A 67,157-nucleotide genomic window follows, 5' to 3' on the forward strand; every position below is an offset into this window, starting at 1 on the left:
TTTATATATCTGGAAGCCTGTGTGTGTGTGTGTGTGTGTATATATATATAGTTACACACACAGATGCATGTGTATGCATACAAATCCCTATTGTATACATGCAGCATTTTTATATATCTGGAAGCCTGTGTGTGTGTGTGTGTGTGTGTATAGGTGTATATATATATAGTTACACACACAGATGCATGTGTATGCATACAAATAAATCTTTAATACTTGTTCCCTCGTGTCTGGCTTATGTTATATAGCATAATCCCTCTTAAATTAGCACCTCCATTTCAACATCTAAGTGGTGATTTTTGACTCCTTGTAAACCACTAGGCATAGACTATATGTGTGTCTGTTGGGTGGGGCTTCTGAGGGTGACATGGAGTACAAGGAAAGAGAAAAAAGACTCAGAAAAAGCAATCAGTGGAAGTGCAAATCTGTGATTCTAGTTGTTCTGTACTTCACAAGTTCAAAGTGTTAAAAGGGCAGTGGGTACTTTAAGCATCTCCAGATAATGCCGGCTATGCACGAGGAGTTACACATAATAACCTCCAAATAAATCTACAAAGGCAGAATATTTCTTTGGCAGAGACATTTCTAAAGGTGAAAATGATAACATTTTAAGCAAAGCAAGAAATGGTTATAGTAAGGTAAGAAGTTTATCAAGAAAATGTAAACTGTAACTATTCATAACCTAATTGAGACAGTAAAGCACAGAAACAGTGTTATGGAAAATGAGTCATTGATACAGAGAATAAATGAGAATTTCTTCCCAAATACAGAGGAGAAAATAAAGCCTTAAGAATGAAGAGTGAGAATAGCATTAAGTATGATAGACAAAATAGAGGCATGACATAAAAATTTAAGGCTCCCCAGGAAGCAAAGTGGAACAATAGGAATAATAATGATAAGCAAGTCATAAGTGAATTTTACTTCAAGTAACTGGGATAGTTCTGAGTTATGGACTTTGACAAATATTACTTTGTTTTGAATAAAATATAAGTAAGGAAACCATGTCATAACTTGATAAGGAAAAATTGGTAATATAAGCAAAAAGGAAGATATGCAGCTGATATTGGATACAGCCCCCTTAAACAGTGTTGTGAAGACACAAAGAAATGGCTGTATACATTTGAGTGAAAGTAGTTGTGTTGCAAAATTATAAACACAAGATGAGATATTTTATTTGTGATACAAACAAAAAGACTTTATAAGCTATGTAACACCAAAGAGTTATACATCTCTCTCTCTCTCTCTCTCTCTCTCTCTCTCTCTCTCACTCTCTCTCACACACACACACACACACACACACACACACAACACACACATACGCACACACATTATTTAGGTGCTATCATTTGAAATGTTAGTTGATATTTTAGCTCAAGAGCCTGGGTGACTGAGAAAGAACCAAAACATAGAACTCAAGAGAGTCAAGGTATAAAGGAACTAGTAAACATTAAGATATACATTTCTGAATAATTTTATATACTTAACTCATACTGAATAAAAAGGATAACTATTATTTAAGAATAATTTTTGTAATAAAAATTCTAATTAAAAGGCTAGCTTGCATTACTTAGTATAGAATGAGCAGTAAAAGAAACCTGGGCAGAGTTTCTCAGAATAACTCTTTATATTTTATTTTGCTCATTTAGAAAAAGTTTTTTTTTTTTAATTCACCATATACTTTTCTTGAGAGATTTTTTTTTTTAAGATTTATTTATTTATTCATATGGAACTGGGGTACAGGCCAGAGATGTGGAGGGTGAGAGCATTCACCCGAGACAGAGTCGGGAGCAGAACAGCCAGATCAACGAAGTACATTGCTGAGGGGAGCAGCGGGCGGTCAGGAGAGGTCTGCCACGCCATGTGGTCACCTCCGGGGCAGGCGCGAATCGAACTCTTGCGGAAGTGGCTTTAGTTTCTCAGTGCTGTGCTTTAACCCGCTGCGCCACCGGGGAGGGCCTCTTGAGAGATTTTTAAAAGGATTTCATTTATTTATTTATGCATGGAAGACCTGGGGTACAGGCCAGAGGTGCAGGTGGGTGAGAAGATTCACCAGAGACAGAGCGGGGAGCAGAACAGGCCGATGGACTGAAATCCACTTCTGAGGGGAGCAGCAGGTGAGACCGGAGAGGTCTGCTGCGCCATGTGGGTCAGCTCCCTGGCCGGGGCTTGAGTTCAGGCCACTGCAGGCTATATTGTGCTAGTGCTGTGACCTACCCCCTAGGCCACAGGAAATAGATGTTAAGAAATGTTTCCAACTAATTCAAAAGTGATTCTAAGTAGAAATAATTAAAATAAGTATCTTCCAACCTACTGGAAAGTAGTAGAACAAATACAAGGGGATCACAATTTGTATTAAGATATATGTTCATAGGAGAAAGAAACTCTTGATTGTAAGATTGTGAGTGTATTTACTTATTTATCTTTAAGCTCTCAGTATTTCCTAAATGTTATTCAAGAGCATTCATCCACTTACAATCAGAGAAGTCAGTAAACATCACGTAAAATACTTTTTTTTTTTTTTAAGATTTATTTATTTGTACATACAGAACTGGAGTACAGGCCAGAGACTCAGGGGCAGTGAGAGACTTCACCAGAGACAGAGTGGGGAGCAGAACAGGCAGATCAACGAAGTACACTGCTGAGGGGAGCAGTGGGCGGGTCAGGAGAGGTCTGCCACGCCATGTGGTCTCCTCCGGGGCAGGCGGGGATCGAACTCACGCGGAAGTGGCTTTAGCTTCTCAGTGCAGTGCTTTAACCCGCTGCGCCACCAGGGAGGGCCTACGTAAAATACTTTCAACAGTCAGCTTTGGAAAGAAAGTGTGGCTGGCACAGGGCGGTTGTCAAGAACCTGCACTATGCCTCCGGAGGGCCATGGGGTCTTGGTCAAATCAGTAAGCTCTAGTGACCACCTTGAAGATTTTATTTTTGATGTATAAAAGAAAAAAAAAAACAGACCTCAAAAATGCATGATTTGTGTTTTAATTTGCAGAGATCTTTATTCCATTGTCGCCCTCAGCTTAGAGACACTGGGCTGCGTCTATGGGAAGGTTGCAGATTTTTTAATCCTTTAGACCAGTCTTCAGAAAGCAGCCAATAGAGGGCGCTCCCTGGCGGTGCAAGGGGTTAGGTCTCAGCCCTGTGAAGCTACAGGCAGCCACGGCAACATAAGTTCAATCCCCGGCCAGGGAGGAGACCCAAATGGTGCAGCAGACCTCTCCTGTCTCACCTTCTGCTCCCCTCAGCAGTGTATTTTAGTAGATCCACCTGCTCTGCTTCCCACTCTGTCTCTGAAGAATTCCCTCACACCCTGCATCTCTGGCCTATATGCCAGTTTTTATATGCATAAATCTTAAAAAAAAAAAGCAGCCAATAGAGTTATTTTTTTAATAATTTATTTATTTATGCATACAGAGCTGAGGTACAGGCCACAGGTGCAGGGGCGGTGAGAGAATAGGGTGGGGAGCAGAACAGGCAAATCAACATTGCTGAGGGGAGCAGCAGGCAAGTCAGGAGAGGTCTGCTGTGGCGTGTGGTCACCTCTGGGGTGGGGATGGTTGGGTATCAAACTCACACTGAAACAGTTGCGGCCAGTTTCACAGTATTGCACCCCAACCTGCTGAGCCACCAGCGAGGGCCAATATAGAATTTTGAGGTGCCTGCAGCCCTTTAAAATGTAAGGGTACATGTGTGAGCATACCTGCGATGCATTGTGTGGGACAGGGGGTGATATCAAATGTTCACAAGGTGAGACTTTAAAAAAGTTTGTAGAATATTAGATACAAACCTTCTCTTTTTCTGTAGAATATTCTTTCTACCTAACTACAGATTACAGTGGTGTTATTTCACCTCTCTACGCCTAACATTAAAAAAGTGATTCCTTGCTTCACATTTATACAATCTACAGTTTTATGGCACGGTCATGTGGACTCATTTATTTCTATTGTCACAACCTTTCTGTGGGCTCTACATTTTCCGAGCCACAAATATTGGGGTGACTTGGAGAAGCAAACTGAAATGGATTGGGGGAAAAAACCGCAGAGAACAGTTCTTTCTTGCTTTCACGGTGTTCTCTGGGAGGATGGAATATTGTCCTCAGAGGTAAAGAATTTTTAAATGTATTACTTTCTATGTCTTATTCTTTTTTTTTTGGGTTTCTCTTCTTCTGTTCCAAATGGTTTGTAGGTAAATCATCATTTTCATGGTTAAATAATAGCAAATTGTCATCAAGGCCCAATCCTGACTCTGCCAACATAGCCTCAGGGTTTCACAACTCAATCAGTTATCTCTAAATCAACAAAACTTCGCTCTAGAGGAGAGAGATCTGGGAAGCTTTTCTCTTCAGTTCTCTCATATGTTTTGTTTTAGTTTAATGTGTTTGTCTGGCTACATAGACGCCATGGTGAGAGGCGTCATAGAAATAAATAGAAATAGACATAGAAAAGAGCTAAAAAATAAAATGAAACTTGGGAAGACTCGTAATGACACTTGTATTTGAGCACTTTTTTTTTTTTTTTCAGAACTCAGTGAGGGGGAAATTAAAAAGGGACTTTGTGTCAGACAGATGAGTTAGTGAATAATTTTTCTAACAGTGTTATTTTGCTGACACCAGACTAAGGGAGCTCATTAGCATGCTGAGACTATTTAACTCTAAAATATAGTGCTTTAGCTTTCGCTTTGCTACATATTCTTTATGTCTCAGTTCAGCACTAAAATAGTGGTGAACCTGTTAAATGGGTAGTTCTGCATGGTGGGAAGAGAAGTCTTGGGAATTAGAAAGAATAGATTTTGAATTTTGACACTTCTTTACTACCTATGTTATTTATACTCCACAAAGCTTACTTTTTTCATCTCTGAAACGTTCACGTTAATACCTACCTCAAACTGTGGCACTTACAAAGAGCAAATTAAAATTCCTATCATAGTCCTGGTAAATAGAAGCTCCTTAAAAAGTGTTCATTCCATTCGCCTTTATTCATACTGCTATAAATCACTTGATTTCGTTTAGTAAAATGATGCCCAAGAAGAAGACATGAGACACCCAACCTACTTTGTTCTGCTGAATGATGGTTGTCCTATAAACATCAGAATTACCGTTGGCTCTTACCCTAGCTCCTGTCTCTCCAAATCCCAAACCAAGTTCAGTGTCTATGCTTGGAGATCCAGAGTGTGAATCGTCCCATCTGACTCCTACAGATGTAGGCTGGCGCGTCTGTTTGAAAACACATCATTAGAAGCAGTACATCAGATCAGTTAGCTTCAGGGAGAGCAGCATCCAGGGGCTCAGAAATCAAAGAGCCACACTATGCTTTTCAGTAAACGAAAACCACATTGACATGCCTGGAGAGGATCCAGCTGAAGGTTTTGCTCTGATATTTGAGGCAGGGGCTGGATATACATTTCCCTTCACATGGCACACAACTCTTAAACTGTATGTATCACCTGCATTTGTCATTGTAGAGAAAACCAATAAAATACCAACTTTTTATTATTTTACTCTGAGTGACATTAAATCCCTGAAGATAGTGAGTAATAAATTGATTTCTTCTCTATTATTAGTCTACGGATGCTTTCACTGGCTATTCTGGAGGAAGAGAGCCCCGAGGAAGGTTCAGAAAGCCATAGCAATACAATTCTGTCTCCTTGGCTAATGCAGTAGAAGGAAATCTTTCATCTCATGTCAACTCCTTCTGACTTCTGCAATATACCTAAAGACACAATATAACAGTATCACAATAATTTAAATGAATAAGACTATAGATTTTGCAGGGGGAGTATAATAAACAGAAATTTGGTATTGTCATTTCCTGGATACTCTTATAAATGCCAAGCTTATTCCCATGATGCTAAAATCAATTCAAAATCCAGCACTATACACAAGTAGTTTTCATTTTTTTCTTCATACTTCTTGCATCTCTTGAGCATCTTATATTATCACATTTCCTAATATTTTTGTTCAGAAAGCAAACAAATTTACATGTTCTGTTTTAACTTTGCATATAAACCTAAATCCTCAAATATCATGTCTTCTTATTTCTAATCAAAATAAAGTTCTGGGAGTAATTGGTGGGAACAACAAGCAAATGGAATTTCAGAAAAGTCTGTTCTGTAATCTTGGGCTGTTGCCGTTAGCCCCAGGGTAAAAGTGGCCTATTCTAGAATGAGAAGGCATGTAGCCATAGAGATTCCTGGTACTGATGTCCAAAACCAGACTGAATGCATAATGACAAAGTTTGGATCTTTGGGTGAGCTGAAGCTGCTTTCTAAACATTGGGCAAATTTTCTTGAGTTGAAAAGGAAGAATCCAGCTTGAGAGAACTCCATTAACCAACCTATATCTGTTGACCTCCTGCAATGTGAGTTTTATTCTGTTCTCATGACAGTGGTGTTTGTCAAAGGAGAATAGCATGGTCCTGCCCAAAGCAACTTGCAAACTAGTTGAATAAACAGAACAACATCCATGAAAAATTAGAGAATAATCAAATGCTAATCTATGTGCTGTTGACTTTTAAGTGTAATAGGAATTCTTAGAAGGATAGGATCTGTGTTTGCAGAAAGAATTGGGAAAGGTTTCTTAGAAGGAGTGAAGCTGAGGTTTTAAGAAGGGCCCCGAAGAAGGAAGCATACTAGAGGCCAGAGAAACAGTATGTACTTCCACTGGCCATCACGTATATAACAGAGAGGGCCCATTGAAATGCATGGTAGGAAGGAGCATAAAGATGGAAATGTAGGGTTGGATCATTTTGTTTGGATATGGCAAGAGGGGGAAAAACTACTAAAAGAATCTAAGCTGAAAGGTCCGGTAAAAGCTGTACTTTCCAAAAAATGGTCTAGCAACTTTATATTTGGGTTGAAGTTACCTTGATTCGGGTCTTTAAAAGTCTTTTAGTAAAGATGAGGAAAGTATGCCTTTTAGTAAAGATGAGGAAAGTATGCCTTTCTAAATGTAATTGAACTGATATGAAAAGGTAAAGATACCATATTCCAAGTTGATCAGCAAAGTCCTGGTTTCTCTGGGTCAGAAAAACATCACAGAGAGTAGTGTCAAAAGTTCTGAGTAGTGTGAGTCTGAAAACTGAATAGTGTTGTGAGTTTCGAATAGTTGAGTCTTGATTCTTGACTCTGTCCTTCAGATATGCTTGAATTTGGCCAAGGAACATAGCTTCTTTAACTGCACGTTCTTCACTAGTTGTGGTGGGCAGCTGTCTACAACTCTAATCATGTGCTAAGTTCCAGGTGCCCTTGAGAAAGTGAGAGAAATAAATGAAATCATATAAATACTGTGTAAAGTGTTTAGAGCTATGCCTGGCATCTCATATGTTCACAGTAAATATTGTTATTATTACTTTAATATGAATTTATGAATAGTATAATTCATTAATAGAAACATATTACAATATTTATAGGACTATTTAAAAACCTGAATGCAAGGTTAACTATTTCTCCTCTTTATGTTAGTAAATTTTCATTATTTCAGTTGGCAAACTCTTAACTGATTGACTGAGTGTTGTAGTTGGAACAACAGAGTACAACCCTGACTCCATAAAAATCACAAATCCACATCTCTTGTGTGTTTGGCATCATCAAGAATGGAGGTAGCACTAGAACTAAATGTTAATACAGGTTCTTAATACAAAGGATTAACCATTTGACACGTCAAATGACATGTATAGAGATAATCATGTACTGAAATGTGATATTTGATTATTTAACAACTGTTTTAACACAGACATTGTAGACAGCCAACATAGTTGTGTTGCAGAACTGAATACCATTTCAGTATGAATTATAAAAATTATATTCATGTAGTGACAATGACTCACTTTCCATTTTGCATCAGTGACCATGTTGGATGATGGATTCTTAACTTAGAATCAAGGACCTCAGTCTAGTAGAGCAAAGAGAAAAAACATCACTAATGACAATACAGTGATTACTAATGACAATACAGTGATGTATATACTGCAGAAGAAGCACTTGCTAGAAGTCAGAGACTCAGACATCAACCTTACAGAAGAGAAGCCCCTTACCTTAGCCTCAGCTGGAGTCAGAAAATTCTATTTTGCTTGGGCCCTGAATTCAGTCATGAGTCTATATATGCAAAGATTACCCAGACTTAATTGGAAGGAGGACATTTCAGCCTGAGGCGACAGTCTGAAGCAGGTTGGCATGAGTGAGAACCACATATTTTGTAGAGAAGGGCTGGAGTGAATGGATATAGAAAACAGATCATAGAGTCATATTAAGGAGTTTGTTTTTATCTGATGACATGAAGAGTATTTTAAATATGGTTCAGACAAGTCAAAATTTTATTTTCCAAAACAAATCTAGCAGTGATGTGGATAAGAGTCTAGAGTCATCCAAAATTAAAAGCAGAAGTTACCAGTTAGAGTGACATTGTGGTAATACAAGAGACGAATGATGATGACTTGGATCAAGAACATCCTGATAGGAATGTAAGAAAAGAGGATAATTGAAATTATTACATAAAACTAGACTGAAATGCAGTTAGTGGTTTATTAAATGTAGGGATAGGAAGCAAGCATAAATTAAAATGTCTTTCATATTTCAGGGTTGGCTGATTATGTGGATTTTTATGCTACTTACTAAGACACACAATTCACAAAAAGAGAGATTGAAATAGGTGTGCCAAGTTTCAGGTGCCTTAGAGACTAGCTAGTTATCCATGAAGTGATTCAAAATACTAGTTTGGAATACAATAATACTTGGAAGTAATGATTCAGGAGTGCAAGAGCTATTTCATAATTTCCAACTGAGCATTAATTTCCCCTTCCTCCTTTTGTAATGACACCTCCACTTCATTTCTGATTGCCGCTTCTTCCCCATTCAGTCCTTTCTTTTGGAGGGTGTCAGTACTAGTCACCCTCTAGGATTGTGACCTGTTTAGGCTAAACACAGCTGGCACATTCCCTAAATGCAATTATGTACTCCTCTCCTTTCAACTCCATTTCCCCTTCCCTCCCTCCTCCATGCTCCTCTGTACCCCCCTCCTCTTTCTTTCCCTCCTGTCTGTAATTCCATCTTCTATTCATCTACCTTTCCGCTTTCTCAAAGGAATATATATTCTTTTATTCTTTCATCTCTACTTTCCTTCATTTCTTCTATTTACAAGTATGGTGTCCTGACTGGAATACAGATTTAAGAATGGTGAAGAGTTTGATATTTTATTTTACTTTCAAACGAACAAGTTGCTTTTACCATCGTTTAATGGATCATGGATACTAATAGAAGATATGAAACCTCTGAATCAAAATGAAGGGCAGTTTATTACTCACATAAATTACAGTCTCTAGAATATCATAATATGTCCCATAGCTCCAATTTTCACAGGGTGACTCACAGAGCCACAAATGGTACCTCCACAATAAGTGGGTTACATTACAAGAGTGGAAATCTTTGCTGAGGAAGCCCAACTCTCTTACAATGAGCAAATAAGCATGGCTACCTTTGTTCAGGAGGGAAATATTATATTTCCTGAACCTATAAACAGACATGTCCTTTTATCCAGAAGGAGACATTGTGTCTAGGCTCCAAAAGTATTCTCTTTTAAAATGATAGTTTCAGGCAAAGGGTGGTCATTGCCGTCACATCACAAGACACAAACCCATGGAGAATATTCTTCCAACAGGAATCATCAGCATTTAGATGGTATCACAGTAGATTTTGTATGTATAGCATCTTGGAATTTAACCCCAGGAGACCAGGGCCATTTTAGGAGTAGATAATGAGGAACCTGTTGGGGAAGTGAGTGGGGCAGCTACAGAAAACCAGGAGGAACAAAAAACCTCCTGGTTTCATAAGAACAGAATGATCATCAGAGTCAAATGAGATAGAGAGGCAAGTGTGATCTACCAGTGGTTTTGGCCATAAGAACATGACTCTAGCATTGATGAGTGGAATCCAGATTGTATTAAATTGAGAAATGAGGAAATGCAGGAAGAGACACCACTTTCAAGACGTTTGACCCCGTGAGAGGCAGATATTATGCTAGGCACAATGAAAGAAGCATGACAGAGGAGTTAATTGCTTTTTCAAGGATTTTTTTCTCTTTATGAGAGAAAACACATATTTGCATGTACATATGGCTGTGAGAGTCATCTATATGGATGCATAACACAGCACTCACTCAGGTAAAACATATGTTTCACACTCTTCAGCACTCGGGTACAGAATGCTAATACGAAGTAGAAATCACTCCTTGACATTTGGATAATCTAGGTTCTGGAAAGGGGATGTGGCTGTAGGATCAAGTTGACTTACACTCAAATACAGGCTCCTTAAGGTATAGACTATGGGATTGTTAGGAAGCTAAACTTCTTCGTGTTTGAAATCATGCCGGTAAGAAATAAATTGGCAATTGTTAAGAGCAGGTAAAGCACCTCGCAGGGGGTCTCTCACCATTTTTAAATCATAGAAGCCCTTACACTGCGTTGATTGCGAGGCCCACGACCTCAACAAAATTAGTTATATCAGCTTCTGTGGATGCAATGACAGTTTGGGATGTGAGATTTAACTCTTCTGATGCCACCTTCGCTTGGCCGGGGGGGGGGGGGGGGGGGGGGGGGGAGAGCGAACATATCCTCTACACCGGCCTCATTTGTATCCCCCGCTGCTCCCAGGGAAGCTGTGAACCAGCCCTGCAAGGTTGCATAGCAGCTGTTTTAGCTTTAGCTTACACAATAAAATTCTTATTTTATGTTTTAAACTGTATATTCTTTATTCACCTTGGGTAAATCATTCTTCATTCATGAAGACATTTGTAGCTATCTTTCCAGAATTATAATAGCAATCCTTGCTATGCTAGTTTGATATGTTCTTACAAGGCAGTTTTTTTTTTTTCTTTTTTCTGCAGAGAGGCCACTGGGAAAGGAACCAGATGACAATTTAGAGGCCTGTGTAGGCACGGGATTTGTTTTTTTCCTATTTAACATATAAAAGTGATTATATTAAATTGAAATTAAATGCATTGTTATGGGGCATTTATGACATCTCATTTCAAGAATTGCTGGGAATCCTTTAGAGAGCACTGATTTGCAACCACCAGCCTGTGTCATGAATATAACCTCCAGGATGGTATTTAGAAACTTATTAAACCAAAAAGACAAATATGAAGCTTTTACATTTTTAATTTAAAAGCTTCTAAATATAATTGTTGTTACAGTGCTACTGAAGTATGTACAGCAGTCTGCATTTTAAACCTCTTAATCTCATTATCATAATTAATTTTGTAAATAAAGGAAGGTCTGCACAGGGGGTAGAAAATATATTATTTGTTTTTCTTCACGTAAGTGTGCTGCTGGTTGTCTAAGCAATTAAATAATATTTTAGTGTTATTTTTCCTCTGTGATGAATTATTAATTTTCTTATGTCAGTAATTTTGTCTAAATATGATTTAGATTTTTAAAGGTCAATTTGTAACACTCTTAACAGCTATAAATTAAAATCTATTTCAACCTTACTGTTTTAAACTTGATAAAGTTAGACTTCAAGTGGTCTTGCATCTTACTGACTTATTTGTGAGTACTTGGTTATTTATCAGTCTGAATACATTTCTGGGAGGCCGCTGTTTCATTGGAGAGGAAGATGTGTTAGGTATTAGTAGTCATGCTGTCTTTAAAGCTTGCAAAGCTTATACATGACCTTGAGCTAGTTCCTTACTGTTGAGCTATGAAAGGATTCAATCTCTATCTAGTGGAGGTATTATGGGTAAAACACTCAGAGCAAAGGAATGTTGGAGCAGAAAGGAAACAGAATGAACACCTTCCAAAACCTTCATTTTATAGATGAGTAAACGGCATCCAGAGGTTATGACTCACCCAAGCCCTCACTTAGGGCAACAATGAAAAAGATTTGCTCTCCTCGTCCAGTTCAAATGGCACAATTCTCAAGCTATCTCTTCACTGTCTAAGGGTATATTGGAATTATATCATACTTTATCTTTGGCTAAAATGCCAAGTAATTAAATCATAGAAACGTTTTATTCAATTTATTTTTCATTGGGCTGTTTGTTGCCACTCAGCATCATGTGTGATGTATAAAAGACAAATATTAAAGAGCTTAATAAACCAGCAGCCAGTGCAGTGAAGTCAGGATGACATCTTTATTGGGGTTTTTAAAAACTCCATTAAAATGAGCAGTTCTAAATAACCTTCTGAAAACTTAGTTCATTTCTTAATACAAAGACTGTTTTTAAAGTAAAAGGAAAGCCCTCAAACCTCTCCATAGTATATACTGCAGGGATCTTACAACGCTGAGCAAGAGCTGAAGTAACGTGTCCCAGAATCCAGGACAACTCTTTGCCTGTGACTGGGGTTCCTGTACTTTCCCTGAGAAAACCCAAGCGTCAACATGACTGCATTTAGAGTACACTTGATCTCCAGACTATTTAGGAATACTTTTAACAGTGACTGGGCAGCAGCAAATTAAATATTAAACAATATTTAAATTAGAATATAAATATAACTATGCATTATGCAGCACCAGGATAAGCTGCTCTTCTGATCAGACAGAAGGTCTTTGCCCCTTGGTGATAGTCAACCTCAAACTCAAGCTGAAACAGTTCTTTATAATGAAGTCAGCTCTTTGCAGAAGCAATTTGCATCCAGACAGGGAAAAGGGACACATCATGTGTTTTTAGCATAAGCTCTTTGTGCTGGTTTGATCCCTTGCAGTGTGCTGCCTCATAAGCAGACTTGGCTTTTCCTGGGAATTTCCCTTACCAAGGGACGACCACAAAGGTATCTCTCTTGGCTCCCAGATCATGACCCTGCTCCTCTGTGCCAGTGCAAATAGATCAGGAATGTGTTGCCTCTTTTCCGACCTCTCACATTCTGCTTTACCCTTGCTTGACTGGGAGTCTGAGCCCTAATCAAAATGAACAGCCTACCCTGAAGTTGGGCATGTCAACACTGTTAAGCAGAGGTGGGAACCCAGGAGGTACAGTCTTTTTGCTTGACTCTCACACACTTTTCAAGCAGTTTCCAAACATACCCCAGGTGTAAAATCCCCCCCGGCCCCCAGCTCAGATTGACTGAGAGCTAAGCATTTGCTTGCAGCTGTGTCCCACTTCACAGCAGAATAATTAAGATGATGATCGTCAGTCTTTGTGACTTTAGTAGTTAGATTAATTTTTAAGACATGGAATTAAGTTATTTCACCTTAAGATGCTTAGGTAGATGGGTTTTAAAAAAGTAAATTATAGACTATAGAACTTTTGTTCCATGGCATGGTATATTCAGTGCATTTGAACCTTAGAACTCATGAATGCTGTCTTTCGAAATAACAGTAACTGCCAGGATCCATCAAAAAATGTCTTTGGAATTATTTTTTTCTTTCTTTACTCTTATAAATGCAACTGAGTGAATTGCTTGTCCTCCAGGGGTAATAAGAGAGGTCAACCACTTCTCTTTCTCTCTACCACTATTGCCAACTGCCAGCTCTTTTAAACTGAGAAACTTTGGGGAACTTGCCCCTCTAATAGTGTATGTGGTCTCATTTTCCTTTAATTTGAATACTGATTAAAAAGACAAGACTAGTAGATCAATAAGAGCTTACATTTCTAAAGCATTCATTCCAAGTTTACAAAAGACTTTCAAATTAACATCTCTTTTTATTTAAACTCATAATAACCCAGTGGAATGAATTTTTTCATTTATTTATCAAAAACTATTTACTGATTGAGCCACTGACAAGAAGGTGTAGGATTTAGTCAAGAGCCTATAATGCTGACAATGTGCTAGGTGACGATGGCATTAATTAAATAATTATATTTTAAAAGTAACATTATAAACTGTGGTTAGGACTATGAAAAAAAATCATGGACCATATAGTGAGACAAATTACATATAGCCAGGATACAAGGGAGGATACCAGGAAAAGAAAACAGAAAATTCAGTGAGGTTAAATGTTGGCACAATGTCACCATGGACTGCCCTCACTGATGCGTAAGTAGACTTTCCAAAATGAAGAGCAAATAGACATTTGATTTTATGATGGATTCCCCTTCTTTAATGTTAGATTTTTTTTTTTTTTTAAGATTTATTTGGCCCTCCCTGGTGGCGCAGCGGGTTAAAGCACAGCACTGAGAAGCTAAAGCTGCTTCCGCATGAGTTCGATTCCCGCCTGCCCCGGAGGTGACCACATGGTGTGGCAGACCTCTCCTGACCCGCCCGCTGCTCCCCTCAGCAGTGTACTTGGTCGATCTGCCTGTTCTGCTCCCCACTCTGTCTCTGGTGAAGCCTCTCACCGCCCCTGAGCCTCTGGCCTGTACCCCAGTTCTGTACAAATAAATAAAACTTAAAAAAAAAAAAGATTTATTTATTTGTGCATACAGAGCTGGGGTACAGGCCAGAGGCTCTGTGGCGGTGAGAGGCTTCATCAGAGACAGAGTGGGGAGCAGAACAGGCAGATCGACTAAGTACACTGCTGAGGGGAGCAGCGGGCGGGTCAGGAGAGGTCTGCCACACCATGTGGTCACCTCCGGGGCAGGCGGGAATCTAACGGGGCAGGCAGGAATCTAACGCATGCGGAGGCGGCTTTAGCTTCTCAGTGCTGTGCTTTAACCTGCTGCGCCACCAGGGAGGGCCCTAATGTTAGAGTTTTTAGTTGGTGGAACTTAACAAGTAAACTTCTATAAAACCATTCACAAAATAATCTATTTGATGAATTTGTGGTAATGAAACTGCATCTTCAAGTTTTCCTTAAATATACAGAATGATGCTCTTGGTCTGTTTAATATGAATTGTGAGGTATGGTGAGGTAGCTTGAGGTTTAATGATAGAATACATATTTAATGATGATGTCTTTGTAGGAATTTTTCTGATAGATACTTTTTGTATATTTAGATCAACTCCAAAATACACACTGCAAATTACACAAAACTATTTCATAGTGAATTTGAAAGTGACATTTTAGAATTTAAAATTACATACAGTCAAAGATTCATAGGCTATATAGTCTGTGATTTGTTCCCTGAAAACAGGAATAAAGAGTTTAGTGAACAAATGAATATGAAATTGACAAAGTGTGTGTAAATCCTACTCTTAGTGTTATAACTCTGTCAACCTGGACAAGTCTGTTTATCTGTTTAATTCTTCCTCTGTAAAAGTAATCATTGATTATCACAATGATTAAAGGATAGATGTAAGAAACTTAAGTTTATCATCGTTATCAGTGATTTAAAGATCAAAGGAGAAGGCATTTCCCCATAACCTTTTATCTTTATATAAATTTATTGTGAATTTAACATTCATTATTTATTTATATTTCTTTTCACAAGTTTTGGCTGGGACTAGTTGTGTGCAGTGATAGACAGGAAAACAGTTGGGGAGGACTAGTTAGGAAAGCTAGTCATTCCTGATCTTTGCTCAACCCTCAAAAGTCCTCCAGGGTGTAAGAAAGTAGTTGTGATTTATTTGATCCTTTGCTTTCTCTCCAATCAAGAACAAGAGTTTACAGGAAGAAGATTGGAGGCTCTGAAGGGTATTCTTATAAAAGGCGGGGCATAAGCTCATGCCCAATTTCATCCAACTTTCTTTCACTAGATGGCCTGTTCTCCTGAAGTGCTGGGCCTGGTTTTATATAAGTTGTTAAAAAACGGATGTTAGCTGTGTACAGAGTGGCTCTACCTTATTTTAAGTTGACACTATCATTTACTAACACCAAGTAAGTTATATGTCTGTTAGTCTTTCCTGTCCAAAAAACTGGATCCAGAGATAATCTTTATGCTGTATTCTACTGTTAAAATTCTGATGGCCACTTCTCCTTCATTGCTGACCTTAGTATATTGACCTTTGTAAGCCAGACTTGAAATGGTGTAAAGGAAGGGGCATTGGGTAGAGAGCTAGGAGATAATTTTGCCAGAATTTGACTGTAAGAAAATTATTTACCTCTTAAGTACTAGAGACTTTTTTTTTTCCTGTGCAGATAATATTAAGTACCTATTGAGGTTGGCTTGAGGGTTAAATGGGTTAGAGTTTACACACCTATTGGAAGTGGGTGATAACTGAATCTTAACTGACCTCCTAGTATACAGTCAGACTTTCCCAGTCTTAATACTTTGTATTCTATCATCATAGAAAATTTTATTTTCCCTAAAATTATCTTAAAATAACTCCTATTAAGTAACATTTGAAAATAGCAAAAGTGAAGTATTTTAAAAGTCAAGTTGGAGGTTATTTTGCTGAAATTCTTCATCTCCTTATAATGCAAATTGTTTTTCTCAAATGTCTTCTTTTTTTTAATAGATTTTCAACCCCTTAAATGTTTCATAAGGATATTAGCCAATTAATTTTTAGCATAGACTTTCCTAATAAGTAAGGAGTTGGTATAATTTCCCTTAGTTTGTAATAGGAAACACTGAAATGTCAAGATATATAGTGGTAGATTGTTCTTATCTGAAAAATGCTTATTTAAAGGTGTGACTATTCAAGAGACATTTGTACATTCCTCCCTAAAAGCTATTATCTTAGGGATGGTTGTTTTATAAAATTATATCCTCATACTTCAAATTATAATGCTTAGAGGTATTTTCTGGTTATTTCTTCTCAAAAAATGTTTTCACCTGCACAAAAAAATTTCATGATTTATAGTCACATGACAGGTTAACTACAACAAACAAGAAAACATACAGTGTTAGTCTGATAAACATTTACTGCCATTGACAAACTGTTGTGATATTTTGATTGATTTCCAATTTGACAAGAGAAATTTCTATCAGTCACATAATTGGTTGTTCTGGAGAACTGAGTATCAGAGTTCTCAGGAATTCATCAGACCTTACTCTCAAAAGAACAGTCAGAGGTAGAGATGGCAGCTGGCACTGGGGAGGCTTCAGCATATTCCCAATCAGATTTCACCAAAACAGTTCTGCTCTTACCTGTTTTCCTTTTTGGACCTGAGTGAGAAAATTTAATAGTTTCATGCTTAAAATTCTAAAAGGAATGTTTTGTTGTTACCCCTTTAAAGAGTTCCAAATATCAAGGAATTCTTGTCTGAGATAGAGATCATACTCAGTTGGTTGTTTATTCTTCACATGGAAGTCAAATGAGAATTATCTCATGCCTACGTAAATGTAGAATAAACTCAGAGGATTCTCGGAGCTTATTAACATCTCAGTGATTTATAATAGGCTACACAGTCCTCTCTTAGTTCAGATACTAAGCAATGTTGACAGATCAGTAACCAAATCAACAAATGGCCATGAACTAAATAGAAGTAATGATAATGGTTTTCCGTTATATAATAAGGGATCTTTTTAGGTGCTGCCGGCTTCCCGTTGTAAATATGATATTTACCTGTCTCTTAGTTTTTACATGGTGTGCTGCTGTCTTTTGTTTTTGATTATCTTCATTGGAAAATAAATTACTTGTCAATCTAAAAACTACAATTTCTAGAGCTGTCATATATGAAAATGCTGACTCTATCTGACCTTGACCTTTACATTCAAGCCACTAAAAGTAAAACCCAAATCACTTGGCAAAATGGAAACAGTGTATTTGGTGTCCAAGGCAGAGATAAAGTTAGGTTTTGTTTTATGCAGTTAGTTTCTTTACTCCAGAAACTGAAAGCTACTTGGTTATCCTCACAATCCATCTTACACAACTAGTCACAGCTCAGTTTCTTTCTTCCTCCCACTTTTTTCTGGGTGAGTCTTAACAACTTGAATATGAAAGGCATGGGAGAAATAAGACATGCCTTGCCTTATCTATTTGGCAGTAGCTTAGAAATTACTATTGTAGTAAAATGTGGTGGAAAAAAGAAGCACCTTAGGTGGAGAAAGATCTGAGTTTGATTCCTGAACATCCATCTTGTAGTTTTACTGTTAGGATTAAATACCATCAAATATAGACAGAAATAAATAATTGCTGATATTATAATTTTATTAGTTAAAACTCCTCTAAACACCCAGTAGGAAGACGTGAGGCAGTGATTTATGTGTGTTTGCTTTTAAATGAGCTATTTTAATGACACTCAAAAAATTCTATGCTCCCAGTAGTTGTTTTAGTTAGTAGAAACATTTGGTCTTTCTTTTTTTAGTACTGTTTTTTTTTTCTTCTTTTTAAGTGTCTATTTTCCTATGTCTGACTTGTACAGAAAGTCCTTTTAGAGAAACAAGGCAGGGAGAATGGACACTGTGAAGATCCAGTGCCAGAAGAAGTTTTGTCTCACAACATTCTGTAGTTTCCTTTTTGCCTAAATCAACATATTACTTAGAGTTGTTTTAGAAGACTCAGTTGATAACCACCTTCTCCCTAATTTGATTTTCAAAAGTTTTCTCATTCTAATTTTACCAAGCTGTACGTTTATCAAAATCTACAAATAGGTCTGAATTTACAGTGTTATTTTATTGAGTTTATTTAATGAAAATATATACCCAAACATAAGTAAATTACATCAAAACCTATGCCCCATATCATCCTGGTATTATAAAGACAGCAATAGGAGACATTTCTAGTATCTTGTGTTTACCTGACAGTCTGAATATACAACCAACGAGAAAAATATTTCATCACTTAAAGTTGGTGGGATTATTTTTTTCCTACTCTGTGATGCTTCAATTTTAAGGCTCAGTTTATAAGTTCTATTTGGATACTATGTTAACCCTCAGGCCACAGAGTATTGGCAAACAGTTGATTTCATTTTTCCCATTGGCATAACTGCCGTTCATAGCAGCACTCCCTCCCTTTCTTTTGTTTATATTGGCTGCAGTATTTCTTGCTTAAGGGATTTACCAGAATGTGGCCATACCTGGGATGGAGCTAAACTCAGGATCAAGAACTAGGAATGGGAAGGCTATAAACTAACCACTGGATGGGTAACATCATTCTTTCAGCTATTCAGAAAAACACATGCACACCATGAGTCCTGACTTTCAGAGGTGGAAAACGAACCGAACATATGGTAAAGTTAAAAATTAATATTAATAAATGGAAAAGCTATTTCCCCAACAGACATTTCATTTTAAGATTGTCCTCCACTGGAATGATTTATTTGACTCTCTAATCTAGTTGAAATGGGCAACAGACTGAAAATGGTAAAGAACACTCAAAGCAGAAGTCAGAGAGGGATGGCTATTATAGCTGAAAAGTATTTAGATTCAAGATCATTTTCAAGGGATATTTTATTTCCTCTTATTCTGAGTCTCAGATTAAATAGCATGCAAGAACAATTTCTGTAATATGAGGCATCCTTATCATCTATGTCTGCCTTTATTTTCATATTTACTAAATTAAAATGAACTTGTGAACCTTGGCCAATATACATAAATTGAGGTAGTTCTGCATGTACCTAAAAGGTTAATGAAATACTGTGTCAAATGAAGCTTCTGTAAACTTAAATACTATAACTGAATCAGTTAGGACTCTTCTGTATCTAGATTACATTTCATAATGGTATAAATCTAAAAGAAGAGATATAGTCATTGATTTAAGGATTGTTGAACTATATATGCCAGCATTCACTGAATCTTCAACTGTGTCTGTCTCCTCTACTTTCTACCTGCCTCCTCTTACGTCATCATCCACAAAGATTCCAAGCAGGGGACAATATTGTCCTTTTGTAACACATCTGTTATCCTAGAGCTTCCATTTGATAGTCTGTTGACGAGTAATGAAACTGATTGATGTGGCAAAGGAATACTGGTACTAAATATTGACCATAAGATATTAGTTGCGTAACTGGAATACTGGTACTACATATTGACAATAAACCCAAGTTGTGACTAATTTATTAATTCAACAAGCATGTTTAATCACATCTTCTGAACTCGGCCAGCAGGATGGTCTTGGGGGCTGTACTGTTGTTTAGATTTTCTTGGGGGAAATTTGAACACAGCAAAGAGATATTGATAATTATAACCCACACAATCTCTTTGGAGGTCTTCAGTCATTTAAAATTTACAAAGAGTTTCTGAAACCAAATACCTCTGATGTAGTTATGACATGCATCAGAGATAAAACATAATGAGTAACTATAAATGTTGCTTAGGTTTCCTCTTAGTGTTTTTCTAATAAAGTAGCAGAGTGAGGGAGAAATCTTCCTAACCACTATCATTTGCAGTGTTCATTCAGTTGATTCCTCGTCATATAGATTTGAATTCTAACTAAAGTACTTTGTACTTCATAGGGAAATTTTAGTGTAGTGATGGGTTATGTCAGATTTGTTTCTTGTAAGAACTGTCCATAAATGAACAGGATGTGTCTGCCTTAGAATTTTTGAGAATACGCTCTGCGATAGTGGTAAATATTGGTGAGTTCTAAGTTGTAATATAAACACCTTCATTCTTTTAGTATGTACTCTGGTATAAAACAGCAGAAGAATCAAGAAAATAGATGGATTACCATTTAATAATGTGTATTTTTGTAACACAGTTTAGAATTTAAAAGCTGGTGATTTCAGAAAACAGCAGATGAAGATAAATCCTGAGAGTGATTACATTATTTTTATTGATAAACATTGTGTTTTTTGAATACTTTTTATAAATGGAGCCTAAGTCTTTTATTTGAAGGTCAGTTTATCTTACTTTCACCAAACATTTATCAGAGGTTTCACATATGTACTCAGCACTTTGAATACACAGATAAGTAAGATACAGTCAGACAGCTCAGCGTTTATAACCCAAATTCCAAGTGACATAGAAGCTAGTGTGAATGTTTAATTCTGCTGCCATCCTTTTTATTTTTAAGATTTATTTATTTATGCATACAGAACTGGGGTACAGGCCAGAGGTTCAGGGGCAGTGAGAGGATTCACCAGAGACAGAGTGGGGAGTAGAACTGACAAGTACACTGCTGAGGGGAGCAGCAGGTGAGTCAGGAGAGGTCTGCCGCGCCAAGTGGGTCACCTCCGGGGCTGGGGATTGAACTAGTGCTGAAGTGGCATTAGCTTATTAGTGCTGCATTTACCCACTGTGCAACCAGGGAGGGCCCTCTGTGGCCATCTTTTAAGAAAGTTTCACAGACGGTGTATGCTGGATGATGTGAGTAGCATTTCTGGTGTAGGGAAGATCGTTCCTGAGGCACACATGTGTTAATATTAGGATCAAAAGTACCTGTATGATTAGGTCATGTGATTTGTATAAGGAAAGTGGTTAGAGATTTAGAACGTATCACCTAGTGAAGAGATTTGTGGTCCATAAAATATTAAGAAAGTAGTTTGAATTTTACTTCATCATTCGCATGAATTAAACACCAAAATGTCTTCATGGACTAGGCAAATAAAATAATAGGCAGGATTTAAGCTCCCTCATTTTTGCTTTGTTTTCTGATTTTAAAATGTAGTTTTGTACATTTTTAATTTTTTTTTTTAATTAAACAGGCAGCCCAATAAGTGATAGCTATAACCACAAACTTGGGAAGCCCACATGAACTTTGGTGAATGCCCCACCATGAGGTTGTGGCTACTTAGCTTAAGTCTACGTAAGTAGGGTCAGCAATCTAGTATTTGGCCCTCCCTGATGGTGCGATGGGTTAGGCCACAGCACTACAAACTGGCCGCAGGCGCTCAGTGTGGGTTCGATCACTGCCCTAGAGGTGACCCACATGGCCAGCAGACCTCTCCTGTGTTGCCTGCTGCTCCCCTCAGCAGTGTACTTCATTGATCTGCCTGTTCTGCTCCCCACTCTGTGTCTAGTGAATCCTCTCGCCTCCCCTGCACCTCTGGTCTGTACCCCAATTCTATATGCATAAGTAAATAAATCTTTAAAAATAAATCCTGTATTCACTGACATCACACACACCTATATATTGAGGTAAAATTTCTTGTTTTTTTAATATTAGAATTGAATTCAATAAAATAATCATAGCTATCTGTTAACAAAATCATGATCTGCCTCTGTTGGAGGCAAAGAGAAGTCATACAAGATTTTTAACAGTGATGACATGGTGGGTTTCTGTGTCAGAGAAGCAAGTCAGAAGAGTGTGTGGAGGACAGAAACTTCATTCTTGAACTCGTATGCTATGGCATCACTGAGCACTTTCTTGAGGGCAAGGTCAAGGATTCCACTTCTACATAAACCAGTTATGTTGGACTTCCCACATAGTCTACACATTTCATTCTGGTGATTTCCTCCCCAAGAGACATAGGGTGTCCGTAAACAAAGTCAGCTAGAATCAGTTTTCTCACCTGCTGAGAAATCTCAAAGCAGACACCCAAATGGCAATGGCTCAGTAGATCTGTCTTTATAAAGGGCAACATTAATACTGATTTCATTGCTCATGTACCTTTGGAAACAGGAGAGCAAATGAGACTGGGAAAGATGGTACCTAGATCAAGTTCATTGACATATTTGTTTTTCAGATTTAAACCCGGATATTGGCAGGTCAGTTTATCTGTGCTGCATACCTGATGGCTGTCCTCCAATTCCAGAAGGAAAGATTTAAAGCAAAACAAAAGTGTTTTTGAGTGCTGTGCAAAGTCAATACAAACGGGTCCTTGGCAAGCTTTTCCTCAGAAAGCTGCCTAAATACCCCTTCCTTTCTTCTTTCCTTACAGGTTCCGGTAAATAAAATATTTATGACTTGGTAATAAAATCTCCCAAATACTAAGCCCTTTCATATGTCCACAAGGTGTGGGAATCTTCAGAAGAACTGAAAATTCTAGGATTTAGCCAAGGTCCTTAAATGGGATTGTGCACTTTTGTCTTCTCTCTTGATGTTCTCAGTCTCCACATAGTTTAAATTATTATGGATTCGAATGGTACAGTCAAGGCCATTACTGTCCTTTCCCTTTGGAAAAGTACCCATTCTGCATGTTTGCAAAGATAAGTTCCTTAATGTAAATAATTTGTTTCCAAATTCAGGTTGACTGGATTCTGTTAGTTTGATTAGCCATACTGACTTTCTAATTTTTTTAAAGGTTTATTATTTTTGTATAGAACTGGGGCATAGGCCAGAGATGGAGAGGGGGGAAGTGGATTCACTTGAGACAGAGTGAGGAGCAGAATAGGAAGATGTACTGAAATACACTGCTGAGGGGAACAGCAGGCAAGACAGGAGAGGTCTGCTGCACCATGTGAGTCAGCTCCCTGGCTGGGGATTGAACTCAGGCCTTTTGCAGTGGTAGTGCTGAGACTTACCCTTATGTCACCAGGGAGGCTCCTCCATATTGACTTTTTAATTGTTTGAAAAAAACCCCAAAAACCTGTTAATTTTGGCAATACTGTTACTCAGCTGTCTCTCAGCTGACTGTTAGGAATATGGTACCAGCTGCTGAACCCCTTGGGCTTCTCTGGACCCCAGCTTTTTCAGCACTGTAGAATATCTGGCATCTATGTGATGACTTATTTTTCTGCTATGTAAGATGGGGACAAAGGAGTGGTACCTCGTGATGCTGTTGGGAGTTAACTGACAACATGCATGTAAAATGCAGAGTGTCTGGTCCATAGAAAATATTCTATCAGTGTTGACTATTGTTGATGATGCTATTTTTACTCAAATGGCAATGTTCAAAAGCAGGTGATATATAGTTTAGATACTGTAGTCAAAACTCTTGGGAAGCCAAGTCTTTATACGTTAGCAGCACTATTTGAAAATATTTCTCTATGTCTTGCCCCATTCTTGCTTAACTCACTACTCTCTGGGTTTCTTGAGCCTTGCAAGGTTTTGGCCTCTTGAGAAACTAGAGAAATCTTATAGGTCATTAACTTTCTGTTTACATAGTGTTTTCATTTTGAAATCCTCAAGGCTGGGAAGGAATTAAATGCCCTCATCTGATTTTAGAACTACTTACCACTAGGTAACAGGATATCCCACACCTAAGTGTGTGTCTCATTTTTTAGTGTGACTTACTCCCTGATACTTTACTCGAGGCAGTTTCTCCCTTTCACCTTTATTGAAGCATAATTGGGTAAAGACATATGTACATTTGTGACTGATCCAGCCTGGATGTTTCTCTATACTGTTTTGCCCCTTTCCAACAAATACCTTCTTGTTATGGCCAGCATCAGAGTTAGTTAGCTGGAGAACCCCATACTTTTTTTTTTTAATAATAGTTTATTTTTACATCATTTTTGTGCCTTTTTCCATCTCAGTTGTAATCCCTATGGGCTTCCCGTCACCAGATCACCTGTGTGCCATCACCATAGTCCAGTGCATTTCCCTCCCCCCATTTTTGATCCCATTCCCCACTCCACCCCCATAAAATGTCTCTGGTATGTAGTTGTTCATTATTATTATTATTCTCTTCTTTCACACACCCCCCACCTGTTCTTTATGCTCCTGCTTTGAATGAAACCATTGGTATTTTTCTTTTTCTTTCTGGCTTATTTCACTAAGCATGATCCCTTCCACCTCCATCCATGTTGCTATATATGAGTTTATATTTTTGATTGCTAAGTAGACTCCCGTACTTTTACTTCTGATTTCACCAAGATGGCAGAGATGACCTGACTGACCTTGTGTCATTCAAGGAAAATGGGTTCATCTTCTAGGTCAGAAATGCTCTGCTCTATCCAAGTGCGTGTAACTTAACTGCAGTTCTGGCATAAACTGGAGTTACTTCTAACACCATAGAATTGAGGCTCCAGTGCTCCACAGAAGTGCTCCCGCCACAGAGGCCAGTATCCAAGTGGAGGCTACCAGTTCATCTGACCCACTGGCCTCCATTCAGGTGCTCCTGTGACATGTGGGCTTCATTGAAAGAGCTAGTCTTATGACAGCAATTTATCATAAAATAAAGGATACACTTTATCCTCCTACAAGGGCTGGAAGGGCCCTGGCAGAATGCTGTGTTCTCTCTGTGAAGTCAGAACATGTCACATTCTCAGCATATCAGTGTGTTTACCAACAGGAAGCTCTTCTGAGTCTTGGTGTTGGGAGTTGTTACTGGGCTTTTACTACTAGAATTCTTTGATTAAATCCTTGGTCATTTGCTTGAACTACACCCCAGACCTTGTCACTTCTTAAAAGGTCAGAGATCAGGTAGATACAAAGCCCTGACCCTCTGATCACATGGTTGGTCTTGGTGGTAACTTCCTATCTATCCCTACCCCAACCCCCAATCCTGAGGCTTTGTAGAGGCCATGAGTCACCTCATTAGTGTAATAATAATACTCTTATCATTTGGAAAATTAAAAGAGTTTTTGATGCTGTGTGCTAGGAACCAGGGACAAGATCAGATTTTTTACTATACCATGAAAACATTTAAATTTTGCTTTAATTGTGCTTTCTGGAGATATAAAAATATTGAATCATTTGCTCACATCAGAGCCTAAGTATCGCCTTGATTTTCTTTTAACTCTAGGTGAGTTCTCAGTTCCAAAATGTTTATTTTTATCTGCCTTCTCTACTTAAGATAGTGAACCTCAGTTTTCCAGCAGATTGATCATCAGTCCCCAAATTCTGTTCACTGATTCTTCTATGAGGATACTTGAATTATCTCGACGATAAGGCAAGATAGATGGCTTTCTAGATATATGCAAATTAGGATCCCTTAGGGGAGCCTTGCCACACAGACAGGGCCACTGTTTAGAGCAGTCACTTTGGTTCTTGATTCCAAAACAGCAGATAGAACTTTGTGGCAGGACACTGTTGTTCAGAGTTCTAGGACAGCAGATGCTTCTCAAATCTCAGCACATAAGTAGAACACTATGTACTAGGATTTATCAGTTACACTTCTAACAGGATTCATGTGCATCCTTCCATCTCCCTTCAAAATGTATGTGTCTTGTTTCTCAGATGGAACTGGGAAATGTAAATCTATTTGTTTGGTGATGTATAACTACAGCCTTGGTGCTGAAGTTTGGCACATTGTGTTCCTATTTCACCAATCCAGGAGAAACTGGCTGCTGTTTTAGAAAATTAGCATCCTAAGAAATTTTGATTTCTTTGGAATTTGGGATCTAGTTGCAGATTCTTTTTATCCATTTGCTTCAGTTTATATCTAATGACATGTCTAAATTTTCCAAGGACATCAGATGCCATTTTCTAAGTAAGAATTCTCTCAGATCCAGACGAAATAGCCTCATGGACATGAACATTTAACATTAGGAGCACTTTGTTTACTTTGGCCTTCCACAGGATCAGGCTGACATGTGCAACTTCATCAGGCATGAAAAGCAGGTATAAATAACAGAGGCTTTACATATATAACATCCATAAGCTGTAGACTTGTGTTTTGAATTTCTTATAATAGAACTTAAAGTTAAGGTCATTTAGGACATACTTTAAGTTTTAACACATTAGCCTGAGCTTTTGAAATAAGTTTGGAAAATCATACAAAAGTCACTATGTAACTCTGTGGTGATGTAGGCAGATGTTTTATATATTTGCATAATTCTATTATAATTTGTATAACTCTAGAGTTAAGTGGAATTACCCTGCCAAGTTTCAAAAATACTTGTGTAATTCTTTCTGTTTTTTCCTTCTTGTTTTTAAAAAGATAAGGCATTTCAGTCACTAAAAATGTCTGGGTTTTCAGCACCAAGGCTGTAGTTGTATAACACCAAACAAAATGGACACATAAAAATTTCTTAGGGATGAACATTTTAAAGATTTCTTGTAGTGACTAAATCACAGAGCTATAAAATTGTAGATTTGCAAGAATTCCTGGTTATTTTACTAAATATAGAAATTTCTTCTGTAACAAGATGAACCAATCCCAAACTTTTATTTGCCTCTGTTTAGAAGAATGACAGCTGAATAAATTGGTATTTTTTAGTATTTACTATTAACTTAGTTTTGCCTAGTTGCTGAATATTTTGTTTGTTGACTAACATCTGTATTAATGCATTTTTTTAAAAAAATATTTATTTATCCATACAGAACTGGGGTACAGGCCAGAGATGCGGAGGGTGAGAGGATTCACCAGGGACAGAGTGGGGAGCAGAACAGGCAGATGTACACTGTTGAGGGGAGCAGCGGGCAGGTCAGGAGAGGTCTCCCACACCATGTGGTCACCTCCAGGGCAGGCAGGGATCGAACTCATGTAGAAATGGCTTAAGCTTCTTAGTGCAGTGCTTTAACCCACTGTGCCACCAGGGAGGGCCATGTATTAATGCATTTGTATTTTAAAATGGCTATTTTTCTTTGGAAAAATGGTGTGGGTCTTTTTTTTTTTGCATTTAAAGTGGCTGCTTTTTCCAAGTGTAACTCTGTTAAACTTTAAAATGAAAGAAAGATGATAGCTGTTTATCATTCACTATTTATTCCTACACAGTAGGAATCAAATTTGCACAATTTTTTTAAAATCTGTTATTTTTAGGAAACAAAATGAATTCAAAATAAAGCCTCCAAGTGAATCCAGTGTTAAGAACAAAGTAATAATTTTCAAGAATACTGTGTGTATATTTATAGTATATATAAACATCTTCATATATATGTATTTAAATACAAAAAATAAGAAACACCATGAAAATGTATATATATATGTAAGATGAGTTTATCTAATAATCAAACATGACTATAGAGATTTGGAAACCTCTGTACAGTGATCTGTATCAGTATTACTTAAAACTGTAGAGAAAGAAAAGTGCCCCCTTATCAGTTTAACTTAATGCTGTTTCATTTATAATTATTTTATTATGTGTTGAACATGTTGTTATGTGCTGCAGAAATTGAAATATAGCCCCAAGGAGAGATTCTAATAATTATGGACCATCTTCTATGAATGCTAGGGGCACCCCATAAATGGTTTATTATTCCCACTGTATGCAGTTGAGTATCAGTGAGATTGCATATAATTGGGAATATAATTGGGAAAAACAGCTTCAAGATATATTTCTGATCTAGGTCCATGTGATTTCTCTTTATACTTTGTGGTATAAGACACCATCTCTGTTTAAAAGACTTCAGGTCCCATTGCTGATGTTGGGATCTCACATGAAGCCATCTGAGCTGCATTCAAATCAGGTGTCAGCTTGAATTGTATTGATCAGTGCATTGCAGAGAGAACTCTTGAATTAAGACTTTTTGTATCACCTTTCATTTATGTCTCAAATTCTCTTTTAAAAAATCATAAATTCTTTGTAACTTCTTTTTTTTTTTTTTTTTTTTAAAGATTTATTTATTTATTCATACAGAACTGGGGTACAGGCCAGAGGCTCAGGGGCGGTGAGAGGCTTCACCAGAGACAGAGTGGGGAGCAGAACAGGCAGATTGACGAAGCACACCGCTGAGGGGAGCAGCGGGCGGGCCAGGAGAGGTCTGGCTCGCCATGTGGTCTCCTCCGGGGCAGGCGGCAGGCGGGAATCGAACTCATACGGAAGTGGCTTCAGATTCTCAGTGCTGTGCTTCAACCCGCTGCGCCACCAGGGAGGGCCTGTAACTTCTTTTTAGTTAAAATTTTCAGTGTAGAATGTTTGACACTACAAGAATGATATAAAGATACTTTGTAATTGTCTTAATCTTCTGGTTTTACTTCCATCATGCATGAATCTGGAACAGCATGTACCATTTTATTCGCCATAAGTTTTGTAGGACAAAAACAATAAAGAGTAGAAGATTTATATTTGTCAGGAAGCACAGAGTCCAAGATTTGCAGACTCTTAGGGCATTATGGCAAGGTTGGAGAATGACAGCAAAAATTAAAGGAAGTCACTTTTGTCTAGAAGGTTCAGTGGTGTTCTGGTGAGCATAAAAAGTGACCTGGGGAGGAAGACTGCATAAAGATCTTGAGGGTGTGGACAAAGAGAGAGTTAGGCTTTGCTCCTACCTGGACTGGGACATTCTGCGTAATAGGGAAAATTATCTGAAGAAGAGTGTTAGTGAATTGTGCTGTGCTGTGTGCAGCATATCTGTGTTGGCTAACATTGTCCCAAGAAACTAACCAACAGGGTGTGTAGGTATATGTGTATATATTTACATACACATGTATATATTACACACGAGGAATGTGTGTGTGTGTATGTGTACATGTTTAAAAGAGTGATTTATTGTAAGGAATTGGCTCACACAGTTGTCGGGGGGCTGGCAAGTTCAAAAGCCTCTAGGGCAGTCTGGCAGACCAGAGACTTCAGTGAAGAATCGATGTTGCAATCTCAAGTCCAAAGGCATTCTAGAGGCGAAATTTCTTCTTATGGGACCTCAGTGTTTTTTTTTTTTTTCTTTACACCTTCAGCTAACTCGTATATGGAGCATATTTGCTCTTCTAATTTACATGTTAATCTCATTGTAAAAATACCTTCACAGCCATATCTAGACTGGTGTTTGACCAATATCTGGGTATTTGTGTCCTACTCCAGTTATACATCAAATCAGCTGTGATAACATCTTTTAAATATTTTTTGAATGAAAATTCAAATTATCTCTATCAGGCTCTGTTCTAAGTTTTCTGAATGTGTATAAAAGTAAAGTGCCTATATTCTGCTTGTAAAGTGCCTATATTCTGAAAAATAAGCTGAACCCAAATAAGCCAATTTCAGGTTATAGGAAGGAAACTGATGGACAGCAGTGAACATAATGGTGAACACAGCCACACCTGTAGGGAGCTATTACTTAATCACTTATTTGTGATCCACAGGCATGCATTTATATTCTCATCCAGGGGTACACTGATAGTTCACTGAAGCAAAATTGTCATTCACTTGTGTCTTCCTCTGCTTGCACATGTGTGTATGTTTAATACATTCTGGCTATGACAATTGATTCTGCTCACACACTGAAAGAAAAAGTAACTTATAAGTAATTTTGACCATCTTCTCCAGAGGAAACCTTGCTTTTTTTTTTTTTTAAAGATTTATTTATTTATTCATACAGAACTGGGGTACAGGCCAGAGATGTGGAGGGTGAGAGGATTCACCAGAGACAGAGTGGGGAGCAGAACAGGCTGACTGACGAAGAACACTGCTGAGGGGAGCAACGGGCGGGTCAGGAGAGGTCTGCCACGCCATGTGGTCACCTCCGGGGCAGGTGGGGATTGAACTCATGCGGAAGTGGCTTTAGCTTCTTAGTGTTGTGCTTTAACCCGCTGCGCCACCAGGGAGGGCCAGGAAACCTTGCTTTTTTATGAAGTCATTACATTAGATCAGTTCTTCACTATCAACTGAGAAAAAACAAAGCCAGTGTAAAACAAGTCTTGTGTTGAAACACTTACCCAGAAAGAAGTCTTTGTGCTTCCAGGGACATTAAACTAGTGTTTGTGTGTTTGTCATAGATGGCTGGATGTTTGTCTGCAGGCACATAGACATGACATTGGGAAGTGAGAGAGATTTGAGTTTTTAGCAAATACTGCAAAATGAGCTTTTCTTTCTTTCTTTCTTTTTTTTTTTTTTTTAGAAGGCTAAGTAGTGTAAAATGATTCTGGAAATGTGATTAATGAGGTTGTCTATCATTCATTTTCGCCCCAACCCACTGCCTTCCCTCCGTCACTGGATTATTGAGACAGTCTCCTAGATGACTTCCCCATTGTAGGTATCTCCTAATACATTTTTGTGCTGTTGACAAGGTTCTCTTCCAAGAAAACAAAACACATGATCCTTGCTCACAGGACAAGTTCCAAATATCTCAGAAGAGAGACCCCATGTCAGTGAAATACTGAGTGTGCAACAGTATGGTTTGTGTGTATTTTTGGTCCTTTAAGATGATCTCTGGACCCTCTTTCCTAACATTCTGCACACTCTCACCTCCAGTCTCAAGTTAAAAGTTATCATCACACTACATTCGCCGTTCCCTCTTTCCAGGCCAGTATACTCAGAAAAGATGTTTCACTTATTTTTATTTTACACTGTGCTTAACACAGTGCCTAGAAGATAAAGAACTTAGTGAAGAAGTGAAATTTATATTACATTTTACAGATTCATTTTATTGTCTTAGAGCATTCTTCTAGAACCTGCACAAAGAGTTGCTAGTTCTACAGAGCCTGCTCAGTGTCCTGGATGTCTATTCTGCTTGCTATCTATACATTTGGCCACATTTCCTAGAATTTCGTGCAAATTTTTGTGCTTTAGTTTCGGCATCAGTGAAAAATTTGAAAGGTTTATGAAAAATTTGCAAGGTTTTTGCAAATAGGAAGCTAGACAGTGTATGTAATGTATAGACTACAGTGCCTAGGCCCTACCAGGTTGTTAAGAGACATAGTAGATAATGTTGTAATTACTGTGTTTAAAGAATTAATCAGTATCCTGGTGCCTTAGATTGATGATTGACGTAGGAAATTCTGGCACAGACACACTCAAAACTTTCTCTAAGAAAATATTACAGGATAGCCACAATTAATATCCATGAAGGTATTCAGTCTGAAAGAAATTACATTTGGCTTTAGAAAAATCAGGGGGTTAAGAAAGCAAATAATATTTTAAACTTAATCTGCAAATGGAGTAGGATCTAACCATTGCTATTCATAGCGGTTGCACTGGAAAAGCTGGAACATTATTTTCCAACTGATAGATTTTCTAAATTTGTATGTAAGGTTGCCTCTGAAATCACATTATTTTAATGGTTGTCATTATTATTATCCAGTTAAATAGAGAGGAATTTAGTTTGAAAAGAAACTGTAACCTTTCTTTATTTTAATTCACATTCTGTACAGGAAAACCATGAGTTGCAGGTTCAAAGGAGAAAGCCTTTAAAAGGGCTTGTAAAAGGCCTCATAGGCTTCTCGGACATCAAATAGCTCAGCAAAACAGCATTATGATGATTTAAATGTAAATGAATTAGAAACATATGGATCACATTCCCTTGGAAATACACATTGGTTTGGAAATTAAGGGGGAACTGCCTGACAAAATGCACTGCACTGCACTTCGCACAAAATGCTTGAATAATTGCTTGAATTTTTTTGCAAACCTTGAAGGCCACAGGTTTGGCCCATGGTATTTTCATAAACTCTGTTGGTCTTGAGAGTCCTTAGCTGTGAGAATTATTACATGTCAAGGCCAACTTCTGCTTGCCGTTGCTTCTGTCACAGTTTCCTCACCACGCTTGTGACTGTGGAGCTCTTAAAGAGAAACAGGGACGTCAGCAGGGTGGAAGGAATATGAGTATACAGGGGGAGGCTGTTGCAGGATTTTTGTCTATTTTTTTCTGCAGTTTTTCATTTTACTCTTCTTATCTTCCTTATTATCTCATTCCTACCTTTTTTTGCTACATCTTAAGCAAATGAATGGGTAAAAAATAGCACATAAGTCAAAGAAAACTCATGGGTGGGAGGATGGGAGAGTAAATTACATATTGTCTTATCACTTCTTTTATTCAGAATTATCGACTGTAAATTCTATCAGAGAAAAGACACACCTGAAAGGTTTCCTTAGTAGATACTTGGCTTTTGTTAATCTTATGAGGGGAAATGTTTAGGCCTACTATGTTGTGTTGTAAGCATTTTTATAGTGCCTTGAAATTAGTGTCTCCTTATATTCAGCTTACATATTAAAAAGCAATCTGTCAGTATTTTGATCCAGGGGTAATTAATTTCTTTAAAATCAGTTGATTTCTTTAAAATTAATTTCCTTAACATGAGAGCAATAGCAGAGACCGAAGGTTGATTCCTTGCTGCCCAGCCTGTGTGAAAGCAGGTGTCAGAGTAAGGGGATCTGACGTGTGTGTGTGTGTGTGTGTGTGTTACAAAATATACTGTTTCTTGATAAGCAGCTACAGAATTGATAGTTAAATCTATCCGCATGGATTTGCTTTCCATATGGAACTAATTGCCTCTGGAATAGCTACAGCCAAAAGATCTCTACGATTTCAAAAGCTTCTCTTATCTTTCCTCTTGTATGCCTGTTGACAGGAGTGAAACACATCTATCCTCATTTATTATATTGGTCTCATCAAGTGAGGATGTGTTGATGGGGACTGTTACAGAACCAGATGGTCCAAGACAGTCTTTTATGTTTCAAGCATTTCCCCTCCTTGGTTTTAAAAGCCCAAATAAAGGCCGTCCTGCACTTGGGCTGATCTCTTAAAACCACTCCCCTTAAAGGACCCACTCCAGTCTCTTGGAAGGGCTGACGAGGCTCTCCTGGGACCGAGCATTGGGTTTCTGTGGCCTTTAACATTGTCTGGTAAGGTCTCACTCACTTTGCCTTTCAATGCTTTGGGAGCTAGCCCAGGGATAATGAACTTTAGTCTGCACTCGGACAAAGGATTTTTTTTTTTAATTTTATTTATTCATACAGAAGTGGGGTACAGGCCAGAGATGTGGAGGGTGAGAGGATTCATCAGAGACAGAGCGGGTTGCAGAACAGGCAGATTGACAAAGTACACTGCTGAGAGGAGCAGTGGGCGGGTCAGGAGAGGTCTGCCGTGCCATGTGGTCACCTCCGGGGCAGGCGGGAATCAAACTCATGCGGAAGTGGCTTCAGCTTCTTTGTGCTGTGCTTTAACCCGCTGCGCCACCAGGGAAGCCAGGACAAAGGATTTTTAACCTTGCTTCTCAGTTTGCCACCACTGTATCAACTCTCCTCCCAAATGCTTAGGCTGGAGACCTCTACATTCTAACTCTTGCTAGCTAGTGGTATTTGACCTTCTCACTGATTATGGCTTACAAGAGCAGCATTTGGCCTGATGTATTGTCTCAAAACTACTGAGGAAAATGGTGGAGAGAGAAATAGGTAACCATCGACATCCAGATTTTCATTTTCTTGATTGTCATCTTCACATTTCTGAATATGTTCCTTTGCTAGCCATAAGCACTTTAGAACTTATTTAATCCTCTCAACCAGCTTGAGGAACAAGTCCTGTAAGTGTTCATACTGTAGAGATTATAGAGGAGGACTGTGGCCACACCAGCCTGAAGGTGCCCCGTCCCTTCTGACTTTAGAATTAAGCAGGGTGGTCCCTGCTTAGAACTGGGATGGTAGAACATGGAGAAGGGAGGCTAACTGTCCTCAGCATCTTGAAATCGAGCAAAACTGTTACCGCATTTTATAAAGACCAGAAGAGTAGGAATTGTTTAACGCAGCAGCCCCTTGTATCCTTAATGTGTCCCCTTCCTCTAGTTCCCCCAAATAGGTGGAGAAACTTTCATAGAGGAAATTGCAGCCCCAGAAACCTATCATGAATAGAAGGAAAAGCCACTGAGGACAGGACTGCCCATGGACGATGACTCAAATTCTCTATGCCGCTGTTTCCGTCAAACAATACAGGGAATAACGGCGTGTTCATTTTGTGAATGTTCTAAAGGTTAAAACATGATTTCTAGGAGCATCACCAAATTAGCTCCATAAAGATAGACCAGCGATGGCTATTTTTTTTACTTCACCAAGGGACATCCCCAAATGCTTGACACTGCAGTGTCCTCCCGTGGGAAAGAAATAGTTCCTGGAGGGTAACTCTAGAATGGCATGCTCAGGTCCCTAATGGGTATTGTCTCCCCGCACCCAATAACTTTCCTCATACTCAGTGCACCCAAACCATATATATATTTTTTATTTCAGACCTGCTACTTCTACCCCGTTTTCTCTCTTGGTTGATGATACCAGCATACCTCAGCATGTGATCAAAGTGAGAAAATTTGATATTGGCCTTCATCTCTCTCACCAGAGGTGTCATCAGCTGTCTCCCACTTTGTCAGTGGTCGTGATCCCAACTGACATCACTTTACTAGTTATTAAGCAGCCTTTTTATTATTTTATTACCCTTCTCCCCTCCATTATATTCAAAATGCTACCTGTGTATGTGGGCATCTCACTATGACAGTGTTATTCCAAGAATGACTCCCGAGGTTTAGGGATTGAATCTCAGCCCCCTTGATGTGGCTATATCCCCATGCCTGTCTGGACCCAGAGTGCATAGATTCCCATGCTGCTAAGCCAACAGATAGGTTTTGTTTTCAGTCTGAAAGATCTTCTTGAGAGAATAAACATTTTTAACTTCCATATCCTCAATCCTCTCAACCCTCCAACCAGAAAGCGATAGAATAGGTCTGATGTTCTTAGCATGGTGCTTTAACTTGAGTTTGCACCTTTGGCCAAATTTTTTAACTTTTGTGAGCTTCATTTCCACTGTTATAAAGCAATGAAAGTACCTCTAGTATAGAAATGTCATGAGAATTGAATTAACCTGGATAGAGAATATGCTCAGGACAGTGCTTTTGTTATTCCTGTTTTATTTTTCTTATTGCTCCTCTTTGCTTAGGTCTAAAATGCCATTGATGCTAATTTGTTTTACAGACCGAGAAGAAGGGTTGGGGGGGTGGTGTTTATAATAGTTTCTAATGTACATTCCATCCATCTGAAAGCAATGTTGCATTAGACTGGCATGTTTAATAAGACAGAGCTCGAATGTCGTCGCCTCGTGAAGATGTTCTCCATGCTTTCTGCCCTCCTATAGACCAACCTCCTTTTAAGTCTTTTTTTTTTTTTTTTTTTTGGCAGTTTGTTCGTATTTTTAGTATAGCACCTTGCTGCATGATACAAGAATCACCTCGGCATGTGTGTGTCCTCCACTAGGGTGTGAGCCAGAAGTTTGTGCTTGCTTTGCTTTTTTATTTCTTCTCAACCCCCCCCGCCCCCTCCATATCCTCCTTGCCACCCCCAGATGCCACCTCTGTGCCTGGCAGTGAGCAGGCATTCAATAAACATCGCCTGGATACATTCTGAATTGGGTAATGAGCCATTGTCCCACCTTTGTGGCTGCCTCCGTAAATACCTAGGGTTTAATTTGGATCTGTGGCCATGTTGGGTGTGCTTCAGAGACCAAGTGTTGTTACAGCAGCAGGAACTCCACAAACTTGGCTCTTAGAACATTTTGACAAGTCAAATGTCTGCTTTTCAAGATACCTGAGGACTTATTCCTGTTTTTCTCAAACACAGTGGGTCTTTCATGTGGTCTTACACTTGCTTATTGATACCCAGTTTTTTCTTGTTGGGCCAAATGTGGCAACACATTATTTATTTGACACTGTGGTAAAATCCATTCAATTGGATGGAAAAGAACATATTAGTCAAATGAAACTGATGTCTGGTAGCCATGTACACACTCACCCAAATAATCAGCCCCCGGACCCTGAACGAGCTGCTTGATGCCCAGCCATCTCTCACTCAGGGATTTATTTTCCCTGGCCCTGGCAGGACACTAAAACCAACTTTCCGATTCAGCTTCAGCCTTCGGCCCCTGGACAATAGCAATACTGTGTGACGACTACCAAGGATCGACTAAGAGGGATGACTGTTTTAATAGCACTTTATGACTCCTCAAGCTGGACTGGAAACATCACCACAAGGAGAAAAAAGGTATTCTTCAAGGAGAGGGGATGTCTCTGTAGTCAGAATCTGAGCTGGAATCAAAACCACAGACAGAAATAGGGCTTGAGGTCCTCCAGTGTAAATTCCAGGAACCAGGGAGGAAGCTTGAGGACATGCCCAACAGGGCTTTCAGAAATGTGCTAATTGTGCAATCTTCACAGCTAACAAGGGAAAATGATAAAATAACAATAACACAGCAAACTAACAACAGAAAATGACTAAATCAGAGTGAGTGATTTGGAGTGAGCCGCAGGAAACAGCTTCACCATTGTTATTTTCTTTCAGTTTTTCCAAGCTCGTCCTTCCTTTTTTGTTCTGTTGCTCCTTCTCCCTCTCCTTCCTTCCCAGCCCTCTCTCTTCAGCCTCTCTTTCTCTCCTTCCTCTAGAATAGGGAAACACGGTAAGTCTGTTGGATGTTGATGGGGGCCACGTGTGCACTGTGATCTACGTCTGACTATAATAGACAAGCTTGGCATCTGCCTCTAGAAATTCATTGATCAAATTTAGCTTTCAAATTGGGTGGTCAGAGAGGTCAGCTCCAGTTTTGAGTCTTCCTTCTAAACTGTAAGTAGCATCTGCAATTCATTTCTAAAATGACCAGTGACTGGAGCAGAATTCTGGTAGAAATTTCTCACTTCTTATGGGCCAACAAGAAATATCTAGTTGTTAGCCAAGGGTCAGCAAGCAGCTTTCTCAACCTGCGTTTGGCAGGAATGGTAATATTTAGGGTTTCTCCCTTAGCCAGTTCACTACCAAGAGGATGTCCTCAGTAATATGTTGGAGAACTCCACAGGGCCAGAGCAGGCTGCCAGAAGTGTGTGCAAACCCAAAGGGACTCCCAGAAGAAATACTGTCCAACTCACCATTATTTCCCAGAACCAAAGGTGTTGAACAATGAGAAAAAGGCTGCTTTAAGCCTTACAGTTGGTTATCTTATATGACAAAGAACTCATTCCAGGATTAAAAAAAAAAAAAAAGAACATATGCCATTGAATAGATTTCCTTACCCCTTGTCATAGATCTAAAATAATCCATTGGCTGAGACCTCCTAGAGTTCTGTTAATGTGAATTCAGAGACTCCAGAAGACCCAGTGGGGAAGAACAGCCTAGTCAAGGAGTAGCACCTGCTATTTCGTGCATGGGTGCCTCGGCTCATATTTTCTGAGTGGGAAGAAAGAAGAGCACTTTGGGCTATGACTGTATGTGGTGTCCCCACTCAGTTATGACCTTCTTAGACTGGGAAGCCCAAATTTGGTGTGACAGTAGGTTGTAAGAAACTGAGCAAACTTACTCATTGGCAGACGTAATTTAAAATTAGATATAACAGTAGAGGCAGAAACAAATTACCCAAGAGATGGAGCAGAGACCACCACTCACAACTGTAATTAAAAAATGATAAAGTCAACCAAAGAGATTGCTTGGACCACCCAAGCATGGGTCTTCATAGTATTTACCCTGGGTCTACTATATTTCCATTTGTTCCTGACATCTAGACCTGCAGTGTTTAATGCAACAACCTCTCATCATCACTGGCTTTTAACATTTAAACTTCTTGAAATGAAGTAAAATTAGAACTTCAGTTCTTCAGTGACATAGTCACATTTTAGGGTTCTTAATAGGCCCATGTACATAACAGCTGCCATGATGGACAGCACAGATACAGAATATTTCCATCATCATGTAAAGTTCTGTTAGACAACGCTAATCCAGATCATAAGTCCTGATGATGAAGCTACCTTCATAGGTCTAGAAAGACAATCATTTGCCCTGAATGTTAGATCCTCTTTGCTGTTGCTTTTGGGTCATTTCTTGCTCAGTCTAAATGCTGGGCCCATGTAGTTAGTGCTTAATTGCTGTGAACCTGCTGCTGCTATATATATTAGGTGTTTGCTGAATTAAGTGGCTAAGTATGCCATCAGTGATTGAGGGATTGTTTATAGGTTTCTTTCAGATCAGAGGCTATTAAACTTGTCAGGAATCTTGTGACTCTGATATGACTCTAAAAGTTGATCTTTTTCATCTCTAATCTTAACAACCCATTAAGATGGGCATTTCCATTCATCTTTAACAACTGAACATATTAAAATGTTAAAAAATTGACAGAGATCTATAGACAGAAGTGCAGAGCAGTGATATGAGCACAGATCTGTCTAACCATAATCCAGGCTACTTTTCTGAATACTGGAGACATAGAACATGCATGCAGAAGACCATTATAATAAAAGATAGAAATGATAAAAAAAATCACGAATATAGATGAATTGCTAAGGGCTCTAATTTCTGTGCTGGTGTCATCTCTACCTAACTTTGTCCATGGGATATATGTTCTGCTTATTTGTTTAAACTATGCTATTTTACAACTCAGAATTTTGATCAGTGACATGGTCCTTCCAAAGTATTCTGTGTATTTACCACCACCCTTCATTAATAGTGATAAGTAGTGAGAAATCTTCTGAATAGCACACTCTGAATTGCAATAAAACCATTCATGGTCATTGTCTTGAGGCTTACAGTGATTAGGCATCAGCACCAGGACTTTGAAAACTCATGTTTGACCTGAGCCCTAAAGAGCCTTTTCACTGTTCCAAAGGAAGAACTGACTTTCCTGTGCTTCTTTGTAACTTTCTAGCCTCTTTTATTTCTTCCTTCACCCAGTAAGACCTCATTTTCCTGAGGAAGCACCCCAAGCTTCTAGAACAGCAAAGCTGTTTGCTGATCAAAGAGAGTGGGTTACATGCCCCGAGAAACACCTTTTTTTTTTTTTTTTTCATTTTACCTTCCATGTAGCTTGTCCAGGTGTGAGCTTGTGTATGTGAGCATTAGCAGTCATATAGATGAGTCCATTTCATGCCTGGAACATAAAATCCAGGAAAAACTGTTTTGCTATGATTTTTCTATCTCAGTGATTGTTAGCTGGAAAAAGGGATATAGACAAGAGGGGGGAAAATCACACATTTGACTTTACACTGAGATTTACTGAGGAATTCAAAATTAAATCATTAGATTTGAATAACTAGCCTAACTCACCCTGGTTTCAGACTGTCTGTCTTGCAGCTGCTGAAGTCACTTTGTGCTGTATTACTTGGAAATCAATAATGACCAAATGTCATTGTTTTGTGAGATTACACACACTCCTAACTTTGAATTTAATTTATTTGTTTACTTTGGTTGGTTTTAATTAAAAAATGTTCTTCGCAACCATATTATCATACTGGAAAATGTGCTTGAAAAGTCATTCTTTTCTTTCTCTTCTAAAAATTACCCAAGCAGAGAAAGAATTGTTTCATTTTAGAAAACATGTTTTCCTTCTTTTGTGTGCAGTTCCTCTTTTTATTTTCTGCCATCTATGGAAACTTTATGAAGCAACGGCAAGATGCTAGATTCTTCATTGTTGTCGCTGGGAACCTCACATGTATAGTAGTCCAAGAAATAGCACCAGTTATGAGCAAGTAGAAAAAGAACAATCGAGACTGTATATTACAGCTAACTGAAAAACAGTGTTAGGTGGTCATTCAGGTAATATAAGTTATTGCCTGTTCATATTTGTCATTTCCCACTTGCTTACAAAGACCAAATTTCAAGAATCAAAAAAATTGTAATTGTTGAAAGAGTGGTAACTTGTCAGTTTTGTCTATATATGTAATAATCTGTTACATATTTTAATACATCACTAATGAAGTCATTAAATAGTCTCAGAGTTCATCTGCTTGTTTAAAGGAGAGACTGTAAAGTGTGCTTTAGAAGGTCTTTCTTTTTGCAACTCCTTCATATGTTATCAATCAAATCAAGCGTAAAATTTTAAAATATTAGAATATAATGTCTCCCATACAGCAAATTTCCAAGGAAGGTTTTATATACTTTTTCTTGATTTATAGATGTTAAAATTTGATCCATCTGAGAAAGAATATATATCTCTTAACATCAACAATAGATATTTAATGATCCACACAAAACTTTGAGTATGTCTCTTTTGTTCTGTAAGTAAATTCTCAGAGCAATTATTTGAAGTAAATAATTTGTTTTTAAATATTATTACCCCTATTAAGTTATCCTCTATTTAAAAAATTCCACATTTACTGTGTACTATATACGGTAAATCCTCAGTATTTGGGACATTTTCAAAAATCTCTGTTTTTATTTACAAAACATTTGTTCATAATATTGTAATTAAAAGCACATACACTAGAGTCTCTTAAAATTCTTTTCCTTTTTATAATCTTCAGTACAGAGAAAACATTCCATCACCTCTGTCTCTTTAAACTGAATATTTTAAGGGCTCCGTTTTTGATGTGACTGATATTGATTATTCCAGAGGACCTTTAATAGGTTTTTCTTGTTTACCAAGTAGATGAGTTAACTATTTCATATAGGTTTTCACACCTCACACTTAGTAATTATGCAGAGAGAGAAACCTGCTTATGCACCTGTCACGAAGGTGCTTCATTTTTAATGTGTACATTCCTCTTCCATGCTACCCCATTGTTACCATTTAAACCTAAACAATAAAGCATAATGTAAACAGGAGTGTTCGAGTATATTTAACTGGTTCTCTAGTTTCCCTGAATTCTAAGAGAGCATGAGCATCACCATCTTAGTGCTTCTGAAGGTTAATTCTATGTGAACATTTTGATGTCACACTAACTTTATAGCCATATAACTGAAAATTTCATCTTCCTTCCCTTTCTTACTTTCTAACCTCACAATTTCTGTCGTTGCCAAGATTCTCAGTTTCCAACCTATAAACTGGGTAATCAGCTTTGACTCTTGCTTTGTCAAAGTAGTCCCTATACAGCTTTTTGCTTATGTTCTGGCTTTGCTTTTGACTTCCATGCCCACAGCTATCCAGACACTATTACAACATCAAATAGGCACTTTGTCAATTATCATCCTGTTCACTTGTTCTGCCTTTAATTGATTTTTATCTCCACTGTGGGCGATTCCACCAATCACATGCATGCAAAGCTATCTAATTCAGATTCCTAAAACATCACTGGCCTCTTTTGTTCAAAGCCCTTTAGTAAGTTTCAACTCCAAACCCATTGGCCAACTGCCTTTCCAGAATCTAGTTTATATTCCTCTTTCTTAAATGTTGTGCTGTTAACACTTAGTCTTTAATTCATTTGGGCTGCTACAAAAATACCATAAAATAAGTGATTTACCAGCAATGCACATTTATTTTTCACTATTCTGGGCCCAGGTGGTGTAGGGTCAGGGTGTCATCAGAGTTGATGTCTGGTGAGGACTCGCTTATTAAATCTCTTTTCACTGTACCATCTGAAAGAAAAAAAAAGGTGCTTTCTTGGGCTCCTTTTATGCAGGCACAAATTCCTATGGTGAGGATTCTGCTTCATGACCTAATTTCCTCCCAAAGGCTCATCTTTTAACATCATCAGCTTGGGAGTTAAGATTTCAACAGGTGAATTTTGGGGTACACAAACTTTTGAGGTACTGAGCTCAGTACTCCACTACCTAATTTAATTCCCATAGTGACAGGAAACAGATATTATTATGTCTACTTTTAACACAGGGACATAGAATCTCAGGTAGATTTGGTTATCTCACATAGTTACAGAGTCATGGAGGTCGAATTTATGCCCAGGACTTACCTAAAGCTATGTTTTTAACAAACATTTTATAATGGATCCAACAAATCTTTGCTTTCAACCAAACTATTCTGTTTTCTTAAGTATGCCCTGAGGGTTTTTTTTTGCCATTTTCCTTTTTATTCATAAGTACCTGGAATGCCATTCTTCCTGCCAGTGAAATGTCATCTATTTTTCAAAGCCCATAGCAAACCTATTTCCTTTCTTATAACTTAATCTAACTACCCTATCGTGCAATACTAGGTCAATGTGTGGAGTGGATGGAGCAAGCTAAGATATACAATTCAGTATGCTAATGAATCTTTCACTGCCCTGTGGCAGAGTTACTGTTCCATGCTAGTATTTTGTTTGGCATTTTTTTTTTCATGCTCCTATGTTACAGTGTTTATTCAGTCATATCTCCAGTAGCTTTGTTTCCCGACACTTTCTCACACATAGTAAGAGAAAAGTAAATATTTGATGATTTGATTGTTTAAGAAATTCAGTCAGATGAATTGTCCTAACTGGTTGATTTCACTGTATCATGGCTGAGTTGTCAGCTACGAAAATGAAGTCCGTTGTTTTTGCAAACACCATGACCTTGATAAATTGTGATTTCAGACGTAATTGAAACATTCAATGGAAAAATTATATTCGGTAATAAAATTTGGGCCATAAATATCATTTATACAATGTATAGTTTGTGATAATAAGAGGTTTGTTGAAAGTCAATAAGAATAAAAACAGGTTTAGAAAAGGGCCACAAAAATTTTCTTTGAAGAGGAAGTCCACAAAATATAAAAAAAAATAGTTGGTAGTCAAAGAATAACATTCTCTGTATTGCTTTCAGACTACTTTAATATGTCAAGCACACTAAATTTAAATTTCTTGAAGAAAGATAAATACTCCTCCCTATTTCATTCTCAATCCATGCAATTATTAAATCTCTATCTCATTTCCTGTGAAATTATGGAAATTTATTACTGGAAAATTCTCTATAGATCCTGAGTCCAACCTCTTGCCCAGGAGAACATTTATAGAAAACTTCTTTGCCATGTTATAATCCTGTCATATTATCATTTGACTTTTATTTGAATAGCCCTATTAATAGAAAACTCATTATTTTTGAGTTAGCTCTGCCTGTTGTTAAGTACTTATAATTGTTAAACAGTGCTTTCTGACAACATACCTCAGTCTTCCTCTTTATAACGTTGCCCCATTCTTCCTTATGCTGAATGATGATATTTTATATTATGTTTAATAAAGTAAATCATACTTTATTTCTCTGAAGACAACTCCTCTTAATTACCAAGGAGAGCTACTCTTTCTTTTCTTAATCTCCCCTCACCTCTGCACTGCCCTCAGCTTAAAATGCTGTAGTTCTTTCAGCCAATAGTCATTTGACTTAGATTCCAGATGTCTCACCATCCTGGTCTTTCTCCTCTGGATATTCTTCTCCATCCTAAGAATATAATTAGCCAGATGTGACCCTAGGAGCACAGAAACTCCTGCAACTGTAACTTCTGCTGTAGAAATGACATTTCTGTCCTTGCAGCCTAAGTTTGTATTAACTTTTAAAACAGTAGCATTATACTCATGGCTTTTATTTAACTTGTGGTCTAAACCCCCAGGCCTTTTATTTTTCCCTAGGAAGTGTAGTCAAGCCATGTATTTCTCATCCTGTCCTTATGTAATTGATTTTTTTTTTTTGAAACTACGTATAAGGATTTTCCTCTATGCCTTTTTGCCTTTTATCATGTTGGACCCCAGAAGTGCATGATGGGACAACTGAGAGAAAAACCACAAGATTCTTGGCTGCTCTAGATGTTGAGAATCTGGAATGGCTCTAGTGAATTACAATAAGAGTTCCACTCAATAAACCCAAAACCCTGTGGATATTAAAAACATAACAACAAGCAAACCATAAAGAAAGCCTCAAAAGTCTCTGCATTTTATCTTCAGTAATACTAAAGTGGGAACATGAGGAGGGAAAACACCTAAAGCCTCTGTAATTGGGGTTCTCTTAGTAGGGTACTCACTGCTTCTCAGTTCCTGAAATCTCCTGCCTTCATGCTGTTAGTAGGAACCTACTAGCTGAGTTCATACCATTGCAACTATGCAGGTAGAACTGGAGGGGAGAAATTTAAGCCAAAGAAGTTGAAAGGAGACAGACAAATACTGATGGTCTCATTTCTGTGTAGAATATAAAGAAACATAACTAAGGGTCAGTAATGAACTCTTGCAGCCTGACTGCAAGACAGACCAGAGCAGAGAGTGCATGTTGGTGTAGGTAAGGGAGGGAGGCGCATGAAGGATGGTTGAGGGCTCTTGGAGAGCTGGTGATAAGCATGCTGTGAAGTGTGAAGTCAGGCATTTGTGGAGGTTTGAACCTCTGACCCCAGAAGATATAGCAGTATAAACCCACTTTACCTCAATAAACATAATAAAATTAAATATGCAATGCCATGCGTTTCTCTTCTCTGAGATGCTTAACACTCCTTCAACAGCTTTCCCTTTTCTCCACCAGCACACAGATTATTTTTTTTGTCACTGAGCACTACTGAACCCTCAAGCTTCAATAACTTCCAATGACTTGTACTGTGGAAGTTCTTGTCTCCTAAAAGCAATCATCTTTTCCACTGGAAAATAGGAAAAACACACCCCTACCAAATGTCACTGGTAAAAGTAGCTTGTTTCCCAACAACTTTGTAAATTCCCACATTCCTCACTCCTCTTCGTACCATTAATTCTCTTTTTTTGTATGTCTGGTTTTGTTTGTTTATTTAGTTTGCCTTGCCCAATCCCAAATCCTTCCTTGGAAGATTGTACTTGGTTGATGAGAGCCATCTAGTATGGAAGTGCCAGGAAGCTTGAGAACCTCTCATCATTCCAATTCTTCCATAATTAATTTCATCAGCTGGAAGGGGGTAACATGGAGTACAGTATTTAGATTCTCTACCTGGGAAAAATAATTTCCATTTTAATATCTGTGTGAATCTCCACTCCAGAGTTTATGAGGCCAGGCTGAAGCTGGGCGTCTCCTGTAAACATCTCTTCCTAACTTCATGCCCCATCTATCCAGCATTTTCTCACTTCCTCAACATGGTTCTTCTGAGTAAACTCACACTTTAGATCACCTATACCTGAATATACATCTCAGGGTCTGTTTTTTTGGAAAATAAACTGAGGCAGTGAACTGCTTTGCATTCAGTAGCTATTTAAACATTAATACTAGGAAAGCATATTTAACTTCATTCAGCAAACATTTATAGAAAATAATCTATAAGTCCAAATTTCTTCATGTGACTAGATGCCTCCTGAGGGCAGGGATGAGGTCTAATTGACCAATTGGCTAGAACTGTGCCAAACTCAACAGAACATTGGCTCAACAGAACAGTCCTCAACAGAACAGAACATTGGTTTGATATGCAGGTACTGTTGTGAATATGATGTTGCTTTTTAAAAATTAAGTTCACAACTTTAGTTTGGAAAACAAATATACCCCAAGTCATTATACTATAAGTTTGAATGCAGAAAGTACATTTAAAAAAAAAAAGCTGTATGCAAAGTATTAAGAGTAATTTCAATTGAAGGAAAGGGACATTTTCCATGAAGCAGAATGAAAGATGCATATGATTTTAATGGAAGAGAGATAGTATTATTGCTGGTAGTCATTGCATAATTACTATATGGTATGCATTTCACTAATGGCTGTACACTGGTTATTTTGTTTAATATTTACAGAGCATCTATAGTGTGATAATTATTATTACCTCTATTTAACCAGGAGGTCTTGAAACATGAAGTAATTTCTAAAACCTCCCAGCTAGCAAAGAATAGAACCCAGATTAAACCCATTCCTTAAGCCCTGTCCCCTTTGTAAGATGAGGGAATATGATAAGCACAGATAAAGAAATTTACCATTATGGGCTTAAATAAATACAATAGAAAAAAATCCTGGAAAAAGAAATTGGTACCAGGTTATGAGACTTGTAATTGTAATAGCATGCCAAGAAACTGGATTTTATTCTGTAAATTATGGGGAGCATCAGAAAATTTAACAGAAACTGTGATTGATCATATGTCTTAAGAAGAGAATGTCTTAAATAGTCATTCCAATAGAAAGGAAAAAAAAATGAAAAAGTTCTTCAGCTTCTTCCACATTTAGGAATGTCGAAACATAGAAGTTTAGATGTATATATTTTCCTTTATGATTGTTTTCTACCTAGTTTTACTGGGTCTGTCCAATGGTACTACATTTGTAAAAGATTGTGTTAGGTGCTTGATGTTCCACAACTTTGGTAGTGTGAAAATCTGTTATGATTTCATTATCTGTGCTACTTTTCACTAACCTTCTTCCAGAAATCCTATTGCACCTATTCATTTATTTTGTTATCCAGTATAGATCTCTCCTGAAAAATGGCAAATGAGTAATATATTACATAGCACTGAGCAGAACATCTTGCAAACTCTCTTCTATCTCTGTGGAAAGCTCGCTCCAGGTAAACCAGCAATTGTCCTGATTTGTTTTCACTGTTGCCAAACTCCCTGAAATACCTCTACAACTCTGGGTATCTTTCTTCATCCTTTTCCTGCCAACCTTTTCAATCTAGCTTTTTTGAAACCAGTACCTCTAATATAGACAAACTGATCTTTTTGTTTTCCTCTCTATTCATTATCTAGAAGCTAGGAAAAAATTACTGCAATGAGGTTAGGAAGTTTCAAATATATTAGCTTTCGCTCTGTGCCCTCTCTTTTTCTGTCTCAGTCATTCCATTTATCTATATTCATTTTGCAATAAGAATTGCAGCATTTATAACCCATCACTCCTTTCAGTTCGGTGAGCCTTGATAATTGAAGAGATTTGCCTTTGCAGAAGGCACAGTTGATATTAAGCTTCAGATGATCAAGTGGTAAAAGACTCAATGACTCAGTAAAATGGTTTGTGTTTTTTTTTTAAGATTTATTTATTTATGCATACAGAACTGGGATAGAACCCAGAGGTGTGGGGGGTGGGGGTGGGTGGGTGAGAGGATTCATCAGAGACAGAGTAGGGAGCAGAATAGGCAAATCTACTGATATATACTGCTGATGGGATCAGAGGGCAACACAGGAGAGGTCTGCCATACCGTGTGGGTCACGCACTTGGCCAGGGATCGAACTCATGCTGCAGTGGCTGTGATAGCTTCATGGTGTTATGCTTTAATCCGGTACGCCACCAGAGAGGGCCCCTTGTTTTTGCTTTTATCCTTGTTGAGACCTCACCATAGATGCAATCACTTAGTAAGTCTACATTCTTCAATTGCTTGTTTAGAAATAGATGATATTGTTAATTCAAAAGGAACTGAAAACACCTTAAGTAAGACTTAACTCCTGCTATCAGGCCCTTGAAAGAAAGTTCCTACTTCCTATTTCAGTGGATGGGGATGACTCACTGCATCTCAGATAGATGTCAGTTTTCAGTGACCTGTCAAGATTTTCTGCTTTTGCAGCTCAGAAGACTTAAAGAAATTGTAATGGGACAGCAACCCCTCATATTTCTTTGATATACAGACCTATAAGAAAATTTTTTACTCATTTTCTATGCTTTGCATTATTTAGACAGCTGCCTGATGTTCCTGTCACGTAGTAAATCCAGAAAACTACTACTTAACTGAAATTTTTCACTGCTTCAATTTATGCAGAGATATGACAGTTTTCTGAGTCTGGAATAGTTCTGATTACAAGAACCATAATCTACTTTGTTTGATTTCAAGTACATCAGGCCACATCTACCTGCCATTTTCCCTCCCAAATTTGTCACTTAATATCTTGACTCAATTCTATAAGTCAGTAAAATAAACATGACAGAAATTATCATTTCTTCCATAGAGATGCAGTCTGATGTTTATTGGGAGAAAATGTATAGATAAGAGCAGAAGTTGGTTATGGCTCCCCTGTTGGCTGTTGACTTCCAGAACATTGCATGAGGGTCCATCCGGGTCAGATATGGACCGGGAGAAGAAACTGGCCTTTGAGAGGTAGTGCTTAGAAGTAACTCACTTAGGAGATACCTCCTTAGCTGTATCTGAGATATGATGATTGAAATCTTGAAGTTGCTGCTATGTGACATGGTCGACCAGTTGTTTTTTGATATCATCTGCCTCCCTGTAATTTATTAGGATAGTATTTGACCAGTGTCACTTTTCATGGAGTAAGTTTACATACTGTGATTCTTTTACATGATGCCAACTTTTTCTTTGGGATACTATTCTGCAGAGAATCTGTCTTGGACAAATGAATCTTTATTTCTGGCCCTAAACCTTCATTCCCTATGAGAAATTCTAGTGCACAGCTCATTTCCAGGGACTGAGAATCAACTTTCCCACTCTGCTGAGTTGGGCCACCATCTGGACCTGTGTTCTTCTCTGTGTTCTCTCATACTATCTCTAGATTCCCAAGGAAGTGTACATGGGAGGAAATTTTCACCTTTTGCATACTTAAAATTGCTACTTTTGTACTCCTCTTTGATTAACTAGTAGAGCATTTTAGGTTGTACTTAATTTCATAAGAGTTTTTTATGCATTACTTCATTATATATTATTTTCTGGCATTGCTGTCAATCTGATTTTCTTGATTATATAAGTGATCAGGTTTTTCCTTCTTCCAATATTTAGGATGAAAACATATTCTAATTATGATAATGTGTCCTTTTTTCTCATTTATTAAGTTAGCTATTTCAGTAAAAGTTAAGTTCTTTAGTTTCAAGAAATTTACTATTGCTTTGAAATATTCCCTTCTCCTATAACACTTTCTATTCCTATTCTAGCATGTTGATAGAGATTGATCTTCCTGGATGAATCCTGTAATTTACTTGTTTTCTTTTTAATACTCACATTCCACTTTTGCTGTACTTCAGGACAATATTATTCACATGATTTTATTATTGTTTAAATCACATGATATTTACCTTTTGTGTTTATGTTTTATCACCTCTGTTATAAATGCTAAGAATGATATTTTGTCTTAGAACCTAGTATAGTTTTTTTCAAATTAAACTTTTATTGAAGTAATATTGTCTTTCAGTTATGTGTGTGTTTATATACCTATATGTAAACATTTAGGTGTACAATATTGTATGTATATGTTACATTACGGTCCCTACCAAAAGTCTTCATTTCCACCCACCACTGTACATTGACCTCATCACCCAAATGCTCTCTCCTACACCCTTGTCCCTGTGCTTACCATCTAAAGACTAGTTTCTATCTATCACCGAGCAGTTAAAACTCCTTCACATGTTTTTCCTGCCTCCCCCCACCCCCTTACTCCCTGGTAACCACAATTCTGTTGTCAGGATTCTGAGGGTTTGTTTATATTTTGTTTGTTCCTTTGCTTTGTTTATTTTTCACATAAAACATACTATATTTGTCTTCCTCTGTCTGACTTATTTATCTTAATTCCCTCAAGTTTCACCTATGTTGTTGCAAATGCCAAGCTTTCATTTTTTCCCCCTATAGCTGAACAGTATCCTAATGTGCCTGTACCACCTTGTTTATCACTCTTTAGCCAATGAGCACAAAAACAACAAATGTTGGGCAGAGTATGCCCTAAAGTAAACCCTCTGTATCTGTTGGTAGCAGTAGAAATTAATGGTATGGGTAACAGTGTAGAGACTTCTCAGAAATTAAGAATAGTAATACCATATGATCCAGCTATTCCATTTCTGAATATCTATCCAAAGAATACAAAAACACCTTTTAAATGAAGTCTATGCACACCGTGTTCATTGAAGATTATTTACAATAGCCAAAATATGGAAACGATTTAAAGTGCCCATTGAGAGATTTCTTGATTTAATGTTCAGCTGTTTCTATTATGTTTTTATTGAGTTCAGGTATCACATTTTTTAATTTTCTTTTTTTTTTTTAGAGCTTTATTTACGCATACAGAACTGGGATATAGGCCAGAGGTCCTGGGGCAGTAAGAGGATTCACCAGCAACAGAGTGGGGAGCAGAACAGGTCGATTGACAAAGTACACTGCTGAGGGGAGCAGTGGGTGGGTCAGGAGAGGCCTGCGTCATGTGGGTCACCCCCCTTGCCAGCATCGAATTTGCACTGAAGCAGCTATGGCTAGCTTCAGAGTGCTGCACTTTATGAGATTTTCTTTTTCTTAAACTTTTTTTTTTTTTAAGATTCATTTATTTAAGCATACAGAAATGGAGTACAGGCCAAAGGTGCAGGGGAGGTGAGAGGATTCACCAGAGACAGAGTGGGGAGCAGGACAGGCAGATCGATGAGATACACTGCTGAGGCGAGCAGCAGGCAGGTCAGGAAAGGTCTGCTGCATCATGTGGGTCACCTCTGGGCTGGGAGATCAAACTCTCACTGCGGTGGCTGTGGCTCCCTTGCAGTGCTGTGCTTTAACCCACTGCGCCACCAGGGAGGGCCCTTTGTGGGATTTTGCAGCACAGTTTTCTGACATTGTTCCTTTTGTGTACTATGATATTTTCATTTGTTTCATGCAGCATTGTCTATATTCCTCTCTTAAAGATTCTTAATTCTGTGTTAATTGACTTTTCCTTTGGGCCCCTACATCATGTTCCCCTTGAATACCGAGTTTTTCAATTTTGGGATAAACTTTCTCAAATATCTTGGCAATCATTTGCTATTGAATTATATCTAAAATTAAGTACCTAAAAGCTGTTTGTGTAGCACTGTGGGCTTGTAAGCCAGTTAGGTATTCTTCAAGTCATGACTGCTGGCCCTGTGCTCTGGCCTGCAGGTTCCTACTGCTCTCTTGCTACCCACAATATCTCTGTTGCACTCTGTGGTTATCCTGTCCAGGGCCACCAAGGCCTTCCACTAAGACCTCGGTATCAAGGCTTTTGCTTGAGTCAGTTCTTAACGTGCACTCATATATCAGCCCGATCCCAAACTGGGTATCACAGAATCTTTAAGAGAGCAGAAAGATGAACCTGGAGATGGTGCTTCCTGGTGTGATAATGGAAAACCTTATATGCTCCTTGTTGTTGGAAAGCAGAGGCACAAGTGGCTGCCAAAAAAAAAAAAAAAAGGTAGACAAAGAACCTGCCGTGTGCCGTGGTGAGACTGTCCCAAGTTTGTAAGATCTCTGTCCTAGGTGAGAACAACTAAGTGTTGAGAAGTGACCAGTCATGCCATCGTGCAGACCATTTCTGGAACCAGGGCCTCAAGGGATGGAGTAAATTTTCTACAAAGGTTTATTTTAAATCCAATCAAGGAGATGTCTTTATGCCCAAGACATCCTGGGGGAACCACACACATATCTTCAGAGGTGCTGGCCTACAGCTTCATGGTTATCTATACTATGAATCCAAGTTATGCAGCATTGATTTCACAGGGGCAGTAGGGGACATTTCCAAAATACCACAACAAAGCGTTCTGCATAATGATGCCCACAATCCAGTAGGCGTATACTCCAGTTCCTGAGCAATGGAAGGAAGTAGCAGCAATGGTGAAATCAACCAATTTCTTTTTGTCTTTTGACTTGGCCTACCAAAGCTTTGCATGTAGTGATGGTCATAGGGATGCTTGGGCTTTGTGCCACTTCACGAAACAGGACATTAATCTTTGTCTGTGCTAATCCCATGCCAAGAACATGGGCTTATGTGGTACAATGTTCTGCAAAGATGCTGACAAAGCCCAGAGGTTGGAGTCGTAGTTAAAGATCTGCATCTGTCCTATGTTTTCTACCCCACGGCCATTTTAAACAGGCCTGACTTGAGTCAGCAGTGTTGCAGGGAGTGACAGCATGGCTGACTCCATCATGCGCACACAAGCTCAGCTGGTCCCCGTGGTGAAGAAGACAGGCTCCTCCTGTCCATGGCAACACATCAGTGTCTAGATTCACGTGTTTTGTTTCACAGGAAAGGAAAGCTTGATCAGGTGAAGCATGGACAAATAGTTACCCATCTACTTGACAACCAAATAATTTCCGTGGTATGAGGGAACTAAGATAACTTTCCTATCTCCAGTCTGCAGTTCTGAGATCACACAGGAAAGGGGAGTGGATGATGGTGTGGACTTATTTCTTTCAAATGCAGTGCTTAGCACTCAGCGATTGAATGTGTTTCTCGGAAAACATGTAGTGAATAGAGGAGAGGCATCTGTGACTGTCTGGAACTTTGTAACTCTAAATCAAACTCGCCATTATCCTTTTATCTCCAGCCTTTCCCAACAAGAAAGTCATAGCCAAGAAAACAAAGCAAACTGAAACAAAATACATCAATCATGTCATTGCAATATTTCAGAAGCTTTAACTGCAGCACCTTATGGTACTGGAGATTCCTCTGTGCATCATGAGAAACAGCTCTTATTAGAGGTTTTGTGCGCAGACCCAATATTAAGTCAGATTATGTTTGTCCTCCCAGGATTGCGCAACCTTCTTAACAGACCCTATTGCAAAAATGGTGTTTTATGAAAACCAGCAAATTTGCTGCCACTGCAGCAAGGAAAATAAAAGATGCTGCTTCCATCTTGTTTAAGAAAAAAAAAGAAAGAAGATTCTTTTTAGTACTCCAGGCTTTTTCAGTTTCCTCCTTCTTCCTTATTGCTGTTCTTTTCCTAAGGCACAAAGGTCTAACACTAGCCTAGGTTTTCATCCTGGCATGATCAATCATCAACCTCGTCCTAGAAGATTTGCTTATTCCTTTCAGAATACAGAAAAGAGAAGGTAACTGCACTTTACTTCATCATCCTCTTCAGTGATCATGTAATTATGTCCTGTCAGGATGGCGCCTCCGCCCTGTCGCGTGTTGTACCTTTATCAGCACTGTTGTGCAGTCACTCATCTCTCAGCCTTAGAGGGTAGGACAATACAGGGTAGGTCCAGGACAGGAGATACTCCGAGCTGTGGGCCGCCATCTGTGGGCCGCCATCTGGGATCACCCTTTGCAATGATAACCGCATTTTTCTCATCCTGTGGTCTTACTGCAGCAGGTTTCTCTGACACAATAAAGTTACTGTATAGACCCTTCTCCCACCCTTCCTCCCAACCCCCACAAACCTCTCTTACTACTTAAAAAGTAGGCTGCATCATTTTAGTTGGTTCATTTTCTTTGCAGCAGTTGGTTTAATCAGAAGAAGACTCTGATTTTTGCAGCTTTCCTGAAACTGGAGTCTTTCAGTAAGTACTTTCCCTTTATGCCTATGTTTTCTGTTTTGGGTTTAAATCATAAATGAGGCCAGAGCTTCCCTTCAATGGTGGTTTTTAAATATGACGCATGTAAGGCTCGCTGGAAGACTTGCTGAACTATGGGTAACTGGAAATCACTTCTTGGGAGTTTCATTCGGTTGGATTTGGGATGAAGCAGAGAATATGCATTCCTAATGGGTTTGCAGCTCTGGGTCCTAGGGATCACAGTTCGAAAAACACTGCTCTAGTGTATAATCCTACAGTTATTCAAGAATTTCAGTAATAAATCTCTAACTCTATGGATGTACTGGTCCAGCTTCTAACACTTTGAGACAGTCTCTGTTTCATCATCTCAAACTTCACTTCTGATCTCAGTAATACCTGTGGCGTCTCCATCCCGAGGCTTTCTGGGATTCTTTAGGGTTCTCAAGCAAAACTCTACTATGGCCTAGCTTCCTCCCGTCAGCCTTCCCACAGGAATATCAGATTAATTTACACACTCCCTGTTCGTTCACTTGCTCTTTCTCCCCGTCCTCCTACTCACGCTTTCCATCTTTATATTCTGAGGATAAGGATTACTAATGGCCTCATTTTCATTGATGTGGATTCTGACTCTTTTTTCTTGTTATTTTGGGGTGTTATTTTGAAGGGAATAAGCAGAAGAAACTTCTTAGTCATGTCAGTTTGATGGAGTGTTATTTTGAGTATAAGGCAAGAAGTATTCTTGCTCCCATCACTTTTAAACAGATGAGCAAACCCATGATATTTTGATTCTTAAAGGGTATTTTTATGAGAACTCTATTTTGCTGGAGGGGGAATATCATTTAAAAACTGGAAATATAGAGCATACACCAACTTTCAATCTATTAAAGTAGTCGTTTGCTCAAAACACATATTTGCAGTTGTCCAAGGACTATTTTCGATTTTGTATTTAAGAGACAGCTAGACTTTGCAGTGAAATTTATAGCAAAAATGATTTTTATATATATTTTTAGATTATCAGAATGGTTATTTGATTAATTCTTATTAATCCCAAATTTCAAAACAGGGCATACTCTTAGGATATGTAGTGTTATGCTGCTTGATGTGTTTGTCATTAATAATTTGTGAATATTTACATTAATTAAAATCTGATCCTTGGTCACATTAGTCTCATTTGTGTTAGTCATTTATGGCTACTGGTTACTGTAATACAGTTCAGATATGGAACATTTCCATCATTGCAGAAAATTCTACTGGACAGTATACAATCACCTCTATTTATTTTTTAAGAAGAAAAGAATGGCTCTTTTGTTAAATGAAAACACTCAAGTGTCAATCTTAGACATCTTACTCGGGAAGTTTTGTTTGAAAATATCAGTGTCTTTAGTATATGTCCCGAACTGTCAAAAAAAAAAAAAAAAAACTTTTTTTTTTTGCTTCAGAGTGGTCGTGTGGGAGAAGGAAATTATTTACTCCAAAATGCTGGGTGGATTTGTGTTAAATCATTCATGCATGGGAATGTTAAGTTGGAGTTATACTCAGGAGACTGCAGGCTTACCTCCTGCTCCAGCCCAGCCCACCCATTTCCTCACCTGGAGAGTGTCAGGAGGACGTGTGTTGAAAGGCTGAGCCACTGCAGGTGTATGCCTTGTCAGGAAGATTCTAGCACAGAGCTTCTCCCAGCAACAGTGTGTGGCTTATGTGCAGAGTACCTCTTTTCAGCTGGAAAGTGTGTGCATCCAGGCTACATGACTGATTCCAGCACTCTCATGGATTCTAGCTGTTTGTTTGTTGACCTTCACATCCCAATTCAGTTGTTTATTGATCAAAGAAACATTAGAAGCTATTTATTGGAACCCAGTGGGGACCTATTATCTTAGGCAAAATATGATAAAATGCATTTGTATTCCTGTGGTTAATTTTTTAAATACTCACAAAAAAGTCTACTGCCAAAGAAAATGAAGCATTTCTTCTAATTATTTGCTCAATAAAATTATGTACATAGAAACAAAATTGCTTTATTTCAAAATCATAAAAAATATTCTTTGGAACTCACTAGAAGGGAGGTGGATGGATAGATGGATAGAGGTGTTGATTTAGATGGCAGCTACTTAATCATTTATTATGTCTAATTTTATTAATTACATTCATTAATTGATGACATTTAAGTATCAGACATTTAAATGTTCTCTTTCTAGTTCTTGGAAAGTTGATCCTGGAACATTCTTTCTAAAATAGCTGCAGCTTTTTTTCTTTTTTTTTTTTTTTGTAAACAACGTGGCTGCCTAAGTTATGTTCTGTATTATGGCATTTGCTGTCAGTTTGGTGATCTCTACCTGGATTTGTAAGTGCTTGGTCTTAGCTTAAGGCAGGGTTAGGTGTCACTGTGCTGAATCTTTCTTTGCAGTGGGTAGAACAGCTTTTTTGCTGGACACTCTTCAAGACTAGGATGACCAGGCTACTTAGATTAAGCGGAAGAAGAAACAAGCTAATAAGACTCATTCAGAATCAACTGAAATAATTTAATGGTGGATGTAGTTAATCTACAAATCTGCAAGTTAAATATCATGGTAGAATTACCTCTGTATGTTAGTCAGGATATATTAATTTATAGAGCCTAGTTAAATAGAGTGCAAATAATAGCAACAAGTAGAATGACATTAATAATCTTATTGAATACTTGATGTAGACCAGTTACCGCATCAGAGACAGTGTTCACAACTGCATTTAATTCTATGGACTAAAGATGGACTGAACTTGGACAAACAAAATAACTTCAGTCAAGTTCATTTTCCTGTCCTTTTGATTCCATAAATTTTAATCCCCTGGCTCTGGTGCCTCTGGAAGTCTTTCAGGCCCAGAAAGGTCTCTCCATAGCTCTTTCTCCTGTTTCTTTCACCAGTCAACACTGAGTCCTTGCCTGTCATCACAAGGTCTGAGGAACCTCTTTTCCTGAGAGATTCTCAAGAGCCCTTTCCCGGGATCAGAAGCAGGTTTTCTTGGTCCATCCCTGTGATTCCTGATAGGGGAGCAGTAGATAGTGGCTAATAGGCTCTGGCTTATCTGCCCATGTGGTTGAAAGGTATAATTGGGCTGATGGCTTCAGGCCCTCTTCCTTTTCCAGTGACAAAGTACACACATCATGGAGAGAGGAGATAGCCCAGTGGAAGCAATTGAAGACACAACCCTTTGGTTTTTTTCCCTGCATCTCTAGACTTGCTTTCATTCACTTTTGTTTTTAATCATTAGAAGTGTTCATAGCCTTCTTAAGAGATCCAGTCTTCCTGCCCAGAAATTGGTAAAAGTGAGATAACTGTGTTAGCCTTCATGAAAGAACGTATGGGTAGGGAATATGAGTCCAATATTAAAGATTAGAAATTGAGGCTTTACTATTTTTATAAGGTCATGAGTTAGTAGTAGGAAATTCTAAAAACACATATTTTTCCAGAAGTTTCTATTAAATTAAATCTCATAGTTTTAATTGAGATAATAGGTATGTTATATATTTAAAATTCACACCTATAGATCACATCAGATTGCAAAGAACAAATTCATGTCAAGTGCGGTTTTCTTTTGTTTAGCTCAATAAATGTCTTTCCTCTACACCTTCCCTCATTGACTTTTATAAAGGGTTAGTTTTTCTCCAGATAACTCTTAGTCTATCAAAGGCTCAAATATTCTTTCCCCAAGCCTTCTAATCTAAGAAATGCTTGAATGAGAGAGGGAGAAGAGGAAAGAGGGAGGGAGAGGAAACGGTGGAGCAACTTCAGACTTGTTCCTGGTTTCATTTCATTCAAAATTCAGCATCACTTCATAATCAAACTTCTTTAGTCTCCTCCCTTTTCTTTCGTGTGTGTGTGTGTGTGTGTGTGTGTCACACTCAAGGACATTCAAGTACTTTTATGGCATGGTACAGGTCCATATTCCATGCTAAAGTGTATCTCTAAGACTTTAACAGACATGACCTCTATTCTGTCAAGTAGTTATCTTCCTTTCCTCACCTTATCGTCTTACACATACCATCATCATTGTACTGTCCATTATTTGTTCACTTTTTCTAATTCTGTTTATTTATTTTTAACATTTATTTATTCATACATACAGAACTGGTATATAGGCCAGAGGTGCAGGGATGACGAGAGGATTCACCAGAGACAGAGAAGGGAACAGAACAGGCAGACTGATGAAGTACACTGCTGAGGGGAGCAGCGGGCAGGTCATGAGAGGTCTGCCATGCCATGTGGATCATGGGGCAGGCGGGAATAGAACTTATGCCGAAATGGCTTAAGCTTCTTAGTGCAGTGCTTTAGCCCTCTGTGCCACCAGGGAGGGCCTCTGTTAATTTATTTTTAAAGTCTATTTCAATTTTCACTGTGCTGTTTTAATATTTCCATCCATTATATCATTACTTATAGATCTTACTCTTTCTTGAGCATTATTTGTATTCCTGGTCAGCACGATTTACCCAACATCTATTAATAAATAATAAAAAAAATTACCATCCCAAAGCAGGCGGATACTTTTCCGGTGCACTTAAAACATTCCCCAGGAATAGACCACATTTTAAATCTGAAAAGAATTTGTAATAAATTTCAGAAGACTGACATTATATCAAGCATCCTTTCTGACAATAGTGAAAGGAAACTAGAAATCTGCATTAATAAATTACATTCATATATATGACTATGAAGGATCACGACCACTTCCAACTTGAACATCTCATGGAGGCTGTGCACCTGTAGCTCCAGTTTGAACTGGCCTGGACTGAGGGTCTGTAACTCCTTTCTTCTGCAATATCCAACTTGATAAGCTATAAAATGATAGCTCAGGACCTCATTGTCCAGGAAAAAAATAGCAATAAAAGCAATGGACCAATGAACAGTATGGCAACAGGTGTCTAGGCCTAGAATCATCAGGTTTGCTTAACCTCTTGATTACTGCCTTGATAAAAATGGAACAGCAAAGGTCTATCTTTGACCCTGTCCTGTGACTCTTCCTGACTCACTTTTGCTACTCTGTTTAGAATCTCAATTCCCAGGGAAACAAAAGTGTGTGATAAGCTAAGTGTTACAGCAAAAATCACATTGGAGAAGCTATTGCAATACTGGAGAGACCAGATTCAACCTGAAAGCAATTCTGTTGATGAAGGGGAGTAGGCTTTTAAGAGATAGAGTGAGGAGAAGAGTATAGGCCATCAGTGTTCACTGACTACTAGCTTTTTCAAAATAAATACTAGCTTTAACCAACATAAATAGATAAGCTTTCTCATATTTTCATGAGAGAAGTTAATTTTGCAGCTTGGAGCAAGGCTCCCCTGGAAGTTTCAATATCATTGAAATAGGGAAATGGGAGATGCAATCTTCTTTGATGATTACATTTCAAAGGGATGGCTACCAGTTTCTTGAGGGGGGCAGATAGTTTGGGGTTATAAGGCTGCCTAAGGCTTGAAAAATATTTGAATCTTAAAAACACAGGGGAGAAGTTTATGATTACCTTGTATGTAAGGAAAATGCTTTAAGAAAGGGAAATGTTGGGGCCATATTGGTTACAAGCCTGCCATGGTTTAATGGTGGGATAAAAGAGAGGTGACAAGTCTTCTTGATTTATATTCTCAACCAACACCACAGACTCAGATGAAGTGTCATTCTCAAAGGAAAAGTGAGCTAGAACCAGCAAAAACAATGGGGAAGGAATATAAAGGATACTATGGGGGCCCTCCCTAGTGGCTCAGCAGGTTAAAGCACAGCACTAAGAAGCTAAAGCCACTTCAGCATGAGTTTGATCCCCGCCTGCCCCGGAGGTGACCAAAAGGGAACGCAGACCTCTCCTGACCCACCCACTGCTTCCCTCAGCAGTGTATCTTGTCAGTCAGCCTGTTCTGCTCCCCACTCTGCCTCTGGTGAATCCTCTCACTGCCCCCTGCACCTCTGGCCTGTACCCAGTTCTGTATGCACAAATAAATAAATCTTTTAAAAAAAGAAAAAAAGAAAAGAAAAGAAAGGACACTGGGTAACTGGTAACTGAAGTCTGCCCAGTGTAGGAGTTAGAAATGTAAAATGAGTGATTTGAAACTTTTTTTTTAAGATTTATTTATTTATGCATACAGAACTGGGGTAAAGGCCAGAGGAGTAGGGGTGGTGAGAGGATTCACCAGAATCAGAGTGGGGAACAGAACGGAAGATTGAGGGAGGGGAGCAGTGGGTGGGTTAGGAGAGGTCTGCTGTGCCATGTGGCTCCCTTCCGGGTGGGGGAATCAGACTCGCACTGAGGCTGCCTCTAGCTTGCAGTGCTGTGCCCTAATCCATTGTGCCACCAGGGAGGGCCTGAAATTTATTTGTAAGAAACTTAAGAGTCACCCAAAACAATTATCAAATAGTTCAAAGACAACATAAAAGCTAAGACAAATCACATACGATGTTGCTGCCCCACGTGCAATTCTTAGCACAGCATTACATGCGGGAAATAAAATCCTACCATTGCAGACAATTTAGATATTTAAGTTTTCCAGATGGATGATTCTACTGCATGCTACACAGCAACAGATATAAAAAGCCTTTTAATCCATAATTCTCCCTTGGGTTGCCACACATCCTGTCCCAAAGTTTTCCAAAACACCTTTCCCCAAATTCAACCACTTTTGTTAATTTCTTCCTTCCCCTCCTCCACCCCCCCCCCCAGTTTCACTTTTAAATACTTTTTTCTCCCTCCCATGCAGGTATTTCAGTCCTTCCTGGCTTCTTCATTTCTGTTTTATTCTAAGGAGTAACCAGTGTTTATTCTAATGAATAGCCAGTGTGCTTTCTTCTTTAAAAGTCACAGCAGGGACTCTAAGCTATGGGTATTTTTCCTTTTTTTTGTTTTCATCCCTCAAATACCAGAGAACATCCTCCCTATAGTATATGTACTGTATTTGTTTACTGGGGAAAGATGAGATGTTCTATCTTGTTCATCATCTCTTCAGTATCCCATACAGATTCTGGCTCACAGTATTTATTAACTCTGTTTTCTAATAGAATTGTTAAGAAACTGCATTTCAAGGTTGTAAAGAATGGGTGCTTTTTTAGCTGGCTCAAACTTGGGGATTATTCAGTCAGTGTGTCTGGCAATGTAAAGTGATGCTAAGGTGTTTCAGAAAGCTTCCCAAGTAGTGAGAGAATAATAATTATTTTAGTATTTAGTAGTGCTTTCATTATTTAACTTGTTGGCTGAGTGGCATATTCAAGAATATGGCAGAAGTGAGGCAAGAAGAGTGAAAGTGAAGGATGGGGAGAGAGAAGATGAGGGGTTGAACATAGTTGCCACTGCTGTCATTCTAGATTTTCCAAATGTCTTAGGCACTAGACCAGATTATTGGTTTCCAGACTGCCTGTTAAATAAATGATGTGTGATGGCATGTGCTAATGTGGCTTCCCTACCTTTATTTATATAGTCATTAAAATACTATTCTAATAATGCCATCTTATTTCAAAAGAGTTTTGAAACATTTCGCTAAGTAGATTTAATGGTAATATAATTATAACATTTCTTTTTCAGTAAAACCTTAACATGTTTTTCTAGAGTTGAGATACTAAAACACTTTCAACAATTCAAAACAATTCCCTAAAATGGGAAATGGAAAAACACAATAGACTAAAAAGAATAATGTAAAAGATTTGCAAAAGAAAAAATTTCTAAACAGTTCTTTAAGATACGGGTGTGCTATGTTAATGTACAATATCTGTAAACAGTAGACATATCTGGTAATTAAGAGTAGCAAGATGGTCTTTTTTGGAGGTCCTCATCTACCCTTCAGAGCATAAAAACTGGAAGATGGGGTGGATCACACAATCACGGCAGAGATGCTGCGGAACCATGCCTGCGAGACACTCCTTCACTTTTCCAATAGTTGAAACTTTCATGTGTTCTCATCTCTGCCTCAAAAGTCCAAAATCTATGGACTCTAATCATGGATTTTATACTCTGATTCAAAAAACAGCCAGGATGAAACCATGTTCTCAGGTTGCTAAAACAGGGACCAACTTAATACAGTAAGAACCAAGATCAAGATTATAAGTATTTAAGGTTCCTAGGACTAGTTAATACAATTTCAATTTTGTTCACATTCAGGCTCAGGAAATTGTGTCTCATCCATTTGGAAACCTTACCTTGGAAATATTAAAGGGCAGGAAACCACACAGCAGCTACCACACACCAGCTAAAGGAAAGAACCAATTCCTGGACAAGGTCTATGAAAAGGTGATGCCTGACTTCAGTTTCCAAACTCCTGCACCAGAGAAGGGTGTCTGATAACTTGCAAATTGATGTAGGAACTCTGAGGGCTGCCAGTGGGACTCATTTTTCAGCCATGTTATGAGTTGGTATGATTCCACTTTTGCATAAATTAATCACAGAACTATAATAATTTCCTGCTAGGGTTCCAAATTTAGAACCTGGTTCCGCCTTCCAGTCTGTACTACAGATCTTTCTAATGCAAGTCAAGTATTTGAAGGAGCTGACAGCACTAACCTCAACCCCAAATGTTTGATCTGCTTCTTGTCTCTCATCTTCTTAAAAGCATTGCTCTCCGATTTTTCTCTCTCTTGACGGGTTAGTGGTAGATCTCCCAAAAGATGTATAGTTTGGGTGGCTTTGGCAAAATACTTTTATGCTTTCCTTCTTACATAATAGCCTGAAATTGTTAGATCTGGATTCAGTTTAAAGGGCACAAACTATTAAAAAAAAAAAAAGGCAGCAAGAATTATTTTGGTTCTTTCAAACTTCATCATATATATCAACAGACATCTAAGGAAGATGAGTCTGCTCTCTTGATCATCATTCCAAATAAATGCTTTTAAATGCAAAAAATCTGTCTTACTCAAGAAACTTGCAAATTGCTAGCTATTTCTGAAGACATTGGGTCTAAATCTTAAACCACAATTTTTTTATGATACTTTCCATTTTCCTTCTGACAGGATCAGGGCCCATCAATTCATCCTCTCAAATATCTCTCAAAGCTGCTCTTTGAATCCCTATTGTTGAAGTTCTAGTTTAGGGTCTTAATATTTCTTGCTTAACTTACGGCAATAGTTTCCTTATGAGTCATTTAATTTGTGGATTGATCCTAGTGGTAGCATAGAATATGCTGCATTTTTAATGCAGCAACCTAACCATGTTGTAGGATGCCAGAAAACATCCAATAAATCCTTTCTTTCTCAAGATGCATTTGGAATACCAGGCATGACAGTTTTTTGTGTGTTTCCCTAGCCAATTTTCTAGACTTGTCTGTGTCATTGGCAACATGGATACTATCATTTGCTACCCCATCTTGCCATAGCTTCTGCTTGAAATTCATCTCACTGAAGTCCTATTTTACCAAATTTCTGTAACTCTTCCATATCCTTCAAGATTTATCTCTAGATAGAATAGAATACAGCTGTCCAGTCAGTGAAAAATAATGGTAATGATAACAGGTCAGTGTTAATTAACATACCCTAGCCTGTTTCCTATATTGAACTGTAATTCTCCCTTTCCATTAAGCTTCCTATAAAAGCCTAATTTTGGTATCATTTTCAGACAGATCAATGGGGTGAAATGGCACAGAAGTATTACAGAAACAGCAGACACTGAAACAGGGGACCAAAAACCAAGAAAGGAATAGGTGACAGAAAGAACTACAGTCCCCTAAGAATTCTCAGAGAAAGGGTGTAGCCTTGGGATTTTTCCTTGCTTGAAGCAGGCATGCCAGCTTGGAGGGAGTAAGGAAAAGATGCTTCCTCTAACTTGGGGAGTACACAGGAGGCAAACATTTGGCTTACTATAAATTTGTCTAACAACTCTGTTGCCACCTATTTTCTTATTTGGCTATCATTGTCTTTCTTTGATGTTTGAGGGGAGGGGGCTTGTGAAGAATTTGATTTTTTCCCCCATGCCTATTATCAGTGGTGTTGAAAGGGCTTTTTTTTTTTAGTGCTACTCTGGTGATGTTAAAATCCCCCTTATCAGTTCCATTTAGTCTTTCACTGTGAACAGAGACCAGTATTCTCTCCATCCTAGTCACTCACTCCTATCTTCCTGAACCCCCCAGCTTATGAGAATGTCTGCTCCTAAAATTTTCTTATTATTTAGCCAAAACCAGACTAACCTGAAAATGTCTCGTATAATTTTCTTGTGAGTGAAAGACAGGCTTATGACAATGGATTGTTTGTTTGACTTTTTTTTTTTTTTTTAAAGATTTATTTATTTGTGCATACAGAACTGGGGCACAGGGCAGAGGCTCAGGGATGGTGAGAGGCTTCACCAGAGACAGAGCAGGGAGCAGAACAGGCAGATCAACGAAGTACACTGCTGAGGGGAACAGCGGGCGGGTCAGGAGAGGTCTGCCGCGCCATGTGGTCACCTCCGGGGTAGGCGGGGATCGAACTCATGCGGAAGGAAGCGGCTTTAGATTCTCAGTGCTATGCTTTAACCCGCTGCGCCACCAGGGAGGGCCTGTTTGACTTTTAATACTATTAATCAGTATTGGCAAAGGAACACAGAAACAGATATCCCTGTTGGGAAGGTAAATTGGTGCAAACTTTTTAGAAGAAAGTTACAATATGCAAAGCATTTCCATCTTGTTGAATTTATCTTAGTAATTAATAATGTCCTAGTTATCCTATAAAGAGGTTCTTTAAATGTTCATTTTAATAGTGAATACTGCGAATAACCTAAATGTTAAAATATGGAACTGGTACAATAGGTCATGACAGAGTGATCAAATGGGAAAATGTTACTATTTTTACATGATAGTAAATGACAGAAAAATTCTGAAACAATATATGCCAATAAAGATTACTAAATTCCTTATCGCTTTTTGATGTTCGTATTTTATTTATTTACTTATTTAATATGTGTATGCATGTATGCATATTTACAACTTTTTCCAAAAATGAATCTATTTTATATTAGCTCTCTAAATGCATCGGGGAGATTTGCCTAAGCAGTCTGCAGAGACAAAGATACACCATTGTGTCATGAGGTAGCGTGATCTAAATGTAGACCTTACAATAGAAAGGAAGGCCAGTTTTTGTTTCCGTGGTAACTTTTCCAGTTAATGTTCATATTCACAAGACATGACACCATTAGCCCAGATTTATACATTGCACTGTGAAGTGGCAAGTAAGCAAGTTAACTAATTTGTTCTATAAAGACAGAGAAGAGAGGATGTGGTTTGCCAGCAGCCCCCATTGGTGTTGATAACAGTCCTCATGAACAGATTGCTAATCTATGATTCAGTCTTCACTCAGCTTTATGTTATTTATAAAATAAGATTTATTTTTCAGACTCACCAAATGAAGATTTGTCACCAAATTAAGATTTCTGCCTATACTTGGCTTGTGAAAACTTTGTTCTGTCACAGCTTATTAAAAACCAAGTAACTTACACCATTCTCTTGACCAAACATTGCATCAGTATAAGCAAATTAGTAATATTTAAGATCTGGGAGTTTTATGAAGGTTGGCAAATTCTGGTTGAGCTTAAAGTAAAGCAATTCTGTGCATTTCACTGTAGTACAAAGTAGATGCATTTGTCCATCCTATGCACAGTACTATCTATTCTTATATAAAAATGCATAAGAAATGTCAAGTCAAGTCCCTTAAAAATTGGGCTGCCGACTTCCCATTGGGTAAACCTGAGAGATAAAATGGAATATATGTTAGTGGCAAAAATAATGAAGGAAACATGGTTGAGACTATTACTGCAGGTTTTTTTTTTTTTTTATGTATGATTAGAAACTTGTGTGGTAGAAATCACTTCATTATAAGGTCTGAATGGTAATAAAAATCTCAATGATAACTTTTGTCAAAGTTTTAAAATTGGAACATTCTTTTAAACTGGCTAATGAAAATAGCATGAATTGCTAGAGATTATGAGTGAATCTTGTTTGTGAAATTTAGTATATTGAATGAAATTGACTGAATATTGCTACATCAAGTTGCATGCAGCTAATTTCAGAAAACTAATAGATCAACCCATTTATGAAAGGTATACACACACATACGGTTTTAAGCTCCACATGTACATTTTAAGTGTACAAATATGGCATGCTTCACTGTCAAGTCTGAGCTTAACCTCAACTTATTTATTTAAGCAACTCTTAAAGAGATATTGTTACAGGGTAGCCCAGAGTGGACTAGGCCACCTGTCTGTGGGGCCTCACTCGTGTGCTCACAATTCAGTTATACTGCAGGGACACACAAAAAGGGTCAATAACGGGTTTATTTACAAAAGAGGAAAGGAATAGGAAACAACCCAAGGAAAGAGAGCAGGATACAAAGTAATTGCAATACCTTATGGCTAGGCTGACTGAATGTACCAAGTCAGAGGTCAGGAGAGCTGCTTCCTGAGCCAGAGAGCACGAGATGCAATTCCCCTATTTATCCCCCAAATGTCCCAGAATTCATTCCTGCTAGCTTCGCCCTTGGGTCCTCACACTTCTCTCCCTGGTACTGCTGGGAGTTGTAGTTTCCAATCATTGGAGTAGGGTGTAGGGTCCCGAAAGCTGAAGTAGGGGGTGGAGTCCATAAGACTCTGCAGAGTTCCTTTAGGACATCCTTCCCCTTAAAGGACATCCTTCCACTTAACAATGTAATTCCTTTGCAAAGCTCAGAAGGCATTATCTGATAAAAACCTCATAAACACAATTTCATCAGATTTCACACCCCTGAAACATTGGTTCAGAAAGCACATACATACCGCCAGAGATCAACTATACCTTTAAGATAAGTTTTCAGCAGTGAGTTTATAAATGTGTGCCCCATTTGAGGCATGTTTACCAGAAAACCTTTTAACAGTACAAGGAGAAAAGGTGGGCGTACTTTTTTGGTATTGTCCAACTCTGTTTCTTTAGAGCTTTGGGAATCCTTCAATTTTTTTGAGGCAGGAGGAAAGTGCTGCCATTCTTGGAGATTTACAAGAAAGTTTTCTCACTGCCAGAGTTTTGCATTTATTACCCTGACAGCAAGAAAGAGGGAGAGAATAATGGATAAACAGTAATGAATACTATAAAGTCAGGAATATCTTGGTATTCAAGAAAATTGAAATGAGCGCGGTAATTTACAAATGATACACTCAAATAATGGCTACAAATGATGCAGGTGGATAAGCCTTCAGGACCAACAAAGTGTGAGTCCAAAATCCTTTATATATGAAACATTCATTTATTTCTCAAAATTCAAATGATTGGCAGAATTTCCTTTGGGTTTCACAAAACAATGAAAATGTATATATACCAAAAACTATTCAGAATTTCTATCTAATATCTCTTAGCCCTCATTTTCAGCATTCTGACTTCCTCCCTTTCTCTATCATATATCAATGCAAGCAAACTTACATTGAGACCAGAGAAGGGAATATTCTGTTCCCACACTTGGAAAAGGAGAGCATTTCTTTCTCTACTCACCTCCCCCACTCCCCCCTAGTTTTGTTACATTGGATTTTTTTTTTTTTCTTTTTAGACTGGGTGAGGGTCCGGGAATCTGTTAAAAGTAAGGCATCTGGTTACTCTAAGATCAAAACCAAATCTTCTTTTGGTCTCACGTAAAGAACTCTGCAGCTTGGGACTTGCCACTCTTAATTCAATTATAGTCCTCTTTTTATTTATTTTTTTCTTAAATCGAAGGCAGAGTACACAAGACAGACAGGGAAAAGTAACAAAGGGAAGATCATACTCTGTAGACTCTCAAGATATTTTTTTTCCTAGGCTTCAAATCAAGACCTACTTTAACTATACAAAGACAGCTGAAGTCAATTTCACAAGTTATGGAAAATGGGATTCCTTGTTACTAGACACTGTTACTAACTCTGATGTTCACAAACTCCCTCCACCTACTTAAAATTTTCAAATGCCCCTGCAGCTATTCAAACTAATTGTTCCTAGACCTTAGAGAAGCAGAACCTAAACTCTTGTTTATTTCCATTGTTTGATTTCCCCCTCCCCCCCCCCCCAAAGTGCCAAATCTTTTGTTTGTTCCCAGCTGCCTGACTCCTTTTAGGTTGATAATACACTTCCTAGGTAGCAAGCCTTTTAAAACCTTTGTGACACCTTCAATGGAAGAACAGGCTCCAGGTGTACTTAAGAAAGTTTTCATTTTGTTTTTAAAGACAGTGCTACAAAATCCTAATCATCCATGCTATATAACCTCTTGGCAAACTTCCTGGATTTCCTTTTGCTGGGAACAAAACCTAACTGAAAGTATTTGTACACAGAGGAGATTTTTAAAAAAGAAATTAATACTCATTGTTTCCTGGATCAGGGGTATCCAAGCCTCTTTGAATAACTAACCT

The 67,157-nt window shown here is 38.2% G+C and overlaps 1 pseudogene; it reads left to right on the forward strand.

Moving 5' to 3' along the window:
• Nucleotides 1–35,858: 35,858 nt before the first annotated feature.
• LOC101636344 lies at nucleotides 35,859–51,446 on the forward strand (annotated as a pseudogene).
• Nucleotides 51,447–67,157: the final 15,711 nt, after the last annotated feature.

This window comes from Condylura cristata, unplaced genomic scaffold (genome assembly GCF_000260355.1).
Source record: "Condylura cristata isolate star-nosed mole 26May11 unplaced genomic scaffold, ConCri1.0 scaffold00009, whole genome shotgun sequence".
Classification (NCBI taxonomy): domain Eukaryota; kingdom Metazoa; phylum Chordata; class Mammalia; order Eulipotyphla; family Talpidae; genus Condylura; species Condylura cristata.